This window comes from Macaca thibetana, chromosome 13, assembly GCF_024542745.1.
Source record: "Macaca thibetana thibetana isolate TM-01 chromosome 13, ASM2454274v1, whole genome shotgun sequence".
Taxonomy (NCBI): domain Eukaryota; kingdom Metazoa; phylum Chordata; class Mammalia; order Primates; family Cercopithecidae; genus Macaca; species Macaca thibetana.
Genome location: NC_065590.1, coordinates 101,004,830 through 101,076,918, shown reverse-complemented (window position 1 = coordinate 101,076,918; position 72,089 = coordinate 101,004,830).

The window sequence follows — 72,089 nt, the reverse complement described above, 5'->3', positions numbered from 1 at the left end:
CTCTTTGATGATGTTGGACTGAATTTCTAAGGGGCATTTCAGGTAGATAAATATTTGCCAAAATATAGAGGCTTCCAGTCATTTTTCTACCAACTTTGTGGAGTAAGGTGCTGGTGAGGAAATTATAAAGAAGGGAGACTAGATATTTGCCCTTGTGGATCTTACAGTCTCATGGTGAGAAGCTGACAAATACAGGGACAGAGATGTTTGCCAGGAACATCTCATGCCAATGAGTGAGAGGGCACCCTACATTCCACTATCTGCAAGTAGCTTGAGGCAGCTACAAAACTGGACAGGTAGAACCACAAAAGAAGACACTGTGAGTCAAGGCAAGGGACTTTATGATATTGTCTTGTGAGTTACGAAGAGCCACTGAAGAATGTTAAATACTAGATGGACATGGTGGCACTTATATTTTAGATGCATTAGTCTTGCACTGTTAGTCTATTTGGGGAACACACTTAGCTGCTATGGGCTTATCTGTAATATGTGGTTGAGCCACTGAATCTCTGTGGCTCCTGTCATCTCTCCTAGTTTAAGAATCTCAGTTATGCAAGTTGAGGAGGCTTAGCCAGAGGAGTCTCTATAGACTAGTTACTCTAAAACTGGGGGGATCTCAGTGGAGATTAGGCAATGCGTGGAGATACTTTTGATTGTCATGAGATTGTTACTGGTGTCTAATGGGTAGAAATCAAAGATGCTGCTAAACATTTTACAATGCACATGCAGCCCACAAAACCAAGAATTATCTGATTCATGATGTCAGCAGTGCAATGCTGAGAAATGCTGCCACAGATTGATAAAATAGGAAGTAATTTTCTGAAGACAAGAGGGTTTTTTGTGACTAGCAGAAAGTGGAGGAAGTTAGAAACAATTTCTGTGGGAAATTCTTTAAGCATAGGCTGATGGCAACAGCTCTCAACTACAGCATTGCCAAACCTAACATGCAGAAAATTGAGGTGTGATTTAAGTGCATTGTAACTAAGAACAAAGCATGAGGTTTGTAGATTTAATGGTCTGTCTTTTATAATATCACTCTCACTTTTTTGGATTTTGCTGTTCTTTTTCTTTAACAGGAATAGAGGTGTGGAGCTAGTTGGACTAGGAGGTAGTTGGGCAAGGGTAGTTGGACTAGGAGGTGTGGAGTTAGCTGGAGTAGGAGGTAGCAGCCCAGTGAACATCACCTATTCCATGAAAACTATTGCTTTCTGACACTCACCTCATCCCAATTGCAAGAGAATAAAAATTAGCCAACAAATATTGAATAAATCTGTACATAAGCTCTAGGATTATAACTATAAATAAAACAGAGAAATTTAAAGCTATAAGAGAAACATATCCCTAAATCCCTGAGCAACTAGGATAAGAGCTATTCTGGATGTATCAAGAACATGTTAAATGGAATGCTTTAGGGGATAGAGATTGCATGGAGACAAGCAGGTTTTATGGAAAAAAGAAAAATGAGTTTGAAATTTAAAGCATATTTAGGATTTTAACATGAGAGCACTGAGGAAGATGTTCTTGATGAAAACACCCTAATTAAAAGCTTGAGAATGAGGGGAAGTAATCTTAAGGTACTTTGAATTATCAGAGTTATTTAGGAGACAAACCTGGAAGAATCCAGGAAAACATGGTAGAATGTGCTCAGCACCTTGCTGTCTCTTAGGTTTTAAAAATTATCCCCATCAAATGTCACAATGACTTTGTTAACGTCTTTCTTGTGGCATTCTGCAGTACTGTGTGTCTTTGTAAGTTGTAAACCATTTGCATTTCCTTTGCTCTTTGAACCTCCAATAATGAATCAAATTTACCAAATGATGACCATCCTTCCAGGGGCAGCAGAAATGGAGTTACAAAATCAGAAACAGGAGGGACTCACAAAGCTGAATCATACTATTTCTTGGCACTCTTGCTTGTCACATCGGGAGGTATTGGCAAAACCCCACAAGACAATGAATCTGCAACATCCAACTATTTAGCTCATATGGCATGCAATTCTTTAGGTATGTCACCTGACACACAGAGGATCAGGAAGCCTAGAAAGTGCGTCTCCTGTCTTCAGTCCCAAACTTTGAAGTCAAATGGATCTGTTAATGTTTCTGTAAAAATGTTCAAATCTAATATACTAGACTTATGGAAAAAAAATTCAAGAATAGTTTGTCATGTAAATCATCCAGTTCTTTCCCTGACCTGGGTAATTTTCTAGATTTTTTTGTGGGTTTTGCTTTCTGATTTGTTTTCTTTGGATTTGTTTAAAAGTCTAAGGTCAATTCTTCTAAATGAGTAACCTAAATAGGATATAAAGTTTTTCTTGAACAATCATTAAACAATTACTTTTGTGTTTGAATAATTAGCAGAAACTAGGTTTAAAAAAATCTGTAAGAAGTTCACTCCAAAGGCAAAGTAACACAAATTCAGGTGAACTATCATGATTATATGTTGTCATTTTACAGTGAAATAGACACAAAACCTGTTACTTCTTGGTCATGGCATTACATAAACAACCAAGGAAAGATAGATCAGGAAGATGGAAGACATTTCATATCTCCAAACTGAGCTTCTCATCAAGTGAGACTGTTGTCTATAAACAATATTTTCAGTGTTTTAGAATTTGAAGTGGACAGTCATACCCTTTATTCATGTGATTATTTCAAAATCCTCTTAGTTATTACTGTTAGACTTATTTTTCTGATGGAGAAAATGGAGATCAGAGAAGTTAAATAACATTTCATTGGGTCATATTTTCTTTCATATTAACATCTCTGAAATAAGTATTCATTGTGCAATTTTTCGTTAGCAATCATGCCTTAGTGTATTGGCAGTACTGTCTTTGTAACAATTGTACATGGGCATCTCATAATTAATGGTATCTTTGAGTCAATGAGATACACTAAATTTAAATTCAACTTTGGCTCCAAATTGTTTATTCTTTCGTTGACACTCTGTAGCCTCACGTGAGATTGGCTGAAAAAAAAAATGAACTAACCAGCAACAACAACAAAAAAGTTTGAGCATGGTGGATTTTTAGTTATAATTATAATACATACAATTCAAAATATATGAAATTAATTTTAGGCCCTAAGCTTATACTTTTTATAATGTAAAATAATGATGTGTTAAAAACACTTGTATTATCTATATATATTTTAAGTTTAGTTTAATTTCATAAACATTTCTCAAGAGCATATTTTGTGCAGGGCATACTGCTAGTCATGGGATCTATATAACTATGTAAAATTTAAAGTCTGGTCTTATGGGGGAAGATGATAGAAAATGTACATTTATAAACTTCCTACTATGTATGAGTTATTATGTTATAAACTTTTACATATTTTGACCCATTTAATCCCCATTTTGTAGATGAGTAGACTGTGGCTCATGAAATTATAAAGATTTTCCCATGGTATCAGGAATAAGTAAAATTAAAACTAGGACTTACGGCTCCTTAAAGCTTTTCTAATGCTATTATTTCATGCATAAAGCTAGTTTTTATATAAGGTATAAAGGAGATACACATTTACATTGATGGTCCATATGAAGAGGAGACACACTGGTTTCCATCAGGAGCTAGGAAATGTACTCTCTCCTTCAATCAAATAGACGTTGTCTTTACTTTGTGAGGAAGCAGCACTGTGTTGGGGCTATTTCCCATGGGGCATTCTCATCTCACAAATGGAGTCTGAAATCAATAAAATGATTAGATTGTTGGCAAAGGAGGGGAGAGAAAGGCTAGTAGTGTTATTTGTTAATAATGATACTCTATTAAACTTGGGATTTTAAAAGTTGCTTGAGTTCTTTTCACTCGCGAAAACAGTTCTATCCAAAGTGAGGAAGAAAATATAATTTATTCGATCCTAACCTGAGGCAGACACTGTATTTTGGGCATCACATTCTATGAGCATGACAATTCTGAAGGTTATTTAACCCCTTAATGTAAATATCCATGGATATTTTGAAACGTGAAACCTCTTGCCCAAGGTCACATAACAGTATTTCATTCCAGAGTGTGGGGTCTTTCTCCTACATCCTGTTAACCCCGTATCTGCACATTGACCAGTAAGTGAACAATCTGAGGATACAGACTGCCATCCACTACTTGGGTTACTTACTCAGTTAAACCTTTGGAGTTTTGTCTGTGTTCTAACAGAGTTGAACGAACTGCATCTGTATACACAGTAATCATAGGTTAGTATTTAATTGGTTATTATTGTTTTAAAAAGCTGTGTATCATTCTCTCATTTTTAAACAATTCATTGATAATGATTATTGTTGTCACTGTTATTATTTTGCAGATGATGAATATCAAATACATAAAACGGACATGAAGTACCCAAGGTCACACAGATATTAAACGGTAAAGTCAATTTTATACCCTTAGTTTTTTTCCCAATGTTACTATGACTCTCAAACACTGAAAAAGTATTTTTCTTGAGCCCAGGGCTAGACAAATGGTGCTTAGTTGCTTAGTATATTTAAAAATGTAGAGGATAAAATGATTCCGTTGAGATTTTGGCATTTTGAAAGCCAAAGAGTGGCTTATACATGTATGTTTTTTATGTAGGATTGGGGGCAGTCTAGGAGAAAGTCAGACCTGTATTAGGGAGGTGGATGTTGGTATAACATCTCAGAGATAAGGAAACCAAACTCTGAAAGATGGAGACATTCTCAGCATCATAAGCCCAGTCATTAACAAAAGGAAAAACTCATGGTCCCTGGCTATCTCTGAGGCTTTGGTGTGTCATTAAAGACAGTACAATGAAGCAATTAAGACTTGAGTCGTAAAGTCAAACGAACTGTCCTCCTATCCTGGCTTCTTGTAAATGGCTTTGTGACCTTGGGCAATTTACTTGACATCTCTGTGCTTCAGTTTCATATTATGAAATAATGAAGACCATAATTTCAGCTTCTCATAGGGTCATCATGAGGACTAAATAAAGCATTATAGGGAGCATGTTCCAGATGGTGCCTGACACAGTGTCAGGTCAAGAAGTGTGAGCTGTTACTGTTCAACCTGCTGTAGCCTCTATTTGCTTGTCTCTAAAATGGGAATTGAGCTAATATTCTCACAAGATCTTAGTAGAAATCATTTGAGAAAGGGGCATGAGTAATAGCATTTAATAATTTTTGCTGTGGGTCTGGTCACTAAAGGTTTGTGAATATTATTTTAAAAAAAGGAAAGAACCAGTGCAAGCATTCCCTCAATGAGCAGTTAATAGACGCCCTTGACATATCAGGCAAAGTTTTCTACTAAAGATACAAACATAAATAAGACACAGATTCTGGTCCCCAGGGCTCACACAGACATGAAGAGACACATTTCTCAAATGCAGTGAGCATTTTCCTGGAAATTTTAAGAGAGGAAGAGAAAGGACAGTGCCTGCTAACCTTAGGGCATCAGTTTTCATTATGGACTTGTCTTAACTTAATCAGAGAGATTAGCTTTCCTGTATCTAGCTTCCTCTTATCCAGTTTTGAGCCAGAGTGGGATGATGGAGTGTACACTGGGAACCTGTGGCCTTGTCTTAGCCTTGGCTTGCTGTGCTGCATGGGGACATCACTTAACTTACTTAAGTCTCCTACTCCTCATCAGCAGCTGACACCATCTCTGATAGACCATTGACTGGCTGGAACCCATCCAGTCCCTGCAAGAATACAAAAGCCAGATGGAGGCCTTGGACTGAAATACCATTGGCTATTTCATTGGCAAAAGCAGAGCTCAACACAAGAGCCAGCTCATGAATGGTAGAAGTCACTGTATCATCTGATATCGGACTCTGTCCATCAGAGCATCAATTTCTAGAGGAGTTCAGAGTCGACAGCTAAGTCTAGGGCAGAATTACTCCAGGTTTCTAGGAAGGTGGTGCTAGATGATTCTCCACAAGAGAAGAACTTGAACCTTGAACTTCTGATATGAGGATTAAAAATAACCTCCTTGCTTTTTCAACAGTTAATACATTTTATCTATTCCATCCGCATGAGGATTCCCACTTTTTAAAATAAGTTAAAATTATTTGTGAGGATTATTAAAATTATCTTTGTCGCTTGCAAATGCTTTAAAGACAGATCATATTTCAATGATCTTTGTGCAAATAGTAAGCTGATACATGCTCATAGCATGTGCTGAGTGAATGGATAAATGAATGACAGTGAATGGATAAATGAATAACACCTAAGTGGAGGGGTAAATGCGTGTGGTACAGCCTCCTGAATGTCCACCCAAAAAAGTTCTATTTATGGGGAAATGGTAGCAATATCTGGTGGCCAAAAACAGGAGTAAATGGCCCAGGACTTTATTCAAGTGTTGAATATCCAAACAAGGTGGACAGTGATGGTCTCCAGGGCCCGCCCCCCTCTCAGCCCACCCTGCCTCAGTCTCCCCATGTTGCTTCTCCTTTCCATCCAGATTTAGCTCCACTGCACATGCCCTGGAAACAGGCCCCTTCTCTGTCATCACTCCAGGTTAGCTGTGTCCCTCTAAATGAGACCAAGAGAGACAAGGAGCCTCATGTGAAAGGGACAGGAGCCATGAGGAAGGAGTCAGGGAGCCCAGTGTGGCTGAAACTCATGGGGAGTAGCGGGGGTCTGGGTGAAAAGGGGAAGAGACCTTGGGGTCCTGTACCCACCACGGGCTGCCTGAGAGGCTGACTCAGGGTGGTGTGAGCAGGACCTCCATGTCCTGTAGACTGCAGGAAGGTTCTGCTGATGGGCTAACTGGGGAGAGGGAGGTCTTGACTCTATGCCCGCAAGGCGGCCTCAAGATGGCTGCTTGCTCAGACTGAAGGTCATCCATCTTTTCAAAGCATGTCGTTCTCCATCACTCTGTGACTCTGCAGGCCTCTCTCGCCTCAGCCTCCTCCCTCAGGTTTAGGAAGGGTAAAAGTTCAGCTGCCAGCAGCCCCATGGCTCTGTAGCCACCCAAACATTGGTAGTTAGTCCCTCGGTAAATAAAGCTTACTGAATTATCCTGCTGGGGGTATGTTCCCCATGAGAGCCCTAACTGACAGAGATACACAGAACTTCATCTCCGCACAGAGCTGCTTTATTTCTCCTTCCTCCTTTCCCTCTTCCCCTCTTACGCTCAGAGGTATCTTTGCTGCGTGGCCTTAGACAAGTCTGCCCAGCCCTCAATTTCCTTACCTCCAAAGTAGAATTAACATCCTGCATTGTCATAGGCATCAAATGAGATAATTCATGTAGGATATTTGGTACGGTCCCCTACAAATAATAGACATTGAATAAATTTCAGCCTTAAAAAAACTGTGATTTTGAAGTGGCTCATTCTTTTCACCCTAATAATAAGTGAAAATAGGTTCCATTTTGTACCCTGAGTGGAATTTTATAGCAAGACAGTAAAACTAAAAGATGAGAAGTGTTTGTTTTTTTCCTAAAACAAACCATTTAAGCATCACCCCATGTGAGTAACAGGAGCCTCTCAAGCAATCCCCCACCTCCTCTACCCCCTTGATTCTAGAAAACAGAACAGTACTGTTCAAAGATTTCTCTGAACTACACCATTCAAGCAGGTTTTATGAGAGACTATATAGCTCTGTAAAGAATTTGATCAAACATGACAACAGGCCCACTGATAACATCTTTATCAGTTTACTCAATAGAGTTATCTGAAAAATATGGGATTTAATTAGAATCTATTCTGCTTTTTATAAGTGTAGACAGAGAGATGCCTGATAGCAACCCAGAAAAAAAGGGACTGTGCTCTGAGCAGCACCTTTTCTCACTCTTCAAAGGCAAAGTAATTACAAGTTATTAGGACAGGAGTATCAGAGACCAAAGAAGAAAATGCAGAAACTTCTTACAAATGTGAATTATCTTTTTGCCTAAAAGGATCACAGAGGAATTCCTTAGGTGCCTCTCTGAAAGGCAAGAATGTGGTACAAGATTACTCTAAAATTATTCAGAACGAAAGTGAAGACAATTATGGCTTTGTAAACACAAGGCCTAGTAGGTGTTCCGATGAGCAATGAAGCACAGAGAAAGTTAATTTGGAAGTAAAGCTATGTATGGAAGAGTATTTTGATTCTCCTGGTTTTTTTTTTCCTTTTTTTTTCTTTTTTCCCCCCCAGCATTTGAGTGAGGGAAAGCGAGAGACTGTCATTAGAGATCCAAATCTCCAGTACTTGGCAGGTAGCAAATAATGTGACAGGGTCCCAAAGGACTTGGATGAAAAATGAATGAAAACTCATCTTCATTATTTTTGTCTGAATTAGTGTCAGAATGGTACATTTTGTGCCCTAAATTTATTTCTTAGAAAGATTGCTGCTATGGTTGGCTTATAGTGTCTAACATAATACTGAAATGTAGCTTTCTTATGAAACTTGTTCTTAGAGCCTTTAATCAATAATTATTCCTTTTTTCTTTCTCTGACCAATTTAAAACATTTGCTTTTTGTTAAGAAAATAAAACAACCTTCCTTGTGGCAGGTTGGGGGAAAGGATTAAAAACTGTGGCTTTTTCTGAGCCACTTTTGCTGCTACTCAAAGTAGCCACTTCCACCTTTGTTAATTCTTTGCTGCTGCTTTTTCTGGTCTTATTCTCCTTCTGAAAGCCTCAGGTCTTGGTTCTCATTCCCCTCTGTATACAGTGGGGATTCACACGGGCATTGAGTTTTCCTGTTCAAGCACCTGATTCACCTTCTGGTACCATAAACTAGTGCTGACTAGACAAAGCGTATGCTATTCATTAGGAGCAGGATGGTAAAAATAACTTGAATATAAATCTGAATTTCTCTCTATTCCACATTACTTCTTAGGTTCTTGGCTTGCCTCTCTTTGTGAAAGTTCACAGTGCCTCTCATCTCAGTTTAAATGATTATTTGATGCTTCTAAACAACACACAAAAAGCCATTCTTACGGAAAGTGATGGCCTCCCCAAGCCCACCCTGGCTCTCTCTGGCTGGTTTTCAGTTCTACTTAGCAGGTCCTTTCCCAGACATGGCAGGAAATTGCCCTCCTGAGAGGACTATGAAGGGCAAGTTGCCCAGCAGGTGAGTCGCTGGAACACTGAGTAATGGCAGTGGCCATGCTAGGGAACAGGACCATGCAGAGAAGTAAGAAGCTATGTTCTTGGTTTTGATTAATGCTCAGAAAAGATGAAGTTCATCATATACCACCCCCTACACAACGCCTTGATCACAAGAGAAACTCTGGGTTATGGTAACAATGATCAGTTATGGGGAGCCAGGTGTCCACGTAGAGAATGTCACACCATCTTCACAACAACACCGTGAGGGAGGAGCTGTGATCAGTCCAACCGTACACATAAAAGGTGGAACCCTGATGGGAGGTGATTTTCTTAAGGTCTCAGAGTTGGCAAATGATGAAGCCAGAAATACACAGTTTTTATATATTTATAATGTTACCTACATGGAAATAGTGTACCAGATATATACTATGTCTAGTATAAAAAGATGTTCCAAGCTTAAATTGTACCTCCTCTACCTCACCCTGGAATCAGCCATGAAATGAGTTTTTGAAAAAGTGGTCTCTACTGCTTTCCCAGAACTCTATTACTACAATGGCTTCTGTTCAGAACCATGTTTGTAAGGTTTGGTTCATTTCCAGTTTTAGGAAAATTTAATTTTTTAAATCCCTCTGACTAGAGTCTATATGGTAAAATGTACCTGTGTTACTCCATAAAGAACATAATAAACTATTTTCAGTTTCCAAAGGTTCTGCCCAAGGAATTGAATAAAATTTAAAGACAGAACAACAAAAAAGACTTGGTCCGCAAGATTTGAAGGATAGAATACTTACAGAACTAATTTAAGTTTAATTTGAATAAATCATATATTTTTCTCTGATATAAATTATTCCCCATTAGGAAGGCTGGACACGTGAGTATGTAAAAATGGACTTAATATTTTCAAGAATCACTTACCTGTCAAACACAGTGCTGAATACCGTACACTTGCTATCTTGATTTTTGTTCGCAAAATCCCCATTTTATAAGTTAAAAAAAAAAATGAGGCTTCAAAGACTCTTACAAGGTGACCTAGTAAGCATTTGGTAAAGTTCTAATTTTAATCAAGGTCTAATGACCACGAAACTTTGCTTAAAAAGCAATATTTTTAAAAAGTTATTTTCTCATTCTCGAATGTATTTACCACATTGACAGAGAACACTTTAATCTTTTATTTCTAACACTGTGCATATTCATTGAAGGTGATGGCCACTGTCACTTTTCATTTTTTCAGTTCTCTTTGTGGATGAGTTGGGTGAGTCAGGGAGGCTGTCTACCCATGGATTAGACTGTGCTGAATAGACTGGCACGAAACCAGAGATCAAAAGTAAAGAAAGTTTCCATGTGACACGATCCAGTCTACTTCCATAAAACTAAAGCAAAAAATAAGGCACAAACTTTACCTTACACATTGATATGGTTTAGCTGTGTCCCCACCCAAATCTCATCTTGAATTTTAGCTCCCATAATTTCCATGTGCCATGGGAGGGACCCAGTGGGAGGTAATTGAATCATAGCGGCAGGTCTTTCCTATGCTGTTCTCCTGATAGTGAGTAAGTCTCAGGTGAGCTGATGGTTTTATAAAGGAGAGTTCCCCTACACATACTTTCTTGCCTGCCATCATGTAAGACGTGCCTTTGCTCCTCCTTTGCCTTCCACCATGACTGTGAGGCCTCCCCAGCCATGTGAAACTGTGAGTTCATTAAACTTCTTTTTCTTTATAAATTACCCAGCCTCTGGTATGTCTTTTATTAACAGTGTGAGAACAGACTACACACATGGTAGATTTATCTGTACTTCTCTTGTGATACTGTGCTACAATGACAGCAAGATCAACTTTTATATATTTGTATACAAATGCAAAGAGAACAAAATAACAAAGGAAATAAGAGATTACTATTCTGGAAGTTGAAAAGTGAATAAATAAGTCACAACTGGCTTAGCAAAGTAGAAAAGGAGAGTAGAGATATTTACCACTTAGAAGCAATTTTATTCCCATGATTGAAACTTGAAAAGGCTAAAAAACTGGAGACACAGAATTTCTATGAACACCTGCTTGTGGTATCGAGCTGAAACAGGAATATTTCTCAGAAGTCTACAAAAGGGGGAAATCACTTTCTTTGGGGCACATAGCAACTGGTCTCTATCGTACCCCACTAAAAGGTTGACTTTCTGGTGAGGTAGCTTCAGAGAGCTGCTCTCCTGGGATATCCCAGGCAAGGTTAGTGACTGGACACGGGGAGAGGACAAAGATGACTAAGATGGCGCATTTCCAGGTTCTTCATCACCAACTTACCCGCGCGCAGGAAAACGCAGCCCGCGCCCAGGAAAAATACAGACCAACTGCGCAGGCGCAACATGGCATCCAATCGAGGAAACCGAAACTTACCTGGCCGCACCTACGGAACGCCCCCGACATGCCGGTGTCCCGCCTATTGCCCTCCCACTCCCAAGCCTTAGACTGAAAAGCCGCTCCCGGCAGGCCGCGGTGGGAACTTCCTCGGCCCCTCCTCATATGCAGACCTAGGAACCTCACCCGAGAACGCCGGAGCGAACTTCCTCGGCCCCTCCTCATATGCGGACCTAGGAACCTCGCCCGAGAATGCTGGAGCGACTTCCTCGGCCTCCACCACCAGAGACCGGTGAACTTTGCCCTTTCTTCCTTCACATTGGCTAGCTAATAAAGTTTCTTTTTACCTCGCCTACTTGCCTTTTCTCTGGTGCCTGCTCTAGTGGTCGCATAAAACAAATCAGTTAGGATGGGAGTAGGGCAGCATTCTGAAAGCAAAGACTTGGGTGCACCTGGGTGACAAATTTCTCAACCACGGCCTCATTGTCCTTCCTGCATGCTTTTATAATTTCCTCTGATGGTAACAGAAGTTCCTAATGTTACAGAAAAACAAAAGAGATTTCTCCAAATCCAAATGGCAAATCAGTCCCTTTGGTTTTGCTAGGAATTCACAGCAGTACACCACCTAATTTAAACATTTTGCATTTTTTAAATTAAGAAATTGTTTATTTAAAGCTTGGTTTTATGCTTCTTAATGGATGAGCACACTTTCTATATAAGTAGTCAAGCCTAGTTTTCTATATAATCGGTCAGTATTACTTGGGTAGTGAATGAGCATCCCTAAGCCTGTAAAGACTAAGAGTATTCCTACTACCGTGATCCACAAACTCTCTCTTGCTCACTTGTCTGCGTAAAGATGAAGAAAGTGCCTGCGTAAATAGTGCACAGCCCTGGCAATTTGGAGAATAATGTGGGAGATGCTGCTTGGTACTTTGTTATCGGAATTAACTTTTATCAAGGTGGCTGACTAAAAGCAGCTAGTTTGTGCTGCTCTCACTGAGAGAAATGGAAAGGGCAAATAGTAATAAATACTGCACCTTCAACTGAAGTATCTAGGCACATGCATTGGGATCCATCAAGAAAATAGTCCACAGAAAACAAAGAAAAGCAAGGCAGGGCAACAGCTCACCTGGGAGTGACATGGAACCAGGGAAGCTTCCTCTGCTCAGGGAAGCAGTGAGTGGATCAGTGACCCTGGGAACCCTCTCCCACGGGATCTCCACAGAGCTTGCCTCAGGAGATCCCCTCATGAACCCACTCGACCAGGACCTGCAGTTTAACACGCAGAGCTCCAGGAGCTTAAGATATCTGGAGCTTAAGATATTACCCTGCAAAAGCAGCAGCAACTCTGGCAAAGCGAGAGGTTAGACCCCCAGGAAATCCAGGGGGCTTGAGGAGCCGTGGTCTGCAGGCCCTGCTTCCAAGGCACCTCCCAGGATAAGACCCACTGGCTTGGAACGTGAGCCAGGCAGAGAGAGCAGAGCTACACCTCCCCGAGCGGGAGCTCCCAGAGGCAGGGGCAGGCCGCCATCTTTGCTGTTTCACAGCTTTGGACGTTATTGCCTTCAGGCTCTGGGGAATAAGAGGTGACCAGCGACTGGAGCAGTCCCTTGCACAGCACAACAGCTCTACAAAGAGGTGGCCAGACTGCTTTTCATGTGGGTCGCGGATCCCATTTTTCTTCACTGGACCAAATTTGCCAGCTGAGGTCTACAACACCCTGACTGGTGTTTTCCAGCAGGTAGCAGTTCCAAACTTCCGTGGGATAGAGCTCCCAGAAGGAGGGGTGAGCAAACTTCCTATATAAGTAGTCAAGCCTAGTTTTCTGTATAACCTAGTCAGTATTACTTACTACTTGGGTAGTGAATGAGCATCCCATCTTTGCTGTTTCACAGCCTCAGCCATTGCTGCCTTCAGTCTTTGGAGAGTTTGAGGCTACTGGGGGCTGGAGCGGACCTCCAGCATGGCATAGTTACTCTACAAAACATCCAGACTGCTTTTTCATGTGGGCCCCCAATCCCATTCCCCCTCACTCAGTGAGACCTCCCAACTGGGATCCCTTGCCACCCTCACCAGTGTGTTCAGGCCCTCAAGAGGTCCACACCTTCCTGGGACAGAGCTCCTAGAGGGTGGGGCAGGTTGCCATCTGTGCCATTTCACAGCCTTTACTATTGATACCTTTGAGTGCTGGAAAATCCAAAGTGACTAGGGATTGGAGCGGCCCCTCAGCACACTGCAGCAGCCCGAGGAAAAGTGGCCAGACCGTTTGTTATGTTGGTTCCTGATCCCATATTTTCTCACTGGGCAGGTTCTCCCTGCCTGGGTTTCCTACCACCCCATTCCTGGGGCTATGGAACCAGTAGCAGCTCTGCAACTCCCTGGGACAGAGCCTCCAGTGGGAGGGGTGGGTTGCCGTCTTTGCTGTCTCACCTCCCTCACCTTTGCTGTCTCCAGGTTCTGGAGTCTGCGAGGTCTAGGAGCTGGTCCAGAATCCCAGCGCAGAGCACCCACCTCATGGAAAAGTGGCCAGTCTATTCTCCATGCAGGTTCAGTCCTCACTTCTTCTCAGTGGACAGGTCCACCCTACCTGGGACTCCAGCACAACCACCCTGCCCTCACCTGACCACTTCAATCAGAAGCAGCACAGCATTTCTTTGAGGAGGAAACGCCAGAATCAACCCACTACTTCTTCGCCACTGCAGCTGCACTTAATCCGCAACCCTCATTTTAAAAATCCTTGGGCTGGGGAAAGAACAAAGGACCTGGTCACTGTACTGGTACCTTCAGCACAGGGCAGCCACCACACAGAAAGGAGCCCAGCCCCTCTTCCCTGGCAACCCCCACCCCCCACTCTTCACCAGGTAGGGCCTGAGGCTCATGACTGCAGAACATCTGCCCCACCATGGCTGAACATACCCACTGTCAGTAGCCTGGAGTTTTCCCGGGGAGAGGCCCCCAGAGACATCTACAGCCCCTCCCATAGCAGTGATTCCATCCCTGCCACCCCCAGCCTGGGAGGAAACAAACAGCCTGAGGGCTACACCTGAGCCTATAGCAGACCACCATCACTATACAGAGAGCAGACCAGTCTCCTCCCAGTGAGCCCTCAACCCCTTGCTCCCCAGCAAGTGAAGCCTGAAGCTCATGCCAGCGCTGCAGCTGCCTACCTCACTGGCTGAACACTTGCAGTAACAGTGGCTCCATGTTCCTCAGAAGTGGAGACCCCAGGGGCAACCAAAAGCCCCTCTGTCACTGCCTCTGCAGTGTTATTGCCTCTGCTACCCTTGGAATAATGCAGGAGCAAAGATACCAAGTATTTTATCCACATCTCCAATAAGCAGAAGTTGACCCAAGGAAAGGAGGTCAGTTTATTTGCCACAGGTTCCAGTCACCCACCCCTCCCCCACTTGTCACCAGAAAGGGAACCCCTGGCTTGGGTACACAGCACAGAACTACCCCCCAATCCCAGGTTGATTGCACTGAGCAATTGCTGACCTGCATCTCTCTGGGGTAGAGCCCCCAGTAATCAAGTAAAAGACCCTCAGCCACAACCATGAGTAAAGTCCCTTCCTCTGCTGCCTCAAAGATAGGGAGGAAACATAAACTCTGGGATGACTCCGGAGCTATGTTGAGCAGCCCAGGAATGCTAAATCACAATCAACAGCCAGCACTCAAGTGGGAGAGGAGCCCACACTTTCAGAGCATTGAGAGGGAACATGGATGCACATATGAGGAAATATAGGGGAGCCACACAACTGAGCAAGAGCGCACCTACTGACCAATATGCCCAAGCACCACTTACCTAGGGGATCACATCCTAAAGCTTCAACACCAAAAATACCTTGCAAGCATACTCGCCTGTGAAAACAAAGACACGAAGTCAGCTACAAATAAAGACCCTATACAAAGCCTGTGCCCTGTGGAAACATTAAGACAAGAAGTCTACTGACCGTCCTCAATCTACAGTGCAGTTAAAGCAATACTCACAAGCAGAGATGAGAAAGAACCAACATGAGAACTCCCACAACTCAAATGGCTGGAGTGTTGTATGAACTATACTAGTTCTCCAACAATGGTTGTTAACCAGGCGGAGTTGGCTAAAATGACAGAAATAGAATTGAGAATATGGATAGGAATGAAGATCTTCAAGATTCAAGAGAACAGCCAAACAAAATCCAAGGAAACTAAGAATCACAATAATATGATACAGGAGCTGATGGATGAAATAGTTAGTATAAAAAAGATCCTAAATAATCTGATAGAGCTGAAAAACACACTACAATAATTTCACAATGCAATCACAAGTATTAACAGCAGAATAGACCAAGCAGAGAAAAGAATCCTGGAACTTGAAGACCAACTCTCTGAAATAAGACAAAAAAAAAAAAAAGAACAAAACCTCTAAGAAATATGACATTATCTAAAGAGGCCAAATCTACAAATCACTGGCATCCCTAAAAGGGATAGAGAGAAAGCAAACAACTTGGAAAACATATTTCAGGATATTGTCATGAAAACTTCCCCAAGCCTTGCTAGAGAGGCCAACAGTCAAATTTGCAAAATACAGAGAACACCTACAAGATTCTACACAAGATCATCCCCAAGACATATAATCATGAGACTTTCCAAGGTCGAAATGAAAGAAAGAATATTAAAAGTAGGTAGAGAGGAAAAGCAGGTCATCTACAAAGGGAATCCCATCAGGCTGACAGCAGACCTCTTAGCAGAAACCCCACAAGTCAGAAGAGATTGGCAGCCTATATTCAACATTCTTAAAGAAAAAAAAATCTTCAAGCACCCAAGAATTTAATATCCAGTCAAACTAAGCTTCGTCAGCAAAGGAGAAATAAGAGCCTTTTCAGAATAGCAAATGCTGAGGGAGTTTGGCACCACCAGAACCACCTTATAAGATATCCTGAAAGAATTACAAATATAAAAAGGTCATTACCAGCCAATACAAAAACACATTTAATACACAGACCAGTGACACTATAGAGCAACCGCACAATCATGTCTGCGTAATAACCAGCTAACAACACAATGATTGGATCAAAGTCATATAGATCAATGCTAACATTGAATGTAAACAGGCTAAATGTCCCATTTAAAAAGGAACAGAGTAGTTAGCCAAAAAAAAAAAAAAAAAAAAAAGCAAGACTCAATGGTATGTTATCTTCAAGAGGAGAGACCCATCTCATACATAATGACAACAAGAGGGTGAAAATAAAGGGAGAGAGGAAAATCTACCAAGAAAATTGAAATCAGAAAAAATCATGGATGGGTTGGTATCCTAATTTCAGACAAAAGAGACTTTAAACCAACAAAGATAAAAAAAGACAAATAATGTCTTTAAATTATGGTAAAAGATTCAATTCAACAAGAAGACCTAACTATCCTAAATATATATGCACCCAATACAGGAGCACTCAAATTCCTAAAGCAAATTCTTGGAGACCTTCAAATATACTTAGACTCCCACACTACTACAAAAATAATAGTAGGACACTTCTCAACAGTGTATTGACAGTATTAGACAGATCATCAAGGCAGAAAATTAACAAAGTTATTCAGGACCTGAACTCAACATTGGATCAAATGGATCTGATAGACATCTACAGAACTCTCCACTGAAAACCGACAGAATATACATTCTTCTCATCACTACATGGCCATATACTCTAAAACTGATGACACAACTGAACATAAAACAACCCTCAGCAAATGCAAATGAACTAAAATCATACCAAACACTCTTGGACCATAGTGCAATAAAAATAGAAATCAAGACTAAAACAATTTGCTTGAAACCATGAAATTACATAGAAATTACACCACCTGCTCCGGAATGACTTCTGGGTAAATAATGAAATTAAGGCAGACATCAAGAAGTTATTTGAAACTAATGATAACAAAGATATAACATAAAGGAAATGTGAAATCTCTGGGACACAGCCAAGACAGCGTTAAGAGGGAAAATTATAGCACTAAATGCCCACATCAAACAGTTAGAAAGGTCTCAAATAAAAAATCAAACATCACAACTAAACAAATTAAAAAAGCAAGAGAAAGTCAACCCCAAAGCTAGCAGAAGATAAGATAAAAAAAAAAAAACCAGAGCACAGCTAAATGAAAGAGATACACACACACACACACACACACACACACACACAAATTAAAATAACAAATTTATAAGTTGGCTTTTGTTAAAAAATGAATATGATACTTAGGCCATTAGCTAAGCTATGGAAGAAGAAAAGAGAGAAGATCCAAAAAACACAGTCAGAAAATAAAAGGGGGATATTACCATTGACCGCACAGAAATACAAATAACCTTAAGAGACTACTATGGACACCTCTATGCACACAAACTAGAAAACCTAGAAAAGATGGAATCCCTCCCAAGACTGAATCAGGGAGAAATTGATTCCCTGAACAGACCAGTAATGAGCTTCAAAATTGAATGAACAATAAATAGCCTACAAACCAAAAAACCCCCAGGACCCTACAGATTCACAGCTAAATTCTGCCAGATGTACGAAATTGAAACCAGACCCCCTTTTTACGTAGTATACAAAAATAAACTCAAGATGGATGAAAAACTTAAATGTAAAATCAATAACTTTAAAGTCCCTGGAAGACAACCTAGGCAATACCATTATGGACACAGGAACTGGCAAAGATTTCATGATGAAGATACCAAAAGCAATCACAACAAAAGGCAAAATTGACACATGAGATCTAATTAAACTTAAGAGTTTCTGCAAAGGAAAAGAAACTATCAAAAGAGTAAATTGACAACCTACAGAAACATTCCTACTGAAACTATTCCAAAAAATTGAGGGGAAAGAAATCTTCCTGAACTCATTCAATGAGGCAGCAACATCCTGGTACTAAAAGCTACCAGAGACAAAACAATGAAAGAAAACTTTAAGCCAGTATCTTTGATGAACATTGATACAAAAGTACTCAGTGAAATACAGGCAAACCAAATCCAGCAGCACATCAAAAAGCTTATCCACCATGATCAAATAGACTTTATCAATAAAATGCTAAGTTGGTTCAACATACACCAATCAATAAATGTGTTTCATCACATGAACAGAACTAAAAACAAAAACCACATGATAGCTTCAATAGCTGCAGAAAAGTCTTTTGATAAAATTAAACATTTCTTCATGTTAAAAACTCTCAATAAACTAGGCGTTGAAGGAACATACTTGAAAATAGTAAGAGTCAACTATGACATACTGAATGGGCAAAAGCTGGAAGCGGCTCCCTTGAAAACCAGCACAAAACAAGGATGCCCTCTCTCAGCACTCCTGTTCAACATAGTATTGGAAGTCTTTTCTAGAGAAATCAAGCAAAAGAAATAAATAAAGGGCATCCAAATAGGGAGAGAGAAATCAAACTATCCCTGATTTGATTATCCATGATTCTATATCTAGAGAACCCCATCGTATCTATCCAAAAGCTCCTTCAGCTGATAAACAACTTCAGCAAAGTTTCAGAATACAAAATCAACATAGAAAAATTACACAACAGTCAAGCTGAGAGCCAAATCAGGAATGCAATCCCAATCACAATTGCCACAAAAAGAATAAATACTTAAGAATACAGCTAACCAGGGGGTGAAATATCTCTACAATGAGAATTACAAAACATTGCTCAACAAAATCAGAGATGACACAAACAACTGGAAAAACACCCCATGCTTATGGATAGGAAGAATAAATATCATTAAAATGTCCATACTGCCCAAAGCAATTTACAGATTCAATGGTATTTCTATCAAACTACCAATGGCATTCTTCACAGAACTGGAGAAAACTATTCTAAAATTCATACAGAACCAAAAAATAGGCCAGTTAGCCAAGGCAATTATAAGCAAAAATAAAGCTGGAGGCATCATGCTACTTGACTTCAAACTATACTACAGGGCTACAGTAACCAAAACAGCATGGTACTGGTACACAAACAGACCCATTGACCAATGGAACAGAAGAGAGAGACCAGGAATAAGGCTGCAAACCTGCAACCATGTGATCTTCCACAAAGCTGACAAAAAGAGCAATGGGGAAAGGACTCCCTATTCAATCAGTGGTGCTGGGATAACTGGCTAGCCCTATGCAGAAAATTGAAACTGGACCCCTTCCTTACATAATGTACAAAAATCAACCCAAGATGTATGAAACATTTAAATGTAAAACCCAAAACTGTAAAAACCCTGGAAGACAACCTAGGCAATACCATTCTGGACATAGGAACTGGCAAAGATTTCATGATGAAGACACCAAAAGCAATCAAAACAAAATCAAGAATTGACAAATGAGATCTAATTAAACTTAAGAGTTTCTGCACAGCAAAAGAAACTCTCAGAAGAGTAAACAGGCAATCTACAGAATGGGAGAAAATATTTGCAAACTATGCATCTGACAAGGTCTACTATCCACCATCTATAATAAGCTTAAACAAATTTAAAAGAAAACAACAGCCCCATTACAAAGTGGGTGAAAGACATAAGTAGACACTTTCAAAAGACAATATACAAGCAGCCAAAAAGCATATGAAACAAGCTCAATATCGCTGATTATTAGAGCAACGCAAATCAAAACCATAATGAGATACCTTTTCACAGCAGTCAGAATAGCTATTATAATATTCAAAAGTCAAGAGTTACAGATGCTGGCAAGGTTGTGGAGCAAAGGGAATGCTTATATATTGTTGTTGGGAATGTAAATTAGTTCAACCATTCTGGGAAGCAGTGTGGCTATTTTTCACAGAGCTAAAAACAGAACTACCATTTGATCCGGCAATTCTGTTACTGGATATATACCCAAAGAAATAGAAATCATTTTATCATAAAGACACATGCACATGTATGTTTACTGTAGTTCTATTTGTCATAGCAAAGACACAGAATCAACTTAGATACCCAACAAGGGTAGACTGGATAAAGAAAATGCGGTACATATACACCATGGAATCCTATGCAGCCAAAAAAAAAGAACAAGATCATGTCTTTTGTAGGAACATGGATGGAGTTGGAGACTATCATCCTCAGCAAACTAATGCAGGAACTGCAGGAACAGAAAACCAAATACCACATGTTCTCACTTGTAAGTGGGAGGTAAATGATGAGAATACATGGACACAAAGAGGGGAACAACAGATACTGACGTCTACTTAAAGGTGGAGGGTGGGAAGAGGAAGATCACAAAAAACAACTATTGGGCACTAGGCTTAGTACCTGGGAAACGAAGTAGTCTGAACCACAAACCCCCATGACATGAGTTTACCTATATAACCAACCTGCACAAGTAACTCTAAACCTAAAATAAAAGTTAAAAAAAAAAAAATTAACTCTTTTGCCCCCATTCAGCAATCTATGTATTTCTGCATAATCTACACAACCTACCCAATCTTCTGCACACAATTCTTTAAAGAATCCAAAATAGGAAATAATTTTACAATGACTATCACTTTGATCAAGGAAGTATTTAATCCAGTGACTGCCTAGCATGTGGTTTAATACAGGTTGTTGATTAAGCAACTTTCTAAAGAAGTTAGGAGATCCCAGATTTGTTGCGCTCGAAAAATCTTGAACAATCTTGGAATTTCACTCCTTGATTTCTGTCCTTTTTCATTAATTGTCATATCCTTATGGAGAGAAAAATTGTAACAGTTGTCCATTGCCTATTAGCAGAGGTTGGCAAACTCTTTCTATAAAGAGCCAGAGAGGAAATGCATTTGTTTTTGCAGGACCCAAGGTCTTTGTTGAAACTTCTCAGCTCCAGTGCTGTGAACTGAAGTCAGCTGTAGGCAATGTGTCCCTCCATGGGTGCAGCTGCTGTCCTATAAAACTCCACTTACGAAAGTGGGTGATGTGCTGGTTTTGGCCTCCAGTGTGCAGTTTGCTAAGGACCATCTAGAAGAAAAAGCCCCAACTTTTTCTTTCAGCCATTTCTTTGCAGTGTGCTTGATCTGTAAACAACCACTTCTGTTCCAAGCATGCAGGTTGTTTCAGGATTCATTTCTTTGTCCAGTGGACACCTGATGTGCCATCTGAGTAGCAACAGTCAACGTCAGGAATGCTGTTGCTTTCAGTTCAAGCTTCTGTCAATTAGACCCAAGCCATCCTCAAAATGAAAATCTGGTGGAATTGTCTTCCACAGCTAGATCCTGGCCTTACTTGTGCAGGTTTCAGTGAATATCTCCCCCAGTAGCGTTCATCTACTAGTTTCCTTTTGAATCTCTTGCAATTTGCCTCTCACATGTATAACAGTTTCCCAAATGAAGTAGAAGGTATTGCACAGTAGAAGCTAGCCCACTGCGCTGTGTGCTGAGAAGCAGCCTTTGGTGCAGGGAAATCCAGCACATTTCTTTATCATTAATTGAGCTTCTCCTTGAAGCTAATTTGAATGAATGTAACCGGCTTCTTTACTGAATGCCAAACTGCAGCTGTGTGTGGCAGATCTGGGTGGCACATCCATGCTCTGAAACCAAAAAATGCTGAAGAGAGATTACTTCTTTCTGGTCACGGATGGAACATTCCAGCCATTGTCAGAAAGCTTCCAACACTTTATTTCTGCTAGTCACGATGAAGTGTGAGGAGGGGGCAGATGCTGGCTGGAGAAGAGGACCTTGCCCACCGTGGTCCTGCATCAGTACCGCAGAGCATAGCCTCACATGGGCATGACATTTGCCCTTGCATTTACCTTTCTGTATAACTTGAAGGTGTCTGGAAAACCACAAGAACTTAGACCCCTTGTTTCATGAGTTGCAAAGCCTGCCCTATATCCTCTGAGGCTTGTCCCTTGGTAAAATCAACAGATGTTTTGTATAGACTGCACGGTAAAAGGAAACAGTGCTGTGTGAAAGGGGCTTGCAGCTCCGTTCTTCCATTCCAGCTTCACTAGGGGAGTAGTGTGATGGTCCGTGAAGGGCAAGGGACTATAAATTCAGTGCTGAATTTATAATTCCTCAAATGTGCCCAGAGCAGGATTTTATAATAGCTCACTCTAATCACAGAATGAAACTTTCTCAGCACAAAGTACTGCACTTGCATTGCAATTATTTTAACCCACACGTGAGACATTTTATGGATGTGTTATTGACAAATATATGTGAGCTTAAAAAACAGATTAGTTTCTTTTTCCAAATCCTATATAGAAAAAAAATCATCATAAACCAATTTTACTAGAAAATATATATTTGCTACAACCCTAATTTTATTTTTGAATTTGACATATATGCTTTCTTCCTTTGATAAGTGTCCACGTATTCAACTATGTCCAGTCCGTGTGATTGTTCAAGTCACTGGATTCTCTAATATTTATTAGTAAAACTCTAAGGTATGTCTTCACATCCCAGCTGCAGCCACAAAACAAGATTCTAAATGTCAAGTCTTATGGGCAGAATTTTGCTTTATACTATATAAAGTGAGTTTATTCATAATAAATTGTGATCTTAATTTATTTGCCATTTTTTTCCCCACAAGGACAATGGTATAATACATGGGCTTTCCACATGCCTTATTTTTGTTTGTCCTGGGTATTTTTAATGTAACAGTGCACGAATTCTAATTTCTCTTAGCCTAGGTCTGAAAATGCCCTTACTTGTGGTTTAAAATCCTGTCCTTGTCTTAGGCAAAATTTGGTTTCCTTTTCTTACTTTGCAATTCAAATAGATTCCACAAGCTCACTCACACCTGTTTTGTCTTTCATTCCTCACAAGGATGATCTCAGAACAAAATATTAAACCCACTCTGTAGGTTCCTTTCTTTGTCTCCTCCCTTATTCATTAATATTTCATCTCCAAGGCCTGACCGCCAGGAACCTTGGTCAAGGAGCAGTGTAATTTTGATTAAATACATCTTCAGTGTTTGACTCACTGCAAAGCCCAGCCTCCCTGTCGAGAAGCAGTCAAGGTACTATGATGTAGCTCCTATGTTGAAAAACGATCTCAGACCAACTCTGAGACAAGGAATGCCTCGGGGCGTGAGACTCATTTGTCGTTGACTAATGGATTTGTGAGTTTTTGTTCTCTTTCATTTTTTTTTAAATAACTGTTTTTAAAAATGTGTATATGGTGGAATGGGAATGGCTGCTAAATCAATGAGAAGAGAGTCCTTAATTCCTACCCTGACCTCTTCCCCACCCCCTTATTTCCATCTGCTCTTTTCAATCTGGCTGTTTGGATGTGAGGTATTCTAAGATCACACCGTCTTCCTACATAATAGGACAGCATTTCACACCAAGCTGCTGCCTGGCAGGTGGCAATGAGGTCATGTTTGAAGAGTGGGCAAGGTGAGCCACTTGCAAATAACGTGAGGAAGGGCTCAGTGTGACTGGTGCTCTAAAGAGATGCAGGGGCTTGAGACATGGATCTTTGAAGCAAACCCCATGGAGGCTGCAGAGAGATTTTAACATTATTAAGGCACAAGTTGCACAATACCACTGGGGCCACTGCCATCTGATTTGTGCCTCATATTCTGGGAGCAATTCTTTCGTTTGCTTTTGTACGACTCTGAAAAAGTGGCATCAGTCGCGAATGCGTGTCTGTATAAATTATGCATCTGTAAGTTCATGCTCACATGGCATTCAGGAAGCTCCATGATGTACGGCTGAGGCCTTTGTGGGGGAGGGGGAGATGGAAGGAGGGGCGGGGAGGGAGAGGGGCTGCCAGGAGGTTGGAAATCCAGAGGTTTCTGTGAATAGTGACACCTGAAATGAGAACACATGAAGGTGGAGGGGTTCTTGGGGAAAGTGAGAAGCCTGAGCTAAGCGCAGTCATTTTCTTCTTTCTCCTTCCATTCCTCTATGTTTCTTCTCCCTTGCCTGCCCCCTGCCACTGTTCCTGGTAACTTTTCCCTATGGCTTCTTAAGGAGACAGGAGCAAGCATGTATTTGCCAGGGTGCTTGCCAATTTTATTAAGCAAGCTTTCCATTCAAGTTTGGGGCGAGGTGGTACTGAAAGGTGTCAGACAGTAAAACAGATGCTCTGGTGGACAGTCATTAATTCCTCAATTCTCATTCATTTCATGTTAATATTCTAGAGAGACAGAGTGGGGGCTTAAAATCTAGTGGGGGAGAGAGACATGAATAAATGTGTATAACAAGAGGCATCTAAAAAAGTGACGGTGGGGAGAAAACTGAAGATAGCAAAAAGCAGTTGACCACAACTCCGTCATCCAGATATCTATCACCAACTCGAAAATGTGTGTAGTCAACAAATGCTGTGAAGCTACATTCACAATCTGTATGGACTAGCCGCCTGATTGGAATACAAGCTCTTCAAGATGAGTGACCCTTCCAGTAGAGGAGGGTCTGCACTTTGTGCCAGTTAAAAGATCACTCCACAAGGCAAATCCGTGTGCTCTGACCCAAAGGAAGTACAGAGAAAAAGAACAGCTGCCCACTGTGGACTTCTGGACATCCCATCTTCTAAGACTCTAAAGGACTTGCATCTACTTTTGTTACTCTACAAGCCATCTTGGTGAATATCAGATACACAATATTAGCTTTGCTCTTACGTCACAGTGGAAGAAAAGGTAAAATCAAGACTCATGCACTTAACATGAATCTCTAGGGAAAAAAAAACAGGATGGCTAATTAAGCAGATGACGTGAAAAGGAGAAAAGAAAGAAAAGATTACTATATAGGCAAAACAGCCTTACTAAGAACAAAAACTAAGCGAACATAGTTGTTTATGTCGATCAGGGAGTACGCTCGTAAATGAAAGAAACGTGAGTGTGGCCTCTGCCTGTGTAGAGAGAAATAAGTGTGTGAACAGACAGCCCCTTGGTTCTGCAAGACAGTCATGCTCAGCTAAGGTGGGGAAATACAAGTTAAAGCAAGAATTATTTGTGTCTGCCTGCAAGGCCATCTCTCAATCTTTTGATTGCTAAATGTATGTCCACCAGCTGACGAAGCTCTCCACTCGTGTGCCACAGTGGCTACCATTTGTTTTGCCCCGTTCAAAATTTTTATCAGTGACTTGGTTGACAATGCCATGTTTTAGCTTATTTCTAGAGAAAAAAAATACATTTCCTGGTTTCTTTAAGACTTCTCATTGTCACATAATAAAATTCACGTGCTCTTCCCCCACTTACAGTTTTAATTTTTTTTTTTTTTTTCCCTGACGGCTGGGAGTTTGGTGTCAGTTCTGTTCCTTAATGGTGGTGATCTGCCTGACTGGCCACCTGGAAGCCCCAATGCCTCTTGCTCCTTGTGAATAAACTCTGTTCAATTATCTTCAGAGTTATTGAACTCTGAAGTTCTGGCATGCCTAAATCCTCTCTACAACGGTAGAAAGTCAACCCTTCGTATTTTTCAGCCTATAATATAGTGTAGTTTCATCCCAACAAAACAAATGCTTTTGTGGGAAGTCCATTCGGCTTCCATAAAGACCCACAGGTCCCTGGTGAGATGGAGAGGACCAGCACAGAATTGAACTGGTTCCAAAAAGAGCTGCCTCTGGGCTCACAGACCCTGTAGCCTTCCTGCCCTGCCTGGTAAACTTGCCTTGACATTCATTTCCTCCTTCTTGGTCCCCCCTACTGTGGAGTGTGACCACCTGTCTGAGTTCCTTCTCTTTGTTCACCATATGGCTTGGCCTTCCCTGCCCCCATACTTAGCTCTGTCTCCTGACTCCTACTTTCATTTTTCAGCAACTTATCTTGATGGTTCCACAAACGGCTTTCTGATTCATCATTGAGAGCACCTCCTCCCAGAACTAACCTTTACCAGTGGGCTCTAGCTTCTGTGGAGGCAGAAAAGAGAGAATCTTTCGTCCTCTCGTTGTTCCAAACGACTGAGTGGTTTTGCTACCATTTTAGAAAGCAAGCATTTAGCACATGCCAGTGTTTAATCCATTGACTAATTTGCAACACACTGCTTCATTACTTCCGTGTTCGCACGCAGGCACACACACACACACATGCACAAATGTCCCTATTTTTACAGACAAATTCATCTGTCCAGATTATAAGGGGAAACATAGCATATTAAGTATGCACTTTTAAAAGATGTTAGTATATGTTTTTTAACTTTATTTTTTTTCCACTTTATTGAGGAATAATTGACAAATAAAAATTGTGTATTTCTAAGGTATATAAAGTGATGTTTTCATGTATGTATACACCGTGAAATGACTTCTACAATAAAGCTAATTAACAGATTCATATACTTACTATCTACTCTCTTAGTCAATTTCAGATACACAATACATTATTATTAACTGTAGTCATCATCCTGTACATTAGCTATTCAGAAATTATTCATCTTATAACTGAAACTTTATACCGTTTGACCAACACCTCCCCATTCTCTCCATTCTGGAACCCTGGTAACCTCTTTTTTACTCTCTGTTTCTATGAGTTTGACTTTTTAAGATTCCACATGTAAGTGAGATCATGCAGTATTTGTCTTTCTGTGCCTAGCTTATTTCACTTAGCATAACGTCCTCCAGGTTCATCCATGTTGCTGCATATGGCAGAATTTTCTTCTTTTTTAAGGCTAAAAAGATTCCTATTGTATGTGTGTGTATATATATATGTACACCACAATTTCTTTACCCATTCATCTGCCTATGGACATGTCTTAGGTTGTTTTCATATCTTGACTACAGTGAATAATGCTGCAATAAACATGGGAATGCAGATATATCTTCAACATAGATAGTAATTTTATTTCCTTTAAATTTGTACCCAGAAGTGGGATTACTAGTAATATAGTAATTCTATTTCCGTAGTTCCATCTATCCAGATTAAAAGAGGAAACATAGTGTATTAGTTAAGTGCACACTTCCTAGAGCCAGCATATTAGTATTTGTTTTCTTTAATTTTCACTTTTTTTCACTTTATTGAAGAATAATTGGTGATTCTATTTCTAATTTTGGGGGAACCTCCATGCTGTTTTTCATAATGGCGGCACCAATAAATATTCTCACCAAGAGTGCACAACCGTTTCCCCTTTTCCACATCCTTGCCAACATTTGTTATCTTTTGACTTTTTGGATAATAGTCATCCTCAAAATGTGAGGTGACGCCTTATAGTAGCTTTGGATTGCATTTCCCTGATGGTGAGTGATATTAAACACTTCTTCATCTACCCATTGGTCATTTGTATGTCTTGGAAAAATGTCTATTCAGATTATTTATTTACTTACTCATTTATTTATATTTTGAAAATAACCCTGTTTTTTAGTTGGGTTATTTTATTTATTTACGTTTTTGCTGTTGAGTTTCATGAGTTTCTTATAAGTTTTGAATATTAACCTCTATCTAATAGGATAAATGGCTTATGAATATTTAGTCCCATTCTGTGAGCTGCCTTTTCATTTTATTGATTGCACCCTTTTCTGTACAGAAATTTTTTAGTCTGATGTAGTCTCAATTGTTTGTTTTCTTGCCTATGTTTTTGGTGTTATATCTAAAAAAAAAAACATTGCCAAGACCAATGTCATAGAGTTTTTCCCCTGTTTTTTCTTTCTAGAAATGTTATAGTTTCATGTCATGGGTTTAAGTTTTTAATCCATTTTGAGTTCATTTTTGTATATGGTGTCAGAAAAGAATTCAATGTCTTTTTTTTTTTTTTTTTTTGCATTTTGCCTGTGGATATTCATTTTTCTTGACACCATTTGTTGAAGAGACAATCCTTCCCCGTTGTGTAATCTTGGCACCTTAGTCAAGGATTAATTGATCATATATGTCTGAATTTAAGTCTGGGCTTTCTGTAATGTCAGTATTTGAATTTTCCATCTTGATCTCTTGCTAGTTATCTTTCTTTAAGCACGTTATTTAACATTTCTCTGCCTTAGTTTTATCATCTTCAAAATGGAGATAATAATAGTATCTCTCTAATGCCGTTGTTATGGAGTTTAAATTGGTTGACTCCATGTCAAGCACTTAGGATAGTAACGACCACATATTAAGCACTTAGTATATATTCTTAGCTCTATTATTTCATCCTCAACATAGCAGTTAAAGAGAATAAACCTAGAAATTACTAGGGATGTACATATTTTGTCTAATATAAATTGAGCATCTACTATGTCTCAGTCACTGTTCAGCACTTTACATAAATAAAGTTACCTAAGTTTGAATTACATCTCTCTGATTTATGAGCTGTGTGATTTATGAGCTGAGGCAAAGTATTTACTATATGGCTATTATCTTATTGTCACTATTGCCGTTAACATTGCCATTACTGTTATTAGTATTAAATTTATTTTTTAAGGGTGAAAAGAGAATTTGCTAGTTCACAACCAGACACCAGCTGACGTAATGATACATATGCGGTTACTGTTCTAATGCTATATCAGCTTGAAAGAACATCTGTGTTTTTGCGGCTGGCAAGTTTGGTTAGTCTATGGGTGAAACATAGCAAAAATAAGAGAACCTTTCTTTTAAAACAACACCATTATTTCAATACGTGAGATGGCTTTAATATTTCCAAATCTTGGATAACTTAAATTTTAAAATTAGATAGCTGAAAAAATTAAGTTTAAGTACTAGTAGTTCATGTTAGTAATAGGAAGGGGAAAAAGGTAAAATAAGCAAAAAATCATGTCTTGTAAACCTTGCTCATCCTAGATGATTCAAAATTGCTTTTCCAATCACAAGTAAGTAACAAGTACATGAGGTAGAGCATATGTTAATTAGCTTGATTTAGCCATTCTACAATGTATGCATACATTAAAACATCATGTTATATGCCATAAATATATACAATTTTTGTTTATCAAAAACTGCAGTGAAAATCTTGCTTTCCCATTTAAGCAGCTGTAACATAGTTTAGTGTTTCCTAAGCTTTATCCCCTTACCAGCTCTCCAGAACCTCAAACTATAAAAGACTACATTTTAAGAGTAGCCCCTGGTTCTTTTGTTGTTGTTGTTACTTATTTATTTATTTATTTATTCCACGAACAATGTAAGGGTCTCCAATTAGTTGCAGGTGCAAATATTATGCATGCAATTAATTGTCTTCAAATGGTTGATTATGGGCAGAATTGGCTAATTTGGGGTGCAATTAACTACTTGCCACTTATTCTGAGAATGCCCGTAGACAATTGTGTCTGCAATTAATTTACAAGAGCCATTACAGTGAAAACCTTGTACTATAAATCCAAGATTAGAGTGGGAGAATTTTTTAGAAGCAGGATTTCACTCTGGGTTAATTGCATTGACTCTTCCCTTTGGCTTTTCAATGCAGGTTGACTGTAAATGGAGTTTCTACAAGTTGCTTCCGTGATTTGTGCAGACTGTTCACAGATGAGAATGCTGAAGGGAATGGGGAGGCTGGTGCACACCCAACCTAAGCTTCAGGGCCCTTGCACTGCCCAGCCTAGAGGACCTGGTTCTTGCTTATTTGTTTTCTCTACTTGTTTATTTTTCTCTGTACACTTTCTGACTCAGTAATGTGAGAGCATTTGCAGAAACGTAAATCCTCAAATCTTTCTCAACACGTTGAATGTCTTTATTACACAACCCACTTTAAAGTTGTCTTGTTTATGCATTTACTGGAAGTGATCAATAGTTAAACATATCCTATAAGCAATTATAAGTATAGTTTTACAATTTATTAAATTATTTCTTTAGGCCAACCACAGAGCTGAATACCATGATTAAGTTATCTTGTTTAAGCCTTAAAATAATCCTATGTATTATGGACTCTTATCATCCCTATGTGCTTATAAACTCAAAAACTGTGGTAACTTGCCAGTACACGTTGGAGCTGAGATCAAACCATGTCTGTGTAATTCTAAACCCTGGATCTCTGCAGCTATGCTATACAGGGAATTTCAGATCTGGAAGGACACTAGATCCCATTCTCTCCAACTTCTTCATTGGACAGATGGGAGAAGGGTGGCACACACAGCTACCAGAGGACAAGCCAATCTCAAAAACCAGATTTCTTGCTGCCCAGTCCAATGTTCTGACTATAGTGCACTGCCAAAGGAAAATTCTGTGAAGTTAGTTCTGTTCACGATCTGTCTATTCTCAATAAAGATTGAGAATCTGTCTATTCTCAATGGTTTTCCTGTGGAGTCTGAAATGTTTCAGCATCTGTGTGTAGGTCATTGATTGAGAATGACATTCCATAGAAAACACCCCTGAGGACCATACATGAATTTCCAGCAGGGAAGGGTTAAAGTTTCAGTGATTTTGCAGCCTGGATCAAATGTTCTTGAGAGGCCATTCTTCACTTCTTGTTTCTTTAGCACTAGGGTAGGGTGAGTAATCAAAGGTGACAAGCTTTCTTGTCTGGTCCCACTACTGGTGCAGGACAACCCAGGAGCACATTGATGCACAGTGGCAGCTGCTGCTGGCTTCCCGTGAAGGCACTGAGCTACTTGGAGCTTCTTTGTATTACTGGAAGGAAGGAGGGAAGGAATAATGTGCCACTATCAGAGAATTAAGACAATGTTTTTTTTTAATTTTCAAACCAGAGATTAAATTACCTGGAGTCTTGTGTAACTGAGATTTAGTTTCAGCTCCTTGAATGACTTTCTGCTGGTTCTCACATACGGAAGAGGTAGAGCAACCTCCTTTATGGTTGCTAGCCTACTTGGACTTCTTGGTTTGTTGCTGTTGTCTGAGTCTTCAAGAGGCTAGAGACATTGAAGTAGCAAGCAAGGAGCATGCAATAAATGACGTGCTGTGTTATAAAGGCTTCTGGCTTGTGGAGGAGGTGGGCAGTATAGAAATGACCTATGCCCATCCTTTCCAGTTTCTCTTGAATTCTAAATGACTTTTTGGAATAGAAGTTAGGAAAGGGAAGAAGAGAAAGAAATTGATTTATCAAAACTTACGCATCTGCTACATGCCAGGACCTTCAAACAGGTTTGTTATTTTTAAACCTTGCATGAGAGATGCTAACCACTATTTAAATAAGGGGCGAATGGATCTAAGGAGAGATTAACCAGCTTGCCCAAATTTTACATAACATTATGCAAAAAGAGATGGAAAGGTGCCACAAAGCTAAAGAGAATAATGGCCAAGGCATTCCTTGTGTGATCTGTCACTTTCCTTGAGAGTTCCTACAAGATGGTCTTGAGTAAGGCTGGGATCTCACAATTTTGAGTGTGGTCTAATCCTCGTTTTTAACAAATGTGGTTTCATTTTACTCCAGAATAGGTGTATCATGGGGAAACATCTTACATTTATGTCAGATATTGCTTGATCACTTAGTGAACATTCAGGGATGATAATCAGGGATCAGGGAGACTCATCAGCAGACGCCTACGGCTTTTTGGATCTCCTTTGGATAGAGCCACTGTGATCTGGCAAGACCAGCAAACACAAACTTGCTCAAAATCCCAGTAGCTGCCTTGCAGCTGATTTCCCATGCACCATTTCAGAATTTGGCTTCTTTATGTCTTAGGACTTGGCCACATTGTTGAATTTCTGATACCTGATTCATTCTTCTATTAGCAATTAGGGTGTTTGGTACTATGTTTTCCACTCTCTCCCAAGTCTCAATCACAGCAGATAGCTAACAATAACCTCTTGTTTTGAGCCCAGATCACTCCTTCCAAATTAACTCCTTCTTCACCATGTGTTGCTGCCCTATGATGAAACAAATGCCATGTCTGTCTTGATCAAAGCGTGAATTCCACAGTGTGCATTCACAGTGTAATTAACATTGGTCACTCCTTATTGTAGAAGTTATGAAAGATGCCAGAAGGCTACAAAATTGGTTTGTAAGTAGAACCAAGATAAAAAGTTGATCCCTGTGAAAAAGATTTGTCAACGAAATTTCTTTTAAAAGCAAACCCTTCATTAGAAATCAAGTCAGATCAAATTGTGAAGGAGTAGATAGATGTCTCCTGGTATTCCTATCGTCATATCATACATGACACATATAGATAAGAGTGATTGTTTTCAGCGCCATTAAAATTAAAAGAAAGCTAACCAAATGATTAAAATTAAATGTAATTAGTTTACCTAAATTGTGGGTTTTTAGAGCAATTAATAAAACTGAAAACGGAGAGCAACTTGTTAAGCAAATAAAAAATCAAAGAACACATTTCCTTTATTGAATGTCACTCCTATGTAAACTAGCCTACACAAATCTTTTTCATGCTTGAAATATAGCAGGTGTGTAATTGGAATATTCAACAACAGCCATAACTTAGGCACTTCATGAACTGCCTTGATTCCTAACCACAACATAAAATCTCCACCCTAAATGCCTTCTAAATTCCAGTTCTGATTCCTGAAAAACCAGAAGACAAAGCAGCCAAATGTAATGATGCTGGGATCAGAATAGACCTGAATTTGAGTTTAACCTGACTATTCACTGAGGCCCTTAGTGTGAACATTTATTTCACTGCTGTAGCCTCACTTTCTGGTATCAACATCAGCCCGGTAGGGTAGGAGGAATCCCATAATCTTGATCACACAGCTTAAACCCAATTAATGCTGCTCACTATTTTAGTCTTCTTTTATTCACTGCTATTGTTGAAATATAACTTCTGAATTCTTTGTAAAGTTTGGTTTTGTATACTTTTGATATCAGTTCTAGTCACATTAGCCTTGTAAAAAGTGGTGTGTCCATTCTGTTGTGCCGGGAATGCGTGTGTATCTATGCTTGCAGCTCTGGGAAACAGGAGGGCAAGAAGCTTCTCTTATTTGAGCCTTGGTTCTATCTGTGAAATGAAGAGTCCCCTCAGCCTTTCTTAATAAGAATAAGAAGTTCTGCTGAGAAGACGTCCTTAAAGCACAGGCCCACTATGCCCAAGAGGCACAACCCTGGAAGCTCTTAAAGCACTTTTTGGAAATATTTTTACCTCTAAAAATTCATGCAGTTTGGAACTCCAGGAAAAGTTTTCAGAGAAACATCATTGTATAACCATAAGCCCAGGGGATGATAACAATTCTGAAGCAGCATCCACAACTCCATCCACATGTGCATTACATTCTTATCTATTGAGAGCTTTTTACTATGTGTTACCTATGTTAACCTCACAACATCCTTGCAAAGAAAATAAGGCACACGTAATTACGTCCCTTGAGCCAAGAGGACACTGAGGCATAAAAACACAAAGCCTGTTACACAGAGTGGAGAACAAAGTGTGAAAACTGCCCTCCGGTGATTTCTGTAGCAATTACTACAGAGATCACTTTAGCATCTCTTTAGCAATAAGTGCATAGGGCACTCATGATTATTCTCTTTTTAAAAAGAGGTAGCAAAAATTCCAAAAAGGCAAGGGGACTGATTTGCATGCCTTGTTTCCTGAACTTCCACTGTATCTCCAGGATTTTATTGATCCATTGATGCAGCTATCAAATGGGTGGCCCTTTGAAAATCAGAGGTCTCTTGGAAGAAAAAAGTAGTTATTGGATCTCCCTGTTCAATGGGGGTATACGAAATTATGACTCTCCAGAAAGGAGCCAAGATTTTCCCTGGAATCTTCCCAAAGGACACATATAAACATGCAGTCACATAATGCTTGCTTACTTCCAAATTAGACACGATACCAGGCAGCGAGATATCATAGAAGTAGCATGCGCTGATGGGTTGCCGTGGCTCACGCCTGTAATCCCAGCATTTTGGGAGGCCGAGGCGGGCAGATTACAAGGTCAGGAGATCAAGACCATCCTGGCTAACATGCAGAAACCCTGCCTTTACTAAAAATACGAAAACAAAATTAGCCGGGCGTGGTGGTGGGCGCCTGTAGTCCCAGCTACTGGGGAGGCTGAGGCAGGAGAATGGCATGGACTTGGGAGGCGGGGCTTGCAGTGAGCCGAGATGGCGCCACCGCACTCCAGCCTGGGTGACAGAGCGAGAGTCTGTCTCAAAAGAAAAAAAAAAAAAGGTAGCATGGGCTTTGGAAGGCAGAGTGGTTTAAGTCAAGGCTGCTCAGCTGAATAGTCTTGTGCCTCAGATATCTTCACTGTTCAGTGAGTCCACCTGCATATTGAGGAAGGTGACTTTTTCCCAGGGTCTTCACAAGGATTGAATGAGATAAAACAGATCAGCTACCCAGTTCCAGACTTGACTTTATGAGTCCACCATATATGTTACTCTTACTTGGGGTGTAGAGGAGAAACTGCTCAAATCTCTTAACACAGAATTATTTTTCATAATGCCTAAATAAAGCTTTATAAAAAAAGTAACAAGCCTTAATATGAAACCCCCAAATAAACATACAAACCTTAATACATACCTAAAGAAAAAGATATCAAATAACATTGTGAGCAACATATAGATGAATTAAGAGACCAAAAATGAGGACCATATGGATGAGAATTTGCTTAAAATACACATGGGCTTAGGGGAAAAAAAGAGAGAAAATTGCTGGCAAAAATGTGCCTTGGAATCATGCCAGATTTGAAAACATTTAAATAAATAATCTGAGTTTAGAAAAAGTAAAGAAAGATTTGTCTCATTCTCCTGGATAAGTGAGAGGAGAGAGACGTGGCCTCCAGCTTTGTGAGCCTCACCGTGAACACACAGGCATGTTGGCAAGACCTCGCCCGGGACATTCCCATCTGGAGTTGGCTGGTTTCGCTTTAGAAATAAGACCCCTAGCTTAGGATATTCTTGTGCTATACTGCACAATGCTCCACAAAATATTTGTAAATTGGATGCATCTTTTGCTTTATTCCAGCTTGAACTTTACCAGTAGTCAAGCAAGTGAGAAGCAAACATATCATAGTTGTGGGAAATCCCCTGCATTGTTTGATTCTGCAAAGCAGGATTTGAGAGATGCACCTAGATTGTGGATTCATGATCACATCTTCTTTGTTTTCATGTTCATATTCTCTCGTTGTGCCTGAATATAGGAACATGCACTCATTTTATTTGTTTTAACCAGCACCATGATGTTGTTCAAATAAATATAATTCTCCAAAAACATTTTAGTCCTGGGCTCATGGGTTTATTTCAAATGAAATGTATACATCAGTACATGTTTGTATATTCAATAGGCAGAGAAATTCAGATTAGAATAAATGTTCAATCATTCCTTTATATTATATCATCAAGGATAAATATGATTTTTGGTTTAAAAGAAGTAAATCATCTTCTCACTCTCCAGAGAATTCTGCTGTTACATTTTGTAACCTCTGTACCCCCATCCCCAGATTCCATAATAGTGTACGGACCTGAGATTTTTATATTTGAACACCCATTTCTGAAGTCACGGGTAATTTGTCCGGAGTGCTTTGCACTCTGCTCCTGCTCTAATTCCCCTTTTCTTTGTTCAACAGTGCTGTACTGAGCACCCAGGCCAGGAGTTTCCAGAGAAGGGGCATTGCCTTGTCCCAGGAACAAGTACATTACCTCATCAAGGGACTTTCAAGGTGGTACATGTGACATGGAAGAAGACACATGGGTGTGACTGTTCAGTGCTTACCCTCTCGCCCCTCACCGAGAGAAAACACATGGAAACATAAGTAAGGTAAAAGTGAATGCACAAATTCCTCAACATCCAGTATGTTCTTCTACCTCTGTTTCTGGGGGCACCCACTTGTAAGACACCTGGCCTGTCTCCTTGAGAAAAGGTAAATTTTAGCTCTCAATGTAAGTTGGAATGTGCTCTTTCAGAAGCTCTGTTTCCAGATGCTTCTAATGGCTCACCAGTCTTGAATAAACCCCATAACCTGTTCATCAGGCACCATCTATACCAAAACGCCCTCTGCATCCTTTGTATGACTCAGCCAAATGTATTTGGTCAGGGCTTTGCAAGGACTCTGTGCTGTTACAACTTCGTACCTTTGTTCACTCCTTTTCTTGTCACACATGATGTTCTGTTTCTTCCTCTTCATCTGTCTGAAGCTAACTAGTTGTTGAGGTCCTGGACAGTAAATTGAAACGATTCTCTTTTCTGCCTCAGAAAACCTTGATAACCTAACAGGCACTTGGTGGAACAGTGAAGTGAGAAAGTCACGGGTTTGGATCCCATTCCCTCCAGTGTTCATCAATGATCTTGGGTGAGTAATATCATCTCACTGGTCCTCAATTTTTCTCCATTGTAAAATGGGAGAGCAGTGCTCATTTTTGAAAGTTGTTGCCTATGAGGTTAAAAAAGACGCCAAGTGAAGTGTCTGCCACATGCCAGGGGCTGCTCTAGCTTTCCTGCCTTCCCATCTATACTTAGTTATTTTCATTTTTTATTTTTAACTGAACTCACTGAGCCGCTCCTGGAGATCCATGTCTGCTCCGCACTTCTTTTATGCCACAGTGATCTTAAAAAGATGCCTTAAAAGGCAAGATAAGCATCGTACATATGGTACAGATATTTATTAATAGGATTGTTTTTCATTGGTTTTGAGCCTTTTAAAAGAGTTCCTATTACTTTTACTTTTCTACACAAAACATACAAAACACAAGTTCACTTCAGTTCATGTGTTGGTTTTTCAGCTTCCCAGAATTGTAATCATGCTATGTACTGCATATAAATGTTAAAAATTGGTTTCTCAGATTTTATGGAAAAGACTTTCGCATGAGAAGAGCATCTTAGTCTGCTCTGGTTGCACTAACAGAATACCGCAGACTGGGTGGTTTCAACAACAGAAATTTATTTCTCAGGTTCTGAGAGCTGAACGTCCAAGGTCAAGGTGCCAGTTGATTGTGGTTCTGGTGACAGCCCTTTCCTCCCAACTTGCAGAGGGCCATCTTCTCTCTGTGTCCTGATGGCCTTTCAGCATACAGGTGTGTCCTGAAACACATCTCCAGGGGCGTTCAGATGGGGACAGGAGTTGGGGAGAATTTTCAGGTATCTCACTCATTCTTTTGGATCAGGGCCCCTCTTGTATGACCTCACTAACCTTAATTACTCCCTTAGAGGCCTTATCTCCAAATGCAGCCACACTGAGTGTTAGAACTGCAATATATGAATTCTGGGGGGAAACAAAAAGTCAGTCCGTAACAGAGAGTAATGATCAACATCTGAAAATGCCCTCACCTGCTCTTCATTTTAGCATGTGGAGGCTCCAGTAATGCTTGCTTTGACTCTTGGTTTGATGGATAAAAAGAAGATCCACAGGGTCTCAGTCTTCCTTGACCATGCCTGCAGAGTATCACTCTTTTGCTTTTTTAAGTAAACCCCAAACTGTGGTTTTGATCAGTGGTAAAGATTTCTCCAAAGCTAATGACACTTTGAAAATGCACCTGCTGTGAAGGTGTGGAGCAGAATGCCATCTATGTGCCCCCATACCCCAGAGTCAGCAAAAGCAGCATATTTTTTGTAACTTATTTATATTTAATTTTAAAAGACAAAATCTTAGGCCCTAAAAATGGATAAATGTATAAGCAATAAAAAAAGAAATTGCTGACTCCTTTAATAAGGCAGTGCAAATATTTACGCTAGAGCCAGATGTTAATATTTCACTTCCCTTCCTCTATATCTCCATCTCTCTTTCTCTCTGACTCTGTCTCTGTCTGCCCCTCCTCCTTTCTTTCTCTCTCTCTCTCTCTCTCTCTCATTGTGTGTGTATATATGCACACACAATGTGTGTTAAGTGCGTGCATTTGTGTGTAGAAATACGTAAAAATAAACAGTCCCTTTACTTGATACACAGCAAACACAAAAACCAATCCAAGCCAATGATTGTATTAAACTGAGGGATAGTACATGCTACCCTCTAGAAATGTCAATATAAGTGTGGGGTGGAAATTTCCCAAAGCTTCTCTGTGTAGCAGCACTCCAGCTCTGCAGGGCGGCTTCCCACTCCCTGCTCCCTGTATAATCCTGTATAATCTTTTAACTTTAATATTTTCACATATTCTATACTAGTGTATCTTGATAAATTTAAGCTTGGGCATTGCACAGATTCCAGATTTCAAATGAATAACTCTTTCATTTAGTTAATAGCTGCAGCAGAGCCATAAAACTCTAATAGTTTATGACTTTCAGGACATAACCTACAACCACAGACAGTATAAATTATACGACATTGCACTTTACGGCCGTAGTAAGCACGTGAAGGACCTCTCCACTGGTGTGGAGTCCAGGGAGGTGGGGGCAATATATGAGATTAACTGTTGATTTTTCACTTGGTGGCTGAAAAGCGCCTGCATCCTATGGTCAGGAAGCCGTAATTCTGCCCCAAGGCATCCACCAGTTCTTCCAAACACAATGGTGACCACTAAAGAAAGCTATTCATTTCAGGACCAGTCTGGCCAACATGGCAAAACCCCGTGTCTACTAAAAGTACAAAAATTAGCCAGGCATGTTGGTGCGCGCCTGTAATCCCAGCTGCTCAAGAGATTGAGGCAGGAGAATTGTTGAACCTGGGAGGCGGAGGATGCAGTGAGCCGAGATCGCGCCATTACACTCCAGCCTGGGTGACAAGAGCAAGACTCTGTCTCAAAAATAAATAAATAAATAAATAGATAAATAATAAAAAAGAAAGCTATTCGTAAGGAATTTTTTTTTATTTTATCTTCAACTTAGGTTTCCATTTCCAACACAAATGGCATCGTAAACTCCGTTTCTGTTATAAGCGTCAATAATTACTGTTTTCAAGGAGAGCCGTGTTGCTGGAGATGTGGGTGTAGTGTGGACAGAGCTGTCCTGTGGCTAGATCTCCCACACTTGTGTGTTACCATATTCTTTACTAAGAAGCATCTGGATGATGCTATTCTTCCTCAGTGACTCCTGTGGCTTCTAAATCCTGCTTCATGTCTATACTTAAGGTTCGGCCTCTGAATAAGCGCAGAGGGCTGACCCTAGTTCTGTAAAAGGACCGTCTAAATAAAAAATGAAGATAATAGGGCTTCAGAAATTGGTAAGGGCCAGAGGGAGAGGGTGAGGCAGCCCAGCTTTTGAAATGAGGAAAGGCGACTCACTCCTTTGCTGCACCTGCTGCCTGAGAAGTGCTGTGTTATTGAAGAGGCCTGCGGTCCCATCTGCATATCAAATAGCTGATTTGTAGATGAGGTCATTCATTTTGCCTTCTGTATGTTTGCTGTGCTGGGGAGGGGCTGTTGCCTAGCAGTAGGCCGCGGGGTCCCTGCAGGCTCCCTAAGTCAGCAGCCCCCTCACCCACACTGAATTCAAAACCAGGACTGACTCTCATGAATAACTGTCTGAAATATCTAATGCATTGGTAAGTTCAAACCATGGGTCATATATGACCAGTGAGGTTTCTCTTTAATGACTTCTTTAATCAGCTCATCAGCTTAGGCATTGCGTAAGTAAAGGAATAATCTAGTTAACATTTCTCACCTCCTTCTTGCTATGGATTGGTAATATTTGAGTGCACAGACATAGCATGAGCTTTGGTCATGCTTAGGAATAGTTTATTGCTTTATAACATGATGAAAAAAATAAAATAGTGATCTTTGTTGAAATATGTAAATATGTTAGAATCAGATTTGGATAATTGATTTCATCTTTCAAGGAAGTTTTGTTATTTCAGAATTCTGCTAACCTCCTGGCTCTTCCTCTCTCTCTCTGTGTGTATATATGTGGTGTTGACAAGTGGCACACACACACCCATACACACACACAGACATTTTAACCACAGTCTCTTTCTGCTAGAAACCTGTAAAGGAATAAAATGACAAATAATAGTTGCAGATGCCTTATAATTGAGTCTTAATAATTCAGTCTCTTTTCTCAAAAGACAGCAGGCTAGCTCATTTTATCTAGCCTCATTCTTTAAACACCATTTTTTTCTATTTCTTTGAATAGTGAGAAGATTTCTAGGAAAGAATGCTTTCCTAAAAATTAAGACTTAATAACCAGGAACAAAATTTAGTTCCGGTGCATTTAAGATGAAGCCCATATGCAAGAAGTATGCTTCTTATTTACACTCTTTCTTGGGGCAAACATCTTCCTTTGTTATATTTCTCTGGTTCTTTATAGCTTTTCAAACTCCAACTGCTGTTTCTGGCTGTAGAAATAGCTTTTCAGATTTGGAACATCCTATCAAAGTTAAGGAAAATTTGCCAACACAGTTGTGAATAGTCATAATAATCCCAGGATGGCAAGAAGAAAAAAAAAAAGGCTGTAGGGTTTATGGTTCAAGCAGGCAAAATATAAAAAGTTTTATTTTTTTCTCTTAAGATACCACTCCATGAATTATCTTAGGGACCCTCCTTAGATAACAAAAATCTACAAGATACAGAACACTAACATTTACAAAATTAGAAAATTATCCTAATTAAGTGTGGTAAGTAAGGGATGCTTCTTGGATTGCTGGAGAGAAATTTAAGGGTAGTCAGAAGTAAAACCAAATAAATACTACTTTTTCTGCTTTTTAAGATTGACAATTCTATCAAATAACGTTAGGAAATAATTGTTAATATCTTGCAAGATTGAAATAAAAATATGGAAATAGTGATAATATTTGCTTAATAGTTTAGAGTTTATACCCCTTTCAAATGCTTTATTTCACTTGGGTCTCCATGAAAAAAACTGAGGTCCAATGAAGCTGTGACTCACTTGACGTCAATTAGTAAACACAGAAGCTGGAAAAGAATTTGGGTCTTCCCACTCTTGGATCAATGCTTTATGGGGCCATCACCTTTCCTCACCAACTAGCCTTGGACACATATTTACTGGAGAGCTATAGATGGAACACATAAAGAAAGGCTGTTTTAGGACAATGAGACATACAAATCCAAGGCAGTATGAATAGTTAGAAAGCAATAGGTAGTGTTTCAAAGTGATATTTTTAAAATAACAATATACTGTAAAAAAAATTAAACACTGCATTTCTTGAACCCAGTTCTGGAAGTACAGTCAGTGACCATACATATCTTGGAAGTCTGGAGACTTCCATTTCTTCACTGAAACTGAGTGCGAAAGGAAAGAGCAGTCCTATGCTGGCCACTGTGAGATGAATTGTTGTATATGCAAAATCAAACCATGAGAGCGTAGTATGACAAGGTACCCAGAAAGCACAGGAGGACTCGAATTTGCATCAAGATACGGTCCGAGCTTTGACCCTTCTTACCAACCAAAACCCTTTGAAACAGAGGCTCTTGGCCACAGATTAATGAGATGTAGGCAGACCTATGGACTTTGAGATGATGCTGGGAGAATCCATTCAATTCCTACAGCAGTGAAAAGGTTAACTTCAGTCATCTCCTAGGGAACAGCAGTGACAGTCCACATAAGCATCCTGGGGACATCACCAAGCTGCCGCTTGCTAAAGGAAATTGTGATTGCTGCTTATGATTCTTTTTTTTTTTTCTTTTAAGGTAATTTTTTGTTACTGTATTCAAACTTAATGCCAACTAGCATGTTACAAATGCAGGAATATTCTCCATACTAGAGAGAATTTACAATTTTTAAGAAAGTATTTGTAATAATCCTCTAACTGTGTGTATATTTACAATGGGTAGATTTCAATATTTTAATGTGAAAATAACCACAAGGAAAACAACCTAAGGTGTGTCTGCCTTGAGAAAACAATTTATAAATCCGTGCCCACTTCCTTCTTCGCTAATAGAAAAGGTTAATTTTTGCAAATTACTGATAACTTTATTTTAAGGTACTGGATATTTTGTGATATATTTGCCAGGTTTTTTTTTCTTAAGCTGAAATCTTGATTTTTAAAATAAACAAAGCAGAATTGTAAATACATCTCATTCACAGACACACACAAAAAAGATTCATTCAAAGTTCCTCCGGCTTTCTCCATCTCTTTCAAAAATCCTTTCCTGTGTGTTGTGGTGTTGACAAGTGGTAATAAGAAAACAAGTACATCTGAGCTTAATGAGCAATTCATCTGCACGCAGAGATTTAGGGAGGGTACAAATAAATCCACCACAAAGCTGTTCAGGTTGGAGGGGGAGAAATCTTATTTATCATTCTGCATAATAAAGACCCAATCTCCGTGTCCATAAACTCACAGCAACCGGCATGACAGCTGTTTTGGATTCTTGTGCTCTAAGCCCGACTTATTCCAGAATGCAGTTCTGTTCTGTGACCCACGTCTTACCAGTCAACTAGCCTGATACAGACTTTGTTGGTTTCTTGACAATATGATTACTGTTTCCAATATACCTGAGGATGACTGAAATACAAAAACAAGCAAACAAGATCATCACTTCACTGATAGAGTGCAGACCAATGTAGGTGTGGATATAAAGTTCAGTGAATACGGCATCATGGATGATACCCCCGTTTCATAACCATGGAAGCAACACTGCACCGTGGAAGTGACGGAGGTGAGCCCTTCGAGAGCCTTTCTGGAAAAATGGCCAGTGCTCAGGGTTTGCACTTGGAAGCACAGGAAGTTGTTATCCTACAAAAGAGCTTTGTTAAGGCAAACCTCTAATTCGAAGAGCAGGGCCTAATTTACACCCCACAGCAGGCTGGGTGCTTTGCATCTGCTATTTTTACACCATTTCTGAGGTATCCCTTTGTTACTGCAGATACCAGTGGAAAATCAAAGCCTTGCTTTTTCTCCACCCCCTAGTAACCTCCCAGTATTTTGTCATCTTCACTCTTGCTTGAGATTAGAAAAATCAACAATGTGATTCCCCAGTCTAATGAACAGACAATTCTAAGGAATGTACGTATTATTTTTTCACCAAGTATATATTCTAGTAGTAAATTCTGTGATGGACCCTACATCGATGGTGCATAACCCTGTGCTTTTCTTAATAGGATTTATGCTTGTCGGCTTTCTATATGCCCTGCCATGGGAGATAAAGGGGGAGGCTGAGTTCCCGTGGTAACCAGAGCCACTCCACTCCCAACTGTTGGCAAATTTCTCCTAAGCATAAAACAGGCGATGTGAGGGGAGAATATGTCAGCTTATACATAAACATGACAGACTCATATCTAGAAGAAAAAGGTATTCAGCATCAGATTGAATTCAGATTTTCTGATTGTTTCGCCAGATACTTCTATTAAATCCTCCAAGTGAAACATCTGCAACTGGAAAACAAGAAAATCTTAATTCTTTCCAGATTTAAACCCATTTCCAGGCAAATGTCACCCAGACTCCATCAAGGACTCAGGAAACAGAGTTCTTTATGCATCTGTTCAAATTGAAAAGGTTATTTCACTGTCTCCACGATGACTCTTGAGCTGCAGGCAGAGCTAGGGGCTGCGCCCTGAATGAAGGGAGTTGCTAGGAGATAAGTCCACCATTTCAGAGAGCATTGGTTGGAGTTATCTCTAATTGACAGCTCCTTACCCTAAGGGTCTAATTCTAACCTTGAGACCAAGACTATAATGAGAGGGCAGCTTTCTGTCACCCCTGTTTCTGGCTAAGGCAAGGAGATTACTGGCGGCCTGTTTTTCTGGGGTTTTGTTATGCTTCTTTAGGAGGGAGGCGCTGCCAGAGACACAGCGGCCGCTGTCTGCGGCTCCAGTTTGCGTCACTGAGCCCTTGTCTGATTCATGCCACCTGAATAAACTTTCTCTTTCAGTTAAGATGGTCTCACTTTGAAATAATAAGGGTGTGCGAGGAGGAGAAGCTTCCACTGAACTTTGAAATGATTTGCAATTTGAGCAAGGAAGGTGGATTTCTTAAAAAAAAAAAAAAATGGGTGTGGGGGAGGGAGGGAGTCAGAGGTAGGGGAGGAGAGAAAGGGAAGAAAGAAAGGGAACACTAGAGCTCCATGTTCAAATGCCAACTCCTTCTCCCCACAATCATTAATAGCTTTCACTAAGGTCTGTGCTGCTTATAAGATATTATTTAGGACTTGAAGTCGACAAGAAAGCAACAAGCGACAGAAAGAAGAGATTAGCAGGCCTGGACAAGGAGGTATTTTCATGTGACTGATCCTGCAAGTGTGTTGACTTATTTTTCTGCACAAGACAACATAGATCAGGGCAGTTTATACAAAGGCTGAAGCTAACGCCTCGAATGGGCTGATGGGTCATTTGCATGTCGTGCGGCATCTGCGGAGGACACCGGCGAGGGGAAAGCCTGTGTGCAGGCTGCTGAGGCCCACGAGGACTGGGAAATCACATTCCTGCTTGAGGCTTTAGCTGTGTCTCTCACCGGACCTCGCCCACACCCTAAACATCAATGGTCAATTAAAAAAATAACACCAAATTTGCCTTTTGAATCTGGATGCTGTGAATTCAGTTATAGCAAATCGTGACCCAGGCATTTCCTCCAACAGGAAAACTGTTATTTTAGAATGTTTTTCTGCTTCACAAACATATTTTAAATAAAGCATATACGATTTTATTAGAAATTATAATAATTGAAATAATTGTAATAATTTGCACAAGGGAAGGATTACTGAGGGTTCATTTTAGTCTTGAGTGGGGTCTAGAATACTTAAAATAGGCAGCTACTTGCAAAGCCAAAACACAAGGGACCAGAGATTCTATTTGTCCTCTGTGAATATGAACAGACAAGACACGGAAGTCGTGTATTTTCAACTCAAAAGAGGGAGAGGGGGTGGATGCACAAGACCAAAATTAAAACATATTCTTGGGCAAAATATTATGGTATTCAAATGTTTTTATTACAATTTCTACAAAACAGGGCTCTTTCTAAAGGGAGATATTATTTTTAAATGCAATATTTGAGGGAGTAAACCACACACACATCTCTACATAGTTTTAATTACATTTTTAGTCAACTTATAAATATGCTTATAAAAGAAAAGAGAGCATAGCCAGGAAAATAAATAAAAAATTTTAAGTATTACTTGTTGATTAAATGGTAAGACTGTCTTCTTGACTGTCTTCTTTTTTAAAAGAAAAATTTGGTCTTTATCTGGATGTAATTTGAATTTACAGAACAGTTGCAAAAAAAGTACAAAAATCTCATACTGCTTTACTCAGATTTGCCAATTATTTACATTTTGACCATCTGATTTCTCAACTTTTTTCTGTGTGTGTATTGATAGTTTTTTTTTTCCTTGAACCATTTGTCATGAGTTGAAAACAAAATGTCTCTTTACCACTAAATACTTCACTGTGTTTTTCCTAAGAATGAGAATGTTCTCTTATATAATCCCTGGACAATTAATTAAATCAGCAAGTTTAACATTAATGCAAAACTAATATCGAATTTACAATCTATAGTCACATTTTGTCAATTCTCCCAATAAAGGCCTGTATTGTAATGTTTTCACAGTCCTAGATAAATTCCAGGATCACATATTACGTTTAGTTATTTAGAGGAAATTTGTAATAACTTCAATAAGGAAGATTTTTAAAGTTTATGCTTCAGTGCTGCAAGACAGTATCAATATTTGATTATTTTTAATACTAAAAGTCTAGAGAAAGCAGCACCTCCTGAAGAGTCTAGGCACTGGTTCTGGGGAGTTCTGGTGTGCATGAGATAAATCTTGTCCTCCTCTAAAGAAAACTGGGATCCTTATTTTCTCATATCACCTAAAGCAGAAACCGATCATGTCAATTTTAAATAAACCTTTTATAAAAAAAAATTTGATCTTTTAAAAAATAAGAAATATCATTCATTATAAAACATCTGTAGAAGTCACTGTGTTTATCTCCAAAAAGATTCTTACAGGTGGGTTTCTCTTAGTGTTAGGGATTCTTCCAGCACTGGTGAAAGAGGAGTAAATGAGACAGAAAGAAAGATGATGAGGTAGAGAGAGAGCAAAGACAGTGTAAGGGAATTAAACAATCAACTCAGGGCACAAGGAAATAAACCTATGTAAAGAACAATGAGGAAAAATTAATTTTAAAAGTTTTTGGTATCATCTTTATTAGGACTATCACTTGTTTTTAAAGACTCCCCTTGCAATGATAAATACTCTCTTGTTGCTCCAGTCATATGGGCTTGTTTGCGGCTGCCACAGTCAGGACGGGGAGAGCTAGCTACCCTCTTCCACGTGGTCCTGGCTCTGTGTACACACGGGTCCATATGATGCCTAAGCTTTGAGAGTGTACACTCTTCCCATACAGCTGTACAAAAAAAGCTCAACTTATTGTTGAAATGTCTCACCTTCTTCTAATTCCACATGAATAAATCCAATCTAAAAGGTCATCATAGATGGATATAAAATCTCTAAAATGACTCGCCCTGTTTCTTACGGGCATATGATGGGACACTCTGCATTTCTTGCGTTGTGAAGCTGGACATGTCTGCACACACCCAGCTTCTGTCTCATAACTGCTGAGAGAGCATTCCCCTCTCTGCTGGTCACAGCAGCCAGTTGACAGCACCTTTCGCTCCAAGCACGTGTTTACCAGCTCACAGAGTTTTCCATGCAATTAAAAACAACACCCGTTCTTTTCTCCTGGACAATCATTTATTTACAAGCCAGTTAAGTTTATTTTTCATTTAAATAAAAGTGAAATATTCCTTCACTTTAATTTCAGGTGTGTTTTTGTTTTTTAATTTACTTTGTGTTCCTGTTTCAAAGTAAACAACTGACTCTTGTTCAGCCTCTCACATGAAGAAAGGTGCATGTGTGGGGGGGATTTCTACTCAGAAGTGAATCTCTTGTAGAAAAGATGTCCCTTAGGATCTCAGGAGGACAGGTCCACAATGGTCTGTGAGCAGCTGCCCAGCAGATGAGGTCGTGTGTGGGTTCACTGGAACAGTGGTTGGTTGGTTGGTTGGTTTGTTTTTGTGATGGAGTCTCATTCTGTTGCCCAGGCCGGAGTGCAGTGATATGATCTCAACTCACTGTAACCTCCGCCTCCGGGGTTCAAGCGATTCTCCTGCCTCAGCCTCCAGAGTAGCTGGGATTACAGGTATGCCCAACCACACCCAGCTAATTTTTGTATTTTTAGTAGAGACGGGGTTTTACTATGTTGGCGAGGCTGGTCTCGAACTCCTGACATCATGATCCACCCACCTTGGCCTCCCAAAGTGCTGGGATTACAGGCATAAGCCACCTCGCCCTGCCGGAACACTGTTTTTAGAAGTGGGTCCTGACCGCTGACGCTGCCTGCGGACAGGGTTGATGGGATTAGGAGAACTGGTGTTCAGTTTACTTCAGCTATAATAAACTGGCAACAAGTAACATACTTTTTAATTATCAAGAGATGTTTGGAGACTGGACTGAGTCCTCACATGGGAGAGGGAGCTCTCGGAAATCACTCTGTTAGAATGTTAGACTATAACATTCTAACAGATAATTGTTACACAATAATCTTATTTTCTTAAGAAGGCAAACAGATATGTGGAAATGCACGCCCTTCACATTCACCTTAGTTATCTGGAACTTGGCTCTAGTCCTGTTTCTACACTCAGGCATAACAGGCAGATTATACTCTACCATTCTAACAGAGATTAAGCAGCACCTAGTAAGAACACTTCCTTTCTTCCCGTCTCATAGAAAAAAAGAAACGGTCCTCAGTTTGTAAGAAGAGATGACAAAATTAGACTCCAGTGATACAGGCATGAGCGGGAATCACAACTCAAGTATGCACCTAAATGGGAGGAGCTCCTAAACAAAGAACTATTATATGAAAAAGACCTGCAGAGCATGTGTGTAATCTCTAGCAGGCTAGTTGCTTTAGGTTAATAGCAAACTTGGCACACACTAGGGTCAACTGTATCTGATCTTCTAAACGTATTTATTTATCACCCAAGACATTTTCTCAATTGTCCCTTGGACCTCCATCATGTTTCATGTAGCAAAGTACGCACAGCAACATACATGAACACCCATGCACAAGCCCTTCCCTCCCTTAGGTAAGAGGGAGGATGGGTTTCAGCATAGCGCTACCTCTCAAACACTGGCAAAGAGGGTGAGGGAACTCGGGATACCGCAAGGTGCTAAGGAATACAAACACTCCATGAATATCCATCATTATTTGTCATCTACGCTGGGTTTCTTTTTTACTTTTTATTGTGCATGTTATATATATTTTTTAATCATTGATATAGCCAGGCTGATCTACTGTGGGGAAATGTATAGTCCTGAGTTTAATCAGAGGCTGACTTCATAGTATTCCTAGAGTATTTATTTTCTTTCTTTTAAAATGTGCTTTTCCTCATTTTCAAAGGCAGTTCATCTCACCTCCAAAGCTTCCCCCGTTAGTTTTGATTTGAGGTAAAGGCATTCAGTGCCCTGCCGAAAGGCAAACGTGCTACTTAATCCATTAGCACCTTAGCTCAAAATAAATAGCGCTAAAAATGAGTGTTGCTCAGAGGCCATTTTTGAAATATTGAGCCAAAAAGTGACTAATGTGGAATTTTCTCTTCAGTACCAGAACAGTGGAGCAGATATCGTGAAGGCAGGGCTGGAGTGGGGCATTGCCAGCTCACATCCCATCAGAAACTGAAGGGAGATGGTTTGGCCTGGCTGTCCCAGAGAAAACACATAGACACTGGAGGAGACGCACGCTGATTTTCTGGGTGGAAGCTTTTATTAGCAAAAAGAAAAAAAAAAGTTTATTTTCTGTTGCTGGAGTTGGAGATGTACAATAATCCTGACCTTAAGGAACTCAGAAGAAACCTGGCGATTAAACGGTATGTTATGGGCGACATGCTACACTCTAATTATGTATAAACTGTTATGGGATCACAGATGAGAGACATTAATTCTCCCTTGTGGAGTTAGGGCTGACTTCACAGAAGAAGTGACATTTGCACTATAACTTGAAAAGTGTGTGGGACTTTGCCAAGCAGTTAAATGGGAAATATTGCTCCAGGCAGCCAGAATAACTTAAGGCTCAGGGGTGGTGTGAAATTTTATGCCATGTTCCTAGAATGATAGTAAACCTGTGTTGAGAGGCACTGACTGCAGGGAAGAAGGAACCGAAGCAGACCTGAAAGCAGGAGGAAGAACTGGCGGATTCAGTCGCATCTAGGCTGAGGTAGTCAAGGGACTCCCACTCCAAGATGATGTATTGAACACCTGCTATGAATGATTCGTTGTCTAGGCGCTCAGGATACAGAGTGAGCAGACATCATGTTCTCCGACACAGAATAAATAAATGGAGAACTTCAGGTAGAGATGAGTACTATCAAAAGGTGAAGTATGTTACCATCATAGTGATTCTCTGTGCCATGGGAATCGGAGACTCCCTTCCATTGGTTTGTCAAGTAATGCCACTCTGAGGATATGGGGTTTGAGTGACAGCTTTTCAGTTGTCACCTAGGCCTGTGGGTCTGGAGCTCTCAGTCAAAGGAAGTTAAGACTGAAGTTATAATTGCCCATGAGGAGACTAATTGACAGCATGTGGCTTCTGATCGCCTGCACCGGGAAACTCAGCATCACCTCTGTTGTATTCCTGCCCAAAAATGAGTATTCTGAGCAATTATAAGGAAACATTAGACTAATGCAAACTGAGAGAGATTCTAAAAAATAACTGGCCTATACTCTTTAGTGGGTGAAATTCGAATAAGTTCTGTTGATTATGTAATGCACTAGTATCATTCCTTTTCTAATTTTGATAATTGTACAGTACATATAAAAATAATTTCTGTTTTTGAAAACTTACCCTGGATTATTAGAAGTAAATGAACTGTTTGCAACTTTAACATAGTTTAGAAAAAAAATTACATCAGTTGGTGTGCGTATGTATATGAGGGAGAAAAACAAAGAAAGAGACAGAGAGGCCAGAGTGACAGGACAATTGTGGTAACATGCTAACATTTGAGTAATCTGGGTACAGAGTATCCAAGAATTCTGCAGTATTCTTGCCAGTTTTCGAAGAGTCTGAAATATGTCAAAAATACAAAAGAAAAACAGAAGATTGAAATTACAATTGTGAGCCATACTGATAGGAGCTGAAGAATGGGAGTTGAACCAAAAATTAGGGAAAATATGAGTGGGTAAAGAAGAAAGATAAGGACACATTCCCAGAGGGAAGGAGTTGGACACAGGAAGAAAAGAGAGAGCTAAAGAGAGAGTAGAAGAGAATGTGACCTGGGTGCGCAATAGCTACTCTAGAGCTCGGCCTTCATCATCCTAAGACTAATTTTTAATTTGTACAAGGGAGTCTAAAAGACCTCTCCGTCTTCCTCCTGGGTCCTGCGGGAGAGAGTGAGGTTGCTCATGCAGCACCATCTGGGTCCAAGCTCCCTGAGCTCCAGGAAGGTGGAATGAGCAGCCACTCCACGAGCCGCCCTGCCTTGGGGAGGCCCCGCCAGGCCAGGGCTTGCTGCCCTGGTGTTGCCCAGAAGCCAGAAGCCCCTTCCCGCTCTCCACATCACAGGTCCCGGTGCCTTCTCTCCCACCCTTGCCGGCAGAGGTGCCTGGTTCCGTATTCCATATAGAAGCTGCTTCTGCCTCCTATTGCTGTCAATGTGCGAAGAATGCCAGATCCAGGGTGTGCCGTTTCAATGGCCCTGGCTGCAATCCAGGGTCTCAGAGCTGGGAATCTGCCTTGCAAACCCACTCAGAAATCGTTCAGATGAAATCAAGGGAGGCCAGAATGTGATAACCATGGCCAGCGGTGGCCTCACAGACCATTGGGTAGAAGCTTATTGTGTCTTGGAGGAGGGAGTCACATCAATATCGAGTTGGTCTGCTGGACTCTCCAGGGCCGTGTGGATGCTCCATATTCCTTTGTCTCTCAGTGCTTCATTTCACAGTGTAAGTTGAAGACAGCAAGTTCTGGCAACAGCTTGAAGTTCCATCTGGCTAATGGAGAACTCGCTCTCCTGGTGCATATTGGTACCTAACCCCAGTCTTCTTTAGGATGACAGCTGGGGCACGATGCTGCGCTCAGCCTGCTGAGCAGTGTGCAATCTGATTCATCCTCTCCCGACCTGAGAAAGCTGAATTCCCTATTGAGAGCGACTGTGAAATGCCCCATTGTGAAGGCAGCTACATCCACCAACAATGAATGGCCGCCAATTTGGGGCTATTTAAATTAGGAGTCAAAGGTCTTCTGGATCTTTCCCATCAAAGATTAAATCCCTCGTTCCAGGAAAAGAGAAAGTGAAACTCCTATTATCAGGACGCTATAGGAGGAACCATAAACCAGTGACACCGATGATCTTTTCCAATTAGGCTTATGTAACTTATAGTGGAACACACTTAGCTGATGGCTTAAATAGTTTTATTTTCCCTCGATTATATATAGAATCAATCCACTTGTGCTGATTCAACTAATTCTGATTGCTTTGACTGGGTCAGTTTATTATTCCTCTGGATTAGGAACTTCCAGTTTCCTAATGCTTATAAAATCCAATCCAATATTTTTCAGTCTGGAGTCCTAGGCCACCTCTCGACAGATGCCTTCCCTTCTTATGGAATCTCATTGTAACACTGCTCAAACCCAGCCACTACTATAATTCACCTTCCTGCTAATTTTGATTTATTTATTTATTTTGTGTTTTCCAAGCTTCCCTAGATATGTGGTCCTGTTTTTCATTCTAATGGCTGTTTAGCCAGCAAATTGAAAATTGTCACCCAGTTGAAAATAGACAGATCCACATTCAAATGCTGCTACTGCTTCCTGCTAGCTAAATAATGATAGAAAATTTATTTAAACCTCTGACCCCTGGGTTTATTTCCTCTAAAAATGGTATATTCATCTCACAAGATATACTGCATTATTATATCAAATATTCAATTAACTCACAGATGCAAATTGTCTAGCACGAGACCAGGCATGTAGGGAGAGCACAAGAAGGTTTGCTCAGTCCCTCCTCTCCGCACAAATCTCTCTGCTTCCCCTGCCTGTACAGTAGAGGCCTTTCCCCCTCTCTAAATATAAAACGCACTTATCCGTGTCAAACAACCAGCCACTCAACTCTGTCTTGTGTTTTATTTTCTCCAGTTGCTTCATGGAAATTCACCTTACAGGGCATTTGGGCAGAACAATCACTTGTTCTTCCATATTCTGTCCCAATACAGAATATTTATCTAATAAATACACAACGGCTTCCCATATTCGGGGTTTGAAGTAGTGTCTCTGTGAGGCTGTGAAGTAAATGATTTATTTGTCTTACAAATAGAAAGGGGCATGATACTCTCAGTTTCTGATAAATATGTAAACGAGCCAATTGACAGTAGCTAATCGAGTGTTCCCCACGCAGCAGGCCTCCAGGAAGTGCTCCTGACTGACTGACAGGCAGAGATCACACAATTCCTGGATCTCAGTCCCAGTAACAAATAGAAATAATTCCCGTGTTGCAATAGTCTCCCATGTCTTGATTTTATTTTATTTTTTAATTATCCACCCTCAGCAGTGCACAGGCTCTCAATGGGAAGTCGCACCACTGTTTCTACTCCCTGTGCCAACCAGCCACACCTGATGGCACTGGGCAGAGGTTTTTGGTTCTGAAATGGGGATTCAGAGCATTAATCATTAATTTGTCCTTTTAAATTTATTGGTATTTGCCCCTGTATTATTGTATATATTTAAGGTATACAACATGATGTTTAGATTCCGTATGCATAAAAAGTGATTACTACAATTAAGTAAATTAACATATCAGTCACCTCATGAAGACACGGTGTGTGGAGGGGAGTGTGGGTGTGCATGCACACAGTGAAAACACCCAACATCTACTCTCTTGGCAAATCTTCAGTATCTAATAGAGTATTATGACCCATAGTCCCCACGCTGTGTATAGATAGATCTCCAGACTGATTCATCCTGCACAGCTGCAGGTTTGTCCTCTCTGATCTCCATATCCCCATTTCCTCCCCTCCTTACGCCGGTAACCACTGCTCTACTCTCTGTTTCTATTTATTCCTTTTTTTTAATTATTGCACACGTAAGTAACATCATGCAGTGTTTTTCTTTCTGTGCCTGGCTTATTTTGCTTACCATAATGTCTGCCAGGTTTGTCTCTGTTGTCTCAACTGGTATGGCCTCCATCTTTGTGAGACTGAATAGTATGTCACTGCACATATATAGGCCATCTCTTTATCCATTAACCTATTGATGAACTCTCAGGCTGTTCCCATGATTATCAATAATGCTGCAAGAGTTACTTTATATTAATTGAAGCTCATAGTTTTATCTTTCCTTCTTTGACATCTTTTCATAAAGGGCATCCTCTTGGAACCATATTCTTTCATCCAATTGAGTCAGCATAGACATTAGATATATACCTGCATCTATCCAATTCTATCCAATTATGCAATTCTATTATGTAAATATTTATTCATAAGATTTCAGTCATTCAGCATTTACTGAGCACTTGCTGTGTACAGGAATCATACTAAATGCACAGGATACAGGTTACTTTAATATAAATTTATTAGCTATTTCCCAATGTAGCTATTGGGAAAGACAGATATGAAAAGCAATAATGCAACAGCAGGCGATGCTGGAGAGATGGACAGCACCCAGTGAGGACTGGGCCTTTTAGTAGCATCATTTTAGTTTCTTTTTAAGAGATTTCAAAGAACTATGAATCATTCTCAATTATTTTCATAAATGTGAAAATATTTTGTGAACTATGTAACAGCAAGTGTACTTTTATCCTTAACATTTATTGAGTATAATTTACCTACAATAAAATTCACAATTTTTTATTTGCACTGTTTGATGAGTTTTGACAAAGGTAAACACCTTTTTTTGTTATCATTCGGTTGTTATCTATGAAATCTTTGCCTACCCTATGAGGATTTTCCTTCATGTTTTTTTTCTGGAAACTTCATCATTTAAGTTGTCATATTTATATTCATGAGCTATCTGGAGTTGAGGTAAGGGTAGACGTTGCTTTTTCCACCTGTTCCAGGAACATGTGTTGACAAAATTATCTTTTCCCTCTTTAAATCACTTTGGCAATTTCCCAGAAACTCTAATTTTGATATCAAATACAAAAATACAGACTTTTAAAATGTTTCCATTTAAACATAATGAATTCAGTAATGTTTTGAGTCACTTTTAATTTTATTATTCACAATGATATTTGTTGGAAATGTAGTTTACAAGTGTGAGCCATTAATCACTCGTCAGCCTTTGAGATATTTTTTTTCTGTTATTTTTTACCATAATTTACAGGTTGGGGGCTAATAGAATAGGACACTCGTTAGCTCGCTCAACTGCTTCACAAATTTCTCAGTTGGATCCCCCCAGAGAAGTGCCTGATGAAAGGACTTGGAGGCAGGTAGCAGTTTCCAAGTGATCTCAGGAAGCACAGGTGAAAGACAGAGCCAACTGTGCGCCTTGGGAAAAAGAGAGAGAGCCGATTGCATGCCTCAGTGAGTGGCTGTGGGGCTCTATCACTCAGAGAAGCTTGGTGGAACACACCCTGAATTGTCAGGCTGAGTCCCGCTGTCCACATTCCCAGCTGCTGGTGCACGAGAGTGCTTGTGCGTTCTGCTGCCCAGGTAGCTGCAACGGTGTCCAAGAAAGCCTCAGGCAGAGGAGTTAAGCTCAGGGTATCTGAGGTAGGAAGTATCTACGTGCTAGAATTGTGATGATGCTGAAGTGGCCCAGGACCCATAGGGGATGCCACAGCAGCGTGCACACCATGTGCCTCAGGGCAGAATGTGAGTGCTGTGTCATCCAAGCACAGTTGATGTGTGTGTTGGGGGAATGGGGTCTGGTAGCATTGGGCAGGAGAAGGAGAAGGGTCCTACATCTAATTTGGACCAGGTCCTGTCTGTTCCCCTTGTCCTCAATGATTGGCCTAGCTGGAAGGAATGGACTCATCCCATCCTTCTAGCCCCAGCAGGCCAGCGTAGGCAGCAGAGAAGTTTCTCCTGTCTCCCACGGAATGAGCCTGTGAGAAAAACATCAGAATCTTGTCTAGGGGTGAACACTGGGCCCGGCATCATAAACCCATGAGCAGAAAATGTACACAAAATAAGCAGGGTTAGAAAACTGCAAAGATAAGAGCAAGAAGTAGGAGTGGGTGAAAACAACTCGTGTGTGTGTTATGAGATATCTTCCCCACTGAGCTCCTCAGGTCTCTGCAAATCTATCATTAGAGTTTTATTAATGTGACTAATACACTGTTGTCTTAGGAGGGGCACCAAACCTACGACACCAGGCACAGTTACTTTAATATGAATTTATTTATCTACTCTCTGGCAGCAGTTCCCATCTGAGCAACCTTACAGCATCCTGAATAAACACAGAATACTACGATTCTGATCGATGAGAGTTTCAGGAAAAAAAAAATCTCCCATTGGCTGTGTAGAAAGGGAGGAGCCCAGGTGGAGGGAGGGAAGAGCTACACAGCCAGTCTCCAACTCGCATCTGGGTTTCACTCATCCTCGATGGCCCCATTGTAAGTTCCACAGCTACCATCGAGGATGACCCATCAGCGTTGTCCATGTCCAGCCTCTGAGCCTGACCCTGCTGGACTCCTCACTATTTAGTGTCTCTTGTTCAAGTAGTGACACTGAGGAAATGCAAGCAATGGGCCAAGAAGCCACCTGTTGAGTTCACAAGTCAACAGAAGCACTGGCCCAGGAGCCAGGCAGAGGCAGCTTCAGGAGGTGACCAAACTCATAAATTTGGTAGCTGAGTTACTTTAACTGATGAGATGAGGATGAAGACGTAGAGTTCAAGAAAGGTAAGTGCAGGGTGTTTCATGTGCACCGCTCCATGCAAAACCCTTACGCCGTGTGTGACACAAAGTGGGTGCACATCAACATTTCCTTCATAAGCAGTGAGTTGCGGATGGCATTAAGTAATTCAAGGCTAAGTTTCTGTTGGACAGCATGTGTCAGGGCACTTCGTAAACATGGGGGTGTTGGGTGATGCTGTGAGTTCTTCATAGGAGCACCAGGATGAAATCATGGGTAGAAAATACAATTACTTTCCTTGGTTGTCTTAAACACAGTTAATTTTCAGAAGAATATGTAGGAAGAGGTAAAAAAAAAAAGCAAACCTGGTCACCAAAGTGGAAGCCTGGGCATCCTCACAGTGCTTCCCTGTCCCTCACTCAGCCCTGTGTCTCTTGTCTGATGGAACAGGAGCATCACCGTCTTGGACAAGTATGCCATTTTAAGTTTCCCCTTGATCAAAAACCACCTGAACCCAAAGGGCATTATCCTTATGGCTAAGGTCAGCATGACCATAAACCACAAATAACATCTCCGACCAGAAACATTCCAAACCCCTCCCTGACCAGAAACATGCCAGCACCGAGAAAACCTCACCTGCAGCTGTAAAGACATCAGGTCCAGGATAACCTCCCCTCCTCCCAGAAACATTCCAACTCTGCCATAAACTTCTCCCCACCACAGAAACATCCCAAGCTTGTGATAAGCCCCCTCACCCTAAAACCAATATATACGCTTAGTCTGTAAGAGAGAGCACTCCTGACTGAAATCAACCAGAAACCCCTCTCAGGTTTACTTCTCTAAAATAAACCTATCTTTGACTGTTAAACTGCATTTCATGTTTCTTTCCTCTTTCTTTAACTCTTACACTGTCTCCTCAATGTATCTCCCAATGCTTGCTGCTCTCTTTCCAATGTCATGCATCCCCTGGTCCTTTCTCCTGTGGCTAGCAGAATCCTCAGTCTTACATTTGATTATGATCTTCTGCTTCGACTTCCCAAAAGTTGAGTAAGGAAACTGCTAGGCATTTCCCAATAACTGTTGGTAACTTTTTTTCTCGTACTAGAAGAAAGGCACAAAGACAATGAGAAGAAAACATGTCCCAGGCATCCTCGCAGCTGTGGGTGGCCGTTGAGTTTATGCTGATAATTGAGACAAAGGAGAAAAGTTGATGACAGCTGCTGAACCCTCCCTAACTGGAGAGTTGCATGCACCTTGGGCTTTTTCTTCTTTATACCTCTACTTTCCTATAGGACTGGTTAAAGAATTCCGGGAATTGGAACCAGAGATTTAAACATCCTGACATATGCCAGCTTCAGTTTTCCCTAGTTCAGGCTTTCTTCATAAAGAGGCTCAGAGACATAAAAGGCTTAATGCCCAGTGCTACAAGAGGTTTAGAATGTCCACAGTGTGGCTTGTGTGTGTTGGAGAGTTAGGATTGGGGGGTCAAGGGTAAAAAACGATGACTGGACAGGTGTCAGCCAAGCCAAGGAAGGTTGGAGGCAGTTACTACAGAGATTGTGAGAAGTCTGGATTTTTAATATGTTGGTACCGGAGAACAATAAAATGTCTTGAAATTTAGGTAATACTAGCAGATTTATAATAACACGTCATAAACAGACTATGTTTAAGGAAGACAAAGGCCATTCCTGCATAATTGACAATTCATAAACAAAAGTTTACTTTTTTCGTTGTTAACTGTTGGATCAAATTCTTAGAGAGAGACCTGGAACAATGGGGTATAAATCAGTCTATATAATTTTTCTGATTCATAATGTGGCTACTTTTAGACTGGGTGGCACAAAGAAACCACCATAGATTAAGATTCACAAAGTCAGGGTCTACTTGTAGTGCATTCGTAAGTCACTAGAATTTGGAAAAAGTCACTTAACATTCCTGAATCTTTGTAAATCTTGGAAAATAACACAGCAGAGACCCTCCTTCCGGAGGTTGTCACAGGAACCCAATGCATTCACATACATGAGTGAAATCTGTGTATACTCATGCACTATTAATATGTGTTATTATTTTACAGATAAAAATAAATGGCTAAAATATTCAAAGGTTTTCTATTTGAATAGGAAAAATGTGTCAGCCAGGTGCGGTAGCTCACGCCTGTAATCCCAACACTTTGGGAGGCCAAGGAGGGTGATCACAAGGTCAGGAGATTGCAAACATCTTGGCCAACGTGGTGAAACCCCATCTCTACTAAAAATATAAAAATAAGCCAGTTGTGGTGGCCCACACCTGTAGTCTCAGCTACTCTGGAGACTGAGGCAGGAAAATCGCTTGAACCTGGAAGGTGGAGGTTGCAGTGAGCCCAGATCGCACCACTGCACTCCAGCCTGGCTGACAAGAGCAAAACTCCGTCTCAAAAAAGAGAAAAGAAAAGAAAAACGTGTCATTGCAGGTATCAGTTAAAAACACATAGAATATATCTGTTGGTCTCAGGAAAGATAGTAAATGAGCTCTCTGAGTGCATGCATCATTTGAAAGCGTCGTGACCACTCTCTGTCTGATCATGACTTAGAGATGTAATTCAGCAAATCTTTTCTGCTTTCTTCCAAGAAATCTAATAAAACCATTTCTAGGAAAAGGCTATATGGTTAAGGGCTACCAGAGAAGAATATATATTCAGAATTTTGCCTCCGGGTCCAAATAAATAGATTTCCTTATTATTGCTACAATCTGATCTCCAATGTATAAAATGTGGATAAAATAATAAAAGTAAATGACATAAAGTAGAAAACAGCAGAGCTAAAACACAAATTTTTCAAAGAAATAATCTGGATGATCTGAAATACCTTGGTGAAATTTCTTCAAATAATAATAATAATAAACGAGGGGTAGAATGTTTACATAGTTCAGAGTCCTGCTCTGCTTCCCTGGGAGGATGAAATCTCATTCTCCCTTGGGTGGTACTAACCCTACTACATATGTATTGACATGAAATTGCCTGCAGAGGAATCACAGCTTGCGGGGAAGCTCTGTGGAGGACTAAGGTGAATAAGAATTTCTCTGTGCTGATCTGTGTTTCCTTACAGGTGAAGTTCACGTTTAAAATGTCTTCTAACCAGCTGGGCAAGTAAAATTAAACTGAAAACAAAAGAAAGCAAAACGCTTCACTTCCATTTCTATTTCTCATTTCTCATTCAGTAACATTCACCACGCATCTACTGTATACAAGGCCTGATGTAGAAATAAATGAGATTGAAATCTATATTCCCCATTTCTTTATATCTGAGAGACAAGATATGTGCTTTAATTAATATAAGATACAGAACATTGAGGTTCATTAAATGTATCACTCCATTCAGAAGAGAAATTACATTCAAACAATGTGAGGGACATTAGGGGATCTGCACAAGCAGAATAGAAAGATAGCTATTAAGTTGTGCTACGAAGAAAGCTCAGGGTTCAAGTTTGAAGGTTTGTGACTGAGGAAATAATATAGTCTCGGTACAGGCAGCCAAGTGAGGCTAGGGAGGATGTGTGTTGGGATATTAGTAAGGTGGGTTTATATAGAGAGAGTTGGAGAGGGAAGGGACATGCTGGAAACCATTGGGAAGCTCAGCTGGACTGACAACTGCACGCATATCACTGCATTAGTTCATTTTCACACTGCTATAAAGAACTACCTGAGACTGGGTAATTTATGAAGAACAAAGGTTTAATTGACTCACCATTCCCCATGCCTGGCGAGGCCTCAGGAAACTTATGATCATGGTGGAAGATGAAGAGGAAACAAAGACCTCCTTCGCATGGTGGCAGGAGGGAGACAGAGAGAGGGGGAAAGCGCCAAACACTTTTAAGCCATCAGCACTTGTGAGAACTCCCTCAGTCTCAGGAGAACTACATGGGAGACACCACCCTTAGGATCCAATCAACCCCACGAGCTCCCTCCGTCAAAACGTGAGGATTATAATTCGAGATGAGATTTGGGTGGGGACACAAAGCCAAACTGTATCAATGACTCTGTGGGGGAAACCCACAGAGTTTATAAAACCAAGAAAGTTTATAAACAGAAGAGTGCCAGTAACAGTGGTGTCTTTATAAAAAGAAGGAGAGACATGAGCCAGTGTATGCATATGGAGGAGGTTCCCTTCCTTTCCAGCACTGACACAGGCATTCAGTCTTACGAAGAGAATTGTGCTGCAAAGCCCCAACCTTGGACACGAGAAATTACATTTTCAAAGTCATGTAAATGATCATTGGGAAGGTTGGCATTGGGATTTAGCTCTTTCTTTTTTTTTTTTTTTTTTTTTTGAGACAGAGTCTCGCTCTGTCGCCCAGGCTGGAGAGCAATGGCGCGATCTCGGCTCACTGCAAGCTCCGCCTCGCGGGTTCACGCCATTCTCCCGCCTCAACCTCCCCAGTAGCTGGGACTACAGGCACCGCCGCCACGCCTGGCTAATTTTTTTGTATTTTTCGTAGAGACGGGGTTTCACTGTGGTCTTGATCTCCTGACCTTGTGATCCGCCCGCCTCGGCCTCCCAAAGTGCTGGGATTACAGGCGTGAGCCACCGCGCCCGGCCAGGATTTAGCTCTTTCTTGAATCAATGCTTTTTTCTGACGCTATGCCATGAATTGTATAGAGTCATCTCACACTATTTAAAATGTTAACAGTAAATAATGATTCTAATACGCAGCCAAGAGAACCATAACACAGAGGTAGAAGGTATGGCTGTAAAATATTTAATAAATATTACTTATACAAAACAATGGCAATCACAATAATTGTTATGTGCAGCAGGTCCTTACACAGAGTCATTTTGTTCAGCATCATTTTGTTATAACGTTGATGAGAAAAAATTTGATTCTCATGGGGGGTGCTTGTCTGTGTGGAGTAGGTACATGCTCCCCATGTCTGCATGGGTTCTTTTGATGTCCTTTGGTGTCTCCCCTCATCTCAAAGATGTGTAGCTTTGGTTAACTGGTGTGTCTCAATGGTCCCAGTGTGAGTGAGTGTAGGTGGCTGTGATTGTCCCTGTAATGGAGCTATGACCAGTCTAGGGCTGATTCTTGCCCTTTGCTCTGAGCCAATGGGACAGGCTCCAGCCACCTATGACCTTGAACGAGAATAAGCAGACACATAATCATCCGTTCACATGAATCTTTCTTAAATGTGTCTACAGCTCACATTTATTTGTTTAATATTAAAAGTGTTTCAAGTCTTTCTTTAGATGTTTGGTGATGTTTTTGTGACCAGAAATAGTCCTTAGAAACTTAAGTCTTATTTCTATCAATTAGCTAATAGATAGATTGGCTTGCTTATATGTCATTTGGCTTAAAGTAGCAATTTTGAAAAACTTATCTCCAACATTGAGCTCTTACTCTGTGTTAAACAGCTATTACAGGCCAGTGTTTACATGTATCACTTCCTAACATGCATTATTTTCAGAAGAGCACCGTGAGATTGACAACAGTATTTCATCATTTGACAGAGGAAACTGAGGCTCATAAAGTGGCCATTTGAACATCTCTATTGACCATCACACAGTAAGTGACAAGGACAAATTCATATCTGCTTCTCATCTGGATTTCGTTCATTCTAAACGCCAGATATCTAATTTTTTGCAGAAACACAAATGTTAATACTCCTGCTGATAAGTCACTGAAGAACTAAAGCAGAGGTTTAAAAAGTGTACGTTGGGATTCGCCTCCTTCTCTCCATTCCATCTTTAAAGTTCATGTCACAAAATTATGCACACAGCTTTTCTTCAGAAAGCTCCATTTGTTCCTCCTCCTTTCATATCTTCAACCCCATCCATGATAGACATGTCCACAAAGACTTTCAAGGTGTCATAGGATAACTCAAATTAACCTCACAGTCCAAAGTCCCAGGTGCCCAACTCCCTTCATCCCCTGTGTGCTCCTGCTTTTCCTGAGGTCAGAGCTGCATGCTGGGAGCAGAGGGATGTAAAAACGCAGTTACCAAACTCCTCCATCCTGACTCTGGGCAAATAGACTTGTACACAACTGAATTACACTTCAGTGGGTTTAATGCAACATAAACTATACATAAACTTCAGAGGACTCACGGCAGAGATGGATCCTGAGCTGTTTGGGACAACAAAAAAGGCAATCTTCAAGGGGCTCCCAGTGGGAAGAAAGTGATTCCAGGCAGAAGACACCATCTAGGCAGCGACATGGTAATGCAAAAGCAAGGTATGTATGGTTTAAAAACTTCCCATGCTATCATTGTCTAAGAGGGAAATGAAAGCAGTCTATCCAGAGACGAGGCTGGAGTGATTCGGTGAAGCCAATCGTGAAGGCTTTGTATGGCAAGCTAAGCAGCTTTGTCTTAACTCGTAGGCCTGGTAACCCTCCCTTTAAGAAACAGAAGCTTGCTGGTAGTCACTACTTACTATTCAGTAACATATATTTGAATAAGGAAGTCACAAGACTAATTAAAAAATTAATCAGTGCTCTGGTCAAGATGAAGAGTCAAAGTGCTACTACGTTAAGCTATAAGCCACTTTATGCCTTGTTCCTCAGGGGCTAATTAATATCTTGTGAAAGAAATAACGAAAAAGCAATCATGTGTCCCACTGGAATATGTCAAGTTCTCAGTCCAGAGCAAAGGCTCCATAGTTGTGACATTTTTTCTGCTGACAGGGAGTCACGGATATTTGTACTGTATCAAGGCACATGCAGAAGAGTTCAGAAATATTCCTTATTTTTCAGGTAAGTAACAGTGGGTGCTATCACAAACTGACCTCCCAGTCTCAGTGATTTAACAAATTGTCATGCATACCTAACTCCCATTATAGCATCTTAGTTTGGTGTGGTCAGTGCAGGCACTCAGGGGCCCAGGCTCCCTGCTGGCTCCTTCCTGCTCTCCACTGTGGACTCTGTGCTGTCTAGCTCTTTTGTGGCCTCAGGTTACCACCCCAGTCACAGTCACTGCTCTTGTGCTGGTTTTTAGGTACAAGATGATGAAGGCTGGTTGGTATCTACTGGATGCAGAATTGTGTTGACTTTGTTCTTCGGTGTCTGTTCTTGTGGTATTGATGTAAAATGCAGAACTCTTTCTATGTCCTGCTCAGTCTTCTGTGTCCATTTGCTTGCCCCCATGCCTGATCCTCTTGCCTCTAGTCTCTCGTCTGATCTTTAACAAATGCATGAATTAAAGTTGATCCTTGGACAACTCAAAAATTAGGGGCACCAATCCCACCTTCCCCACAGTGGAAAACTCACTTACAGCTTTTGAGTCCCTAAAAACTTGGCTACTGTTAGGCTACTGTTGACCGGAAGCCTTACCAACAATTTAAATAGTCCACTGAGAAATGCTGTAAGTGCTATATGTATTATATGCTGTATTCTTATAATAAAGTAGGCTAGAGAAAAAATGGTATTAAGAAAATCATCAGGAAGATAAATATATGTAGTATTTATTAAGTGGAAATGGATCATCATAAAGGTCTTCATCCTCATCATCTTTATGTTGAGTAGACTGAAGAGAAGAAAGAGGTTGGTCTTGCCCTTTCAGGGGTGGCAGAGGTGGAAGAGATAGAGGAGGTGAAAGGGGAGGCAGGGGAGTCAGACACACTCGATGTAACTTTACAGAAATGCATCATAATTTCCATCTAAATGTATTAATTTTTCATTTCTCTGAAAATGTTTTTATATGGTACCAATCCTTCCAGTGTTTGCTTTACTTTCATTCCCCATAACATAGAAGGCTCCGTGTTGTAAAATAAGCCAAAGCCAAAAGCTGTCTTGAATAGTCGGAACCCTCTGCCAGATTGCCCAGTGTCAATTTGTTTTCTGCACTGCTTCCCCTACATCCTCTTCCTCACTGGCTGGCACTGGTTTGGAAGCACTCATATTCATCAAGTCATCTTGTGTTAGTATCCCTGCTGTGGTGGCTTTTAGCTCTTGGGTTTTTCCAAAATCCGTATCTTGAAACCCGTCACCCTCTGCCTTGTTCACCACATCTACAATCTCATTCATGATGTCCTTGATTGGCTCTGTGGTAAATCCTGTGAAATTACATACAGCATCCGGACACACTTTTCTCCAGCAGGAATGTGTTGTTTTAGGCTTCATAGTTTTCATGGTTTTCTAAGTAACAATAATGGCCTTTTCAATGGTGCAATCTTTTCAGACTTTTTTGGCTAGTTCTCTCTATTGGGGTTCTCCTCTACAGTGTTGGCAATCCTTTCCACAGAGTACCACGTTTCATGAGCTTTAAAGGTCCTTATGACACCCTGATATAAAGGTTGAATTAGAGACATTGTGTTTAGAGGCAAATAGACCACTTTGATACCACCAGGTTTGAACTTAAGGGGTTCTGGGTATCTGGGGGCATTGTCCCATATCAAACAATCTTTAAAGTACCTTACTGGCAAGGTAGTTACTTTCTGATTTCAGGGACAAAGCATTGAAAGAACCAATCTAGAAATAAATTTCTTGTTGACCAAGTCTTCTCATTGTACAACCAAAAGACCGACAGCTGATGTTTATCTTTCCCCTTCAAGGATCAGGAGTTATAGATGGATAACGGCATTTTCAAAAGCAGTAGAGTTAGTCTCTCCCTTCCTGCCTTAAGTCCTAGTGCTCGTTTCCTTTCCTTATTAATAAATTTTTTTTTGAATTTTTTCCCCTGAGATAAGCCTTTTGGCCTACATTGAAAACCTGTTCAAGCAGATGTCCTTTCTCCTCAATGGTTTTCTGAGTGGAGTCTGGGAACTTGCCTTCTGCTTCTTGGTCGGCAGAGGCTGATTCTCTTGTTATCATGAAAATTTTTAAGCCAAAACTCTTTCTAACTTTATCAAACTATCCTTTGCTGGCATTAATTTCTGCATCTTCCTTTTGCTTTAACTTGTCATGCAATTACTTCTCTCTTTTTTTTGACTCAGATTATAATGTATAGGTATAACTTTCTTATAGCAATCCTGCACCCACATAAAAGCTTTGTTTTCAATATGAGATGAAAAGGTAAGATATATTTGTGTGTGTATATATGTATATAAATATGTATATATATGTGTGTATATGTGTTTGTGTGTATATATATATACACACATAAATATTTAAATTGATTCATAATCACTGAATTTTTTTCCCAAAATGTCTTCATTTTTTGATTCCTTGTGATCTTGGGTTTCATCTTCATTAAGACCATTTTCATTAAGAGTTTTATCTTCATTAGGAGCTTATATTTCATATATAAAATACATTATAAATGTATACAAATGTTTATAATGTATAAAATACATTATATGTGTGTATGCATATACATAGATAGAAAGCAAGAGAGAGAGAGACAGAGAAAGAGAGTGACAGTACAGCAAGAGAGATTTTGTTGTGTTCCTGTGTAGAACCTTGACTAATACAACATTGAGGGGGGGAGGGGATCTAGAAATAATTGGATTTTCCAAACTACAAGGCCTTGATTTCCATATTCTCTTTTATTTCTGCTTATAAACTGGTTCTTTATTTATTTAATTTGTCTGTTTTCAGTTACACCTTGCTAAATTCAACCACTAATAAAACAACATAATCAAGATGGAAATTCCTTCAAATAAGTTTTACTAGAGCCATAGGATCTAAAAAGAAAAAAGACAAGTTTCAAAGTGGAAAAAAACCATTTTTAATAATTGCAACTGATGATAAAAAATTAAACAATTATATAAAGATTACATCAAAGCAATAAGAAAAGCACAAAATTTAACAAAACAATGGGCAGATATAAACAAGTATTTTACAGAACAAAAAACACAAATAGGAAATAAACATATAGAAAGATATCAAAATGCTTAGTGGTCAAGAAAACGTAAGCCAAGAAAGCAATGAAAAATAATTATATACTCATTCTTTTAGATATTTTTAAAAATATCAGCAAAGGAATTTTCATATCAGGACTCTGTAAAATGTAAAAATCTGAAAACAATCTCGAAGCTTATTCAAAGAAAATAGAAGAATGAGCTATAATAACTGTTACAGCAAAATGGTCTAATAACAGTGATGTGGTTAATAATGGTAAATAACAATGATGTGGATGAAATTTAAAAATATAAATTTAAGTAAATAACGTAAATCCAAAAAGACTGTAGAAAACACATTTTTTGTAAAGTTAAAAACAACTAAGATAAAGTATACAAAAATATTTACATAATAAACCTAGATAAGAAAGCACACAAAGGAACAATGAACGCGGCTGGGCAATGTGTGTTGTCTCCCATGGAGTTGTCATGGGAATGGGATGCAGAAACTAAATGGTGAAATTTAGGTTATGTTCAAGGCTCTGACTTTTACTTCTTATGGCATCTTTGTGCATACATATTAAAATATACTAAATAAATAATTTGCTAAATAAATGATTCTGGTCCCTATTTGGGTTAATGTGTTTTTCATGAAACAAAATGATTAATCTAAAATCTAATTATGTGCAGAATAGAACAAGTTCAGAAAATAGAAAATAAGAAAGAAAGAAAGAAAGAAAGAAAGAAAGGGAGGTTGCAGGGGAGGAAAGGAGGAAGGAAGGGAAAGAATAAATTTTTTTCGGTAAACCAAGCAGAAAAATCAAGCTTCCTAAAAGTGGTGAAATTAGTCTTATCTCATACTGTTCAGCAGCAATAGTTACTGCCAGAAATCTGCCAATTGATTTATTTCTACTAATTTTTTAGGGAAAGAAAAAGTGAGCCAAGATAATTTCATGCCCAGTTGGAAATTTTTTATTGTGAAAAGGAAACAAGAAGATATCCTCAAACATAAATATACCTAAGGAATGAAAACTCCATATGTTCTTTTTAAGTATATACATATATATGTATATATTTAATAAATAACCCCTAAAAAGATAAACAGAGATGCAATGGTAAAAAGAATGTGTGCTGTTCTTAGTGCAGCCAACAGTGGGGCACATCTAATGAAATCCCTGGGGCAAGAAAGGGACCTAGTGTTCCCACATGCACCTAAGATGCCAGTCAGGTATCATGGCAGCATATGGATGAGAACTGTTTGGCCTTAATGAAGATGAAACCCAATCAAACAAGGAATCAACAAAAAAAATAAAAAAGAGACATTTTGGAAAAAAAAATCAGTGATTATGAGTCAATTAAATTTAAAAATGTGAGCTATACAACAATTCTGGCTATAACACTGAATGTAAGTTTAATAAAATGCAAACTAAATATAATTTTTAGAATCAGGAAGTGGGAAAGGAGGAATGTAAGAGGGTAATTTCCTTCATTTATAATATTATATGATAAACTAATACCGCATAGAATTGAAACAGAGATTTAAATTGAAATGTAATAGTGGCAACCTCTGATTGTTTTATTGTTTTATTTATGTTTTATTTCTCTATCATTCAGAGGTTTTTTTAATTTTTAATTTTTTTTATTTCAATAGGTTTTTGGGGACCAGGTGGTGTTTGGTTACATGAATAAGTTCTTTAGTGGGAATTTCTGAGATTGTAGCACACCCATTACCCGAGCAGTATACACTGTATCCAATATGTAGTCTTTTATTCCTCCCACCCCCAGCCCTTTCCCCAAGTTCCCAAAATCCAATGTATTATTCCTATGCTTTCGCATCCTCATAGCTTAGCTCCCACATATAAGTGAGAACATATGATGTTTAGTTTTCCATTCCTGAGTTACTTCACTTAGAATAATAGTCTCCAATTCCATCCAGGTTGCTGCTAACGCCATTATTTTGTTCTTTTTCATGGCTGAATGCTATTCCATTGTATGTGTATATATACCACATTTTCTTCAACAACTTGCTGATTGGTGGGCATTTGAGCTGGTTCCATATTTTTGCAATTGCAAATTGTGCTGCTATAAACATAGAAGTATCTTTTTTATATAATGACTTATTTTTTATCTGGGTAGATGCCAAGCATCTGTAGTGGGATTGCTGGATCAAACAGCGATCTACTTTTAGTTCTTTAAGGTATCTCCACACTGTTTTCTACAGTGGTTGTACTAGTTTACATTCCCACCAACAATGTGTATGTGTTCCCTTTTCAATGCATCCATGCCAACATCTATATTTTTTTTTTTAGTTTTTGATTATGGCCATTCTTGCAATAGTGAGGTGGTATCCCACTGTGATTTTGACTTGCATTTCTCTGATAATTAGTGATGTTGAGCATTTTTCCATATGCTTGCTGGCCATTTGTTTATCTTCTTTTGAGAATAGTCTATTCATGTCCTTAGCCCACTTTTTAATAGATTGTTTGCTATTTCCCTGCTGATTTGTTTGAGTTCTTTGTAGATTAAGGATATTAGTCCTTTGTCGAATGTATAGGTTGTGAAGATTTTCTCCCACTCTGTGGGTTGTCTGGTAACACTGCTGATTATTTCTTTTGCTGCAAAGAATCTTTTTAGTTTAATTAAGTCCCATCTATTTATCTTTGATTTTGTTGCATTTGCTTTTGGGTTCTTGGTCATTAAGTTTTTGCCTAAGCCAATGTCTAGAAGGGTTTTCCTGATGTTATCATCTAGAGTCTTTATGGTTCTATGTCTCCGATTTAAGTCCTTGATCCACCTTGAGTTAATTTTTGTATAAGTGAGAGATGAGGATCCACGTTCGTTCTTCCACATGGGGCTTCCCAATTATCCCAGCCCCATTTGTTGAATAGGGCATCATTTCCCCACTTTATGTTTTCATTTGCTTTGTCAAAGATCAGTTGGCTGTAAGTACTTGGCTTTTTTTCTGGGTTCTCTATTCTGCTCCATCAGTCTACGTGCCTATATTTATATCAGTACCATGCTTTTTTGGTGACTATGGCTTTATAGTAGAGTTTGAAGTCAGGTAGCGTGATGCCTCCAGATTTGTTCTTTCTGCCTAGTCTTGCTTTGGCTATGTGGGCTCTTTTTTGATTCGGCATGAATTTTAGGATATTTTTCTAGTTTTTTGAATAATGATGGTGATATTTTGATGGACACTTCATTGAATTTGTAGATTGCTTTTTGCAGTGTGGCCATTTTCACAATATGGATTCTACCCATCCATGAGCATGGGATGTGTTTCCATTTGTTTGTGTCATCTGTGATTTATTTCAGCAGTGTTTAGTAGTTTTCCTTTTAGAGGACTTTCACATCCTTGGTTAGGTATATTCCTAAGTATTTTATATTTTTTTGCAGCTCTTGTAGAGCGGGTTGCGTTTTTTATTTGATTTCTCAACTTGGTAGCTGTTGATGTATAGCAGAGCTATTGATTTGCATACATTAATTTTGTGTCCTGAAACTTTGCTGAATTCATTTATCAGCTCCAGGTGCTTTTTGGATGAGTCTTTAGGGCTTTCCCGGTATACGATTGTATCATCAGCAGACAGTGACAGTTTGATTCAGATGCCCTTTATTTCTTTCTCTTGTCTGATTCTTCTGACTAGGACTTCCAGTACCACCCTGAATAGAAGTGGTGAAAATGAGCATCCTTGTCTTGTTCCAGTTCTCAGAGGGAATGCTTTCAAGTTTTCCTCGTTCAGTATAATGTTGACTCTGGGTTTATTGTAGATGGGTTTTATTGCCTTGAGGCATGTCCCTTCTATGTTGATTTTGCTGCGGGTTTTAATCATAAAGAGATGCTGGATTTTGTCAAATACTTTTTCTGCATCTATTGAGATGATCATGTGATTTTTGTTTTTAATTCTGTTTATGTGGTACCTTTTTTTGTTTGTTTTTTGAGACAGAGTCTTGCTTTGTCACCAGGCTGCAGTGCAGTGGCACGATCTCAGCTCACTGCAACCTCCACCTCCTGGGTTCAAGAGATTCTCCTGCCTCAGCCTCCCAAGCAACTGGGACTATAGGCAGGCGCCACCACACCCAGCTTTACTGTATTTTTATTACAGACTGGGTTTCACCATGTTGGCCAGGATGGTCTCGATTTCCTGACTTCATGATCTGCCCACCTCAGCCTCCCAAAGTGCTGGGATTACAGGCGTAAGCCACCACACTCGGCCAGCTGATTACCTTTTTGGTATTCTGTTGAATTTGGTTCTCTAGTATTAATATTTTGTTGAGGATGTCTTCAGTCTACATTCACCAGGGATATGGGTCTGCAGTTTTCTTTTTATGTTATGTCCTTTCCTAGTTTTGCTATTAGGGTGATACTGGCTTCATGACATAATTTAGGGAGAATGCCCTCTTTCTCTGCCTTTTGGAATAGTGTCAATAGGATTGGTACCAATTCTTCTTTGAATGTCTAATGGAGTTTAGCTATGAATCCGCCTGGTCCTGGACTTTGCTTCGTTTTGGCAATGTTTTTATTACCATTTCAATCTCATTGCTTGTTACTGGTATATTCAGAGATCTATATCTTCCTGGCTTAATCTAGGAGACTTGCATATTTCTGGGAATATATTTACCTCCTCTGGACTTTCTAGTTTATGTGCATAAATGTGTTCATAGTAGCCTTGAACGATTGTTTGTATTTCTATGGTATCGGCTGTATTAGCTCTCATTTTATTTATTTCTTTTTTTTTTTTTTTTGAGACAGTGTCTCGCTCTGTCACCCAGTCTGGAGTGCAGTGGCCGGATCTCAGCTCACTGCAAGCTCCGCCTCCCAGGTTTACACCATTCTCCTGCCTCAGCCTCCCAAGTAGCTGGGAATACAGGCGCCCGCCACCTCGCCTGGCTAGTTTTTTGTATTTTTTTAGTAGAGACGGGGTTTCACTGCGTTAGCCAGGATGATCTCGATCTCCTGACCTCGTGATCCGCCCGTCTCGGCCTCCCAAAGTGCTGGGATTACAGGCTTAAGCCACCGCGCCCGGCATTCTCATTTCATTTCTAATTGAGCTTATTTGGATCTTCTCTCTTGTTTTCTTGGTTAATCTTGCTAATGGTCTATCAATTATATTCATCATTTCAAAAACCCAGCTTTTTGTCTCATTCATCTTTTGTGTTTTTTGTTTGTTTGCTTCAGTTTCATTTAGTTCTGCTCTGATCTTCATTATTTATTTTCTTCTGCTGGGTTTGAGTTTGGATTGTCTTGTTGTTCCAATTCCACGAGATGTGACCTTAGATTGTCCATTTGTGCTCTTTCAGACTTTTTGATGTAGAAATGCTATTAACTTTCTTCTTGGCACCACTTTTACTGTATCTTGGAGGTTTTAATAGGTTGTATCACTATTATTGTTCAGTTGAAATAATTTTTTAAATTTCCATCTTGATTTCATTGTTGATGCAATGATCATTCAGGTGCAGGTTTTTAAATTTCCATGTATTTGTGTGGTTTTGAGGGTTCCTTTTGGAGTTGATTTACAATTTTATTCCACTGTGGTCTGAGAGAGTGCTTGATATAATTCTGATTTTCTTAAATTTACTAAGACTTATTTTGTGGCCTATCATATGGTCTATCTTGGAGAATGTTCCATATGCGGATGAATACAATAAATATTCTGCAGTTGTTAGGTAGAATGTTCTATAAATATCTGGTAAGTCCATTTGTTATAGGATATAGTTTAAGCCCACTGTTTCTTTGTTGACTTTCTGTCTTTATGACCTGTCAGGTGCTGTCAGTGGAGTATTAAAGTCCCTCACTATTATTGTTGCTGTCTATCTCATTTATTAGTTCTAGTAATTGTTGTTTTATAAATTTGGGATCTCCAGTGTTAGGTGCATATATATTTAGAAGTGTGATATTTTCATGTCGGAATAGTCCTTTTTTATTATACAATGTCAGTGTCTTTTTAAACTGCTGTTATTTTAAAGTTTGTTTTGTCTGATACAAGAATAGCTATTCTTGCTTGCTTTTGGTGTCCATTTGCATGGAATATCTTTTTGCACTCCTTTGCCTTAAGTGTATGTGAGTCCCTACGTGTCAGTCTTCCCAAGACAGCAGAAACTTGGTTAGTAATTTCTTATCCATTCTGCCATTCTGTATCTTTTGAGTGGAGCACTTAGGGCATTTACGTACTATGTTAGTATTGAGATGTGATGTACTATTCTATTCATCATCCTATTTGTTGCCTAATACATTGATTTTTTTCATTGTGTTATTGTTATATATGTCCTGTGCAATTTATGTTTTAAAGAGGTTTTATTTTGGTGTATTTTGAGGATTTGTTTCAAATTTTAGAGCTCCTTAGCAGTTTTTGTAGTCCTGGTTTGGTAGTGGTGAATTATCTCAGCATTTTTGTTAATCTGGAAAAGACTGTATCTTTTCTTCATTTATGAAGCTAGTTTTACTGGATACAAAATTCTTGGTTGATGATAATTGTTTTGTTTAAGGAGGCTAAAAATAAGACCCCTATCCCTTCTAGCTTGTAGGGTTTCTTCCGAGAAATCTGCTGTTAATCTGGTAGGTTTTCCTTTATACCTGATGCTTTTGCCTCACAGCTCTTAAGATTCTTTCCTTCGTCTTGACGTTAGCTAACCTGATGACTATGTGCCTAGGTGATGATCTTTTTGTGATGACTTCCCCATATGTCCTTTGAGCTTCTTGTATTTTTGTGTCTACGTCTCTAGCAAGGCCGGGGAAGTTTTTCTTGATTATTCCCTCAAATATGTTTT